At 47.9% G+C, this 70661-nt stretch overlaps 1 protein-coding gene across 1 annotated transcript; it reads left to right on the forward strand.

The window, feature by feature from the left end:
• The first annotated feature begins 348 nt into the window (after positions 1-348).
• Positions 349-35218, forward strand: RYBP (RING1 and YY1 binding protein). The gene is made up of 5 exons (XM_072347636.1): positions 349-645; positions 1487-1612; positions 26905-27081; positions 27199-27297; positions 31437-35218. Exons 1-5 carry the CDS (start codon positions 614-616, stop codon positions 31687-31689), a joined length of 687 nt encoding a protein of 228 aa, XP_072203737.1. The 5' UTR covers positions 349-613; the 3' UTR covers positions 31690-35218.
• The last annotated feature ends 35443 nt before the right edge of the window (positions 35219-70661 follow it).

Genomic DNA, 70661 nt, shown 5'->3' on the forward strand with positions numbered 1-70661 from the left:
CCTCCCCGGCGCTCGGAACGGGCACGCAGCTCCTCTGCCCGACGGCCAACGCCGCCACCCGCACCTCCGCGAGGCGGGCAGGGCCTCCGGGGCCGCCCCACCCGCGGGAGCCCCGCGAGGAGGAAGGGAAGGGAAGGGGTCGCCTCCGCCCGCACGAAACCCATCCCCTCCTCCCGCGGTGCGCTCCGACGGGCGGCGGGCGGAGAGAGCCGGGGGACTCCGGCGGGGCAGGGCCGGGCCGCGGGGCTGGGACGGGGCGGGGGGGAGAGAGAGACCCGTCGGGGCGGCCGCGGCGCGGGGGGCGCTCCCCGCTCAGGGCCGGCGGCGGGGCCGCCACCATTGGCCGCGGCGCGGCGGAGAGCTCCGCCCGCCGGAGCGGCGCGGGGAGGAGGAGGAGGCGGAGGCGGAGGAGGAGGGAGGGCGCCGGGCTGCGCTGCGCTGCTAGTCTGGAGCGGAGCCTGGCAGCGGCAGGAGCGGCGGCGGCGCGGGGGTGAGCGGCAGCCGGAGCCCGCCGGCCGGAGGCAGCCCCGTCCCCCTCTCTCCCCCCCTCCCCTCCGCCCGCCCTCCTCCCTCGCGGCTTTCTTTGTGCGCAGGGCAGGGGCGGCCCCGATCCATGGTCATGGGCGACAAGAAGAGCCCGACCAGGTGAGCTGGGGGGGCGCGGGGGCGGGCGGGGAGCGGTGTCTAAGATGGAGGGAGAGTGGGGGGGGAAGGAAGGGAGGGGGACCCGGCCCGGCGCTGCCGTGTGCGGGGATGGCGGCTGTAGGCCCCGCGCTGCGGGCGCGTGGGGCGGGGGGAGCGGCGGCGGAGGGGCGCCCTAAGATGGAGGGAGGGAGTGCGGGAGGGGCGGCCCGGCCTCGCCTCGGCGCCAGGTGCGGGACTCGGGCGGGAGGCGGCTAAGATGGAGGGAGCGCGGAGCGGGGGGAGGAGGAGGAGGAGGAGGAGAAGAAGAAGTGTGCGCGGCTCTCCCCGCCGGTGCCGGGCTGATCTGGTGTGAGAGCAGCAGCCATGGCGGCTCGGCTCGCACACGCACTCCCGCCCCGCACACTCACTTCTCCCAGACAAAGGGAGATTTAACAAGGTGGAGGCGGCGGGCGGGCGCCGAACACGCCTCCCGGCCTTCCAACTCTCCGCCACGCCGCCCCTCCGAAAAAGGAGGGCGAGGGGGAGACGGCCCCCGCTCGCCGCTGCCCCCGCCCCGGGGCTCGGAGCGGCCCTCCCGGCGGGGCCGGGGCAGCGCGGCGCGGCCCTCCCGGGGAGCGGAGCGGGGCCGCAGCTCCGGGCTCGGGCCGCGTTAGGGAGCCGTGGGGCGAGCGGAGAAAGCGCTGGGTTTTCAGGGCTCAGTAATATGGTCTCTAATGTGTGTGTTTTCTTTCTCTCCTCCTCCTCTCTCTCTCTCTCTCCTCCTCCTGCTGCTTTTCTCCTCCTCCCCAAACGCACGCACACACACACACACACACACAACGCTTCTCCCTCCCTCCTCCAGGCCGAAGAGGCAAGCCAAACCTGCAGCCGACGAAGGCTTTTGGGATTGTAGCGTGTGCACCTTCAGAAACAGCGCCGAAGCCTTCAAATGCAGCATCTGCGATGTCCGGAAAGGCACCTCGACCAGGTATGCCGCACCTCTCCTGATGTTTCATCGCACAGAGTGGTTGGTTTTGCAGCTCCCTGCTCCCGGTTGTGTGTAACCCCCCATGACGTGCTCCAGCTGTCCCCATTTGAAATAGTGTGGTTTTTAAAAATTCTCTTTCAAGCGCTTAATTATCCCCAGGAAGCATGTTCTGTGGCTGCGACCTGAATCTTTTTGTTCTCCGCTTTTCTGTTGCTGTTTTGAGAAAGAGCTCTTAAAGCTCTGCAGGCAGCCAGGAGCGCTCAGATGGTGTTTTAGGGCAGATGGCTTTAGGGGGGGATGTACCTGTGTGTTGTGCAAGAGTGACAATAACTAGGGGTTAAGGAGTGAGGAGGGTGGCAGCTGGGACCGCAGATGGCACCAGAGCACAGCTCCCACCCAGAGGTGTTGATCGCTGCCTGTTGTCGCCTGGAAGGGATTGGCTGTTGTGGAGATGGAGTTTGTTTCAGAACGCTTGAACTGTCTGCCTTCTCCTGAGTAACTTTGTGCGGTTGTGAAGCTGACATGGAGCGGTTAATTTAACTCCCCAACCCCCCGGATTGTACTCTCCCAGTTAGTTGGTTCAAAAAGCCTGTTCCAAAAGGACCAAGTGGTGCTAAAACAGGCACATAGAGTTCTTCTTCTGTTTTGTTGTACAGTGTTGTCTCCTGATTTCCCTTTCCTGAATGTGCATGTCCCGTATTTGGTTCATGTTACTCCTCTCTCCATCAGGGCGGTGTGGTCTGTTAGATGTGCCTTGTGGGAAGCATCGTCCTTTTCCTTCTTGGGATGAAGCAGTGTGTTGTGGTGCTGCCATGGGCAGGCTGTTCTTGCGAGTTGAGTGTCTTGATGGGATCGACAAAGGAAATCACGGTGTTGTTGGTTGTTGTTTGCCTGTGCTTTAAGCAGCGTGAAGTGGTGGTGTTTTTAATGGGGTGCATGCTTTTGGGCCGTCGAAGCTCTCTGAGTTACAGTCATAGGATGTGGCGTTCACTGTGCGCTGATTGCAGCTAGCCCTACTGTTTACAAGAATATGCTGAGATGTTGAGCTTCAAAGTTATTTCATGTCGTTGAATGCAGTCCAGCTCTCGGGACAGCAGCACTCTGTACATGTGTAGATCTGATTCTTCTCTAGCTTTGTTGGTTCTTGTTTTGTCATACAGCTGAACCTTCAAAGCATGCTTGAGTGCTGTGGGTTTCTCTTCTCCTGGCTTTACCTTGATGCAGGTAAAACACGTCGGTCCTGCAGCTTCAGGTACAAACTGTGCTGCTCCAGCGCGGCACGGAGCCCTGCAATCACTGAGAGCACTCAGAGTAACGTGGAGCATGTGCAGAGTGTTTGTAGGAGGGGAGTCCTAATGAGATGTAGGAGTCCACATGGAGTGTGGCTGGTATCATACCGGATCGTTTTCATTTGGCCACCATACTGATGCTCCTTTGGAGAGCAGAAGCTTTATGGTTTTTTTTTCCTCCTTTTTAAATGAGAAATTTCAAAAGGTTTGTTGAGATAGTAAGAAGGTTTTGTCTTCTAAAGGGCTCTTCAGAGGGAAAGCAATTCACGGTTCATGTTAACAACTACAGCCTTGCTTGCAGATGTGATCCATGGGTCTGCAATGCTGTGTCTGTTCAGCTTTTTTTATAGACACTTATGAATGGCTTCTAATTTTAATTCATTTAATTCATCAGCTTTCTATTCATTTTTACCGCTTTCTAAATTGCTTTTGTTTGTAGAATTGGGGAAAGTATTTAAAATACTCAATGGACCATCATGCCTCCTTGCATATTTATGTCATTTATGGATAAATGAGAAGTTCGCTCAAAACATTCAGTTGTATGATGGGAAGGGTGGGGGTGAGAGAGCTCTGTTGTGGTTCTGCTCTGTTACTGTGTGTGATGAACGAGTCGATGGCTGGGAAATTCATCAGGATTTTTTAAATGAATGACTGATGTAAGGAGACCTCGTGAGTTGTGATTGATAATTTATTACCTGAAACACGATGAGCTCGACTTCTGAGTTGTAATATAACAAGTTGATGGTACTTATCCCCATCTGAAACTGCCTTACATCAGTAAGGTTCACCTTGATAGCATTTATAAGAAACTTACCAAATGCGCTTTCTAAAAAACCCAAGTGAAAGAAGAGCATCATGGATGTGATGAGGCAACTTGTTTTCATCAGATCTGAGTGGGAAATTACAGGGTGCCCAGCATTTCTATGAAGATCTGATACGACCTGTTCCTCCCCCATAGAATCCGTTCTTTGCTGTAGAGTTTTGGCTGACAAATCTCCTACCTGAGAACTAGTTAGGCTGTTAGCAGTTCTTACTGTGTCTGTGTTCTCAGGCTTTGTCCCATTGCTGTGCTGTGTGAGGGAGGGGGGCTGGCACCCTTGATGAGCTGGACTTTCTCAGCTCCAACTATCCCTATCTCAGGAAAGGAGCTGTAATTACAGTAAGAAGGTACGGAGCAGTTGTGCAAACATTATACTAAACCTGTAGTATTTACTTGAGTATTGGATCTTGGTATGGGTTGTCACTGACTCGCTTTCCCTAACTCTGTTCTTGCTTTTTATGGTTAAACTCCACTCTGGCCGAGTACGTAGAGTGTGGAGCACACTGAGATTTTCTGAAGTGTTCCTTCTGTGAGGATAGCAGCAAAGATGCAAGCTGTGTTCAGCGCCACAACATCCAGTTCAGTGAGGTGACAGTTTAATTGGCCAGCTTGGGAATGAGTAATGGCAACGTGCTTGCTGGGCTTTGCAATCATTTTCTTTCCTGGAGGTTTCTGCATTGGTGCAGTGGCTCAGGAGCTGCTGCTGTCACTGTTCCCACGTGTGTGCTGTGCTGCTCGGGTGGTTGCTCTGCTGGAGGCCGTCTGCTCCTGAATGCAGAGGGATGGAATTAAGCTGCTGCCAGGAGCCCTGCTCCACCAACACACGTTCCTTTCCCATTCCCTCTTCAGCATGGAAGAAAAGTTTACTTTGGTTTTCCTGAGAATGTTAGGCTGTGTTTGGCCTTGTATTCCCTGTTAAAAGGAGTTGTATGTCCCTGCGTGAGGCGTCACGACATTCTCACTCCCCCATTCCTTCTCTGTTGGTTCAGATATGTCGTGTTCCTCTGCACTGCTTGGAGCTGCCTCTTCTCCAGGTGTGACTTTAAGGCTTTACTGCAGAGTGGGATGTCCCTGTATTTCACAGAGAAACTGTTTTCTCAAGTTTTCCTTTTGGTAAATGTATCAGCAGTGGAGGTGGGAGCTTCTCTGATGTTCCCATGTGTCTGACTTCAAGATAAGCACTTTCATTGTCTGAACTTTGTGTCCTTTATTGTAAATGTGCCTTGATTACAGAGAAATGCTCTGAAAATCATCACCTGAAGGTGTGCGAGCAGCAATTAGATGTCTGACGTGCAATAAAAAAAAAAACCTTGTAAATAGAAAGGCAAGTTGCAGTGTCTGTGTCCTCTGGAAGGAATGTAAGTATTCCTGTGTACTTGTTGCTGGTATCTGTGTGTGTGCCCAAAGCACATGGTTTGGGGATTGCATAGGCTGATTTGAATGTCCATTTCATTGTGGAGCACTCCAGGAGTTTACGTCGTTGGGTTTTCGTTCTTCTGCCATCCCTGTTTTTGGGACACCAAGCCAAACCTAGTCAGTACAACTTTAAAATGCGTTTTGTCCCGTGTGAAACAAGTGTCTGGATGCTGGCCTTCACTCCCCATCACTTCCCCAGGAGTTTGCTTTACATGTCCGCGGTAGCTGTGCTCACACCTTGCAGAACACAAGCCACTGCTGTGCCCCACTGCCGAGTGCTCTCCTGCTCTGTACCCGGGCTGGGCTGACCAGAATAGACACCAGATAGCCCTGCTATTCCTGGAATGAGGAATCGCTTCTGATCCTGACCTCTGCAGAACTGATACATGCCCTGCTTATTCGCTGCCTATTAGCAGGGCTGCTCTTTTAAGAATGCCTGCTGGTGTGTAGCTGTGGTGTAGGTTAGAAACAAAGTGGTTTTCATTCAGTCCTTTAATGTTAAATGTCTTTCTCTCACATTAGGATGGGCTTTATTTTGTCATCGTGCCTGGCCTTTTATGTGGGTTATTCTCTATGAAAATTGAGTATCTGCCTCTTCTGGAAAAAAAGCTGTTGGGGGAGGGGAACTTGGTGCTTCTGCTCTAGGATATTAACCTTGCTAATTGACTGGTTAGGACAGGAGTGAAATCATCTTTGCTCATCCCACTGGTGGTTGCAATTCAGTGGCAGCTGGTGGGGTCTGTGTGAGCCTGGAGCCCTGCAGGTGTCCTTGTGGGTCTGGGGGTGTGTGGCCTCGGGGGCTGACTGCTGGTAGGGGATGAGAACAGCATGGTTCTGCCTCGGTCATTTCAGTTGCTGGAATTCACAGTACGTGTTTGGTAAATGTTTGTCAACGTTCAGGGAGTTCTTCAGACCTCAGTTTTCTCGTATCTTATTTACCAGCACTGTCTGAAACTGATTGGCTGGTACTTTCTGAATGTGTAGTTGAAGAGCACTTTTACTAGGTTTGGCAAACCCTCACTGGTGTGGGAGCTAAAAATAGGAGGAGCCTTCTGCGAATCTAGCATTTTACAAGCAGAAAGTGCTGATTGTTCACAGCAAGACCTGAGTTCTCAGGCTGTGGTTTGGTGATACACTGCTTGACTTTGTGACTTACGTTGTTGCACTTCAAATGCATCAGCCTGCATCAGTTATAAACTGTTACTGGTACGGATTCAGCTGCTGTTTTAACCAGCCTAGAGTTGGTCTGTTAGGCTCTGTCTGAGCGGATGAAGCTCTTCAGCTGCAGATCATCTATTATCTGTCATCCCGGTGCAAGCACAAAACTGGCATAGGATCAGGCTCCTGTGCTTTGGCAGCTGGGAAGAAGTGAGAGCCGTGTCCTGGTTTGCTCTTTGCTGGTGTTCAGGTCTGGTGTTAATGATCTGGTTACCCCAATCTCAGATTTTCTTTTGGGCTTCAACACCTCTGGGTTCATTCCACGTGGGGAGGATCCTCTGTTGATGTGTAGCATCTTGAGATAACGCTGAGCTGTAGTCTTCAAGTTTGGGTACTTGAAGTATGGTAGGTGACAGATGCCATAGGCTCTATGTTAGCTGCTGAGGCTCACTTTTCTTCTACTGTTTCTGCTCCTCAAGATCCTAGTGAGGAGTTTTAACTATACCTATTGTGATGCTTTTGTATTAGGGAAGGAAAAGAGCATATTTAACAGTGTAGTAAAGTGTTTAGTGTGGATAAAGTGTATTATAGCTTTCATGCAGAATGCCTGTTTGGGTTAAATGATGGCATATTGGAGGGTTTAAAGATCTATCCCTAATTTCTTTGGAGACGGTGTAAAGGTCTGATTGATAAACTGCAGCACTGAGCATGTTAATCTGTCACTGATAACACCCAGTGTGGGTATTATTTATTTTCTCCTTTCTCTATAGGCTGCTTTTTTTGGAGCCAGGAATCCAAGTCAAAGCATGCATGTGCATGTAGGAGGAGGGAGCATGCAGCTCTGCTACTGCTGGGCTCCCTGGGACAGTGAGCTCCTTCTCTGCAGGTCCGCATGGATGGCTTGTAGGCAGAAGAATGCAGGGTGACTCTCTGTGTGCCTGCCTTGTATTGAGAGGATTGTTTCATGCTCCTGTCAGCTGCCCGTGGAAGGGCTGTACATCTGCAAGTTCAATGTGTGGGTTTTGTGTCCCGGTGTGGCTTCATCAAGCACACGGAGCCTTGTCTGAACTGGAAATAGAAAAGCTTTTGTACAGGGTTGCCCTGAGGAAGTGGTGGATGCAAAGAGCAGTTCTCTGTGGACACCTTTGACTCGTGCAAGATCTTGACTTACTGTCCTGTGCTGCGTGTTAATGTTCCCAGCAACCCTCGGAGCTGGGGAGCTCTATTGGGGCTGAATTATTAGGTCTGTGCAAACAATGCGTGTGACCCACAGCCCCTGAGGGATGAAAGGTGTCAGGCAGTGTGCTGAGGGCTAGATGAGTTATTTTGGTTGGCTCACTCCAGCTTTTGTGCTTGGATGCCTCTGCCATAACTCCAGGCTAGTTGGCTGCAGGCTATGAATCAGGTGTCTGCTCCCCTTGTGTGGAGTGGGAATTGAACAGCGTTGCTGTTGGTGTTCTCTTGCTGCAGTGCTGCTCCTCTTCTCCCTGCTTCCAGACTTGGAAGGACAGGCAGTGGCTTCCGTTTTTACAAATCGAAGTTGTTGCCTGCACACAAATACAGCATCATGGTGAGAGGTAGACTTGGCAGCATGCGTTAGCTGGGCAAAGGACATGCTCTGTGTTCTCCATTACATGCAGGCCTTTTTGTCTGTGTGAGCCTTCCTACCAGGAAACCCGCTGACCTATTTTGTGGGCTTTCAGGTGGTTCTGTAGGTTAGTGGGTTTCAGTTCCACAATGTAGGTCACTTGCAAGGTGCGCCAGAGTTTCATAACACAGCTCTGACCTGAAATCAGATTCACACGCACTGTAGTTGTGGCTGCGTCCTGCGGCTGTGCTTTTCATCTCTTTAAACTGCTCTCCTCCCAAGGCAGAAGGAGAAATCTGGGCATTTCCAGAGGGAGGTGATTTTGCAGGATGGCTCAGGAGCACTTAAACAGCATGTGTATTTCAGACAGGTGAGGGCACGCTGCTGTCACTTGCTGCCTTGTCTTTAATTAAGATGCTGTTTAAAAAAAAACCAAGCAGACTGCAGATATTGCAAATTGCATTCATTCTGTAAGCAGATGTCAGGATTACTGGAGTGAGGTGACAGTGCCCGTGTTGTATGTGTGCAGGTTCCTCTTGGAGGTTCCACATTCTAAATACTTTGATTTCCTACCTGTAAGCCATGAATCCATTTAAACTCCTGGTTATGTCTGGAGATATGGCCAAGCCTTTGCTTCTGTTCTTCCCATAAGCCAGCTGCTAATTAGGAGCGTGTTCTTTGTAGCAGAGCGCTAATTGGGATACTAACAAATCCGTTGTCAGCTGAGCGTTGGAAGTGGTGTGATGCTGAGTGGCTCAGCCATAAGGCATTGCTGCTTGCTGGCCTGCTCACAACAGAGGGCTACATCTGGGACCTTGCTTATTGTGTAGCAATAGGTCCTGCTGGAAGAGCATGGGAAGGAGGGTACGGACTTAAAGCACGGATCCTGACAGCAGGTGGGTGGCTGTGAGAAGAGCATTGCCTGGCTCGAGGGGCTGCCCTGGGGTTGTGGAGCAGCCCGTGCTGCAGGGCTCAGACAGAAACACGTGTAGCTGTGTGCTGCAAAAACCTTCTGATTTTTTTAAATTGATTTTAGCTTTCTGACGGCTGTACGTCCCGAAGCCCACACTTCACAGCAATTTGCTGAGAGCTGAGATGTGCCATATTTAAGCAAGCGCAGCGTATGCTTTATGTCACTTGCTATGTGGAGGTGCAAACTACCAAAAAAAACCTATCTGCAGCTTAGTGTCTGAGTGTGTCCGGGAGCTGCGGATACTCCGGCTTTAGGATCTTGTCTGGTTGGTTGTCTTCAGATCCAGTGGCAGTAAACCAAGCCAGTTTTGGGTTCTGTTTAGGGGTAAACAAGGAGTAAATGTTTGGACGTGTTTCCTGAAGCAGAGTGCTCTTTGGGATCTCTGAGTGATGATGGATTGCCTGTAACACGCAGAGGTGCTAAGTGAGACAAAATATCTTGCTGAGATAAAGCTGCCTGCTTCAGATTTATATTGTTGAGTAGACAAACGTGAGACTGATTATAATCTTGAAATACTTTTCCTGAGCTAAATTATTTTTGTGCGGGTGGAACGACGTCTGGGTAATTCATGTGCAATTTAACACAGCCAAATCACAGAGGTGGATGGAGGATGCAGAAGTGCTGTGTGAGGAAGATGGCCATAGAGCTGCAGGTTTTGTGGGGAAGCTGTTAATTGAAGAGAATTCCTCCTTACTTTATTTATTTATTTTCCCCCCCATGATATTCTGGATGTGGTGGAGAAACACACAGAAGGATGTGTGCTGTCTCTCACTTCAATAGGTGGTAGAGGCACCGTCCCTGGGGGTGTCCAGGGAATGTGCACTGAGGGAAACCATTATGGGCACAGTGATGGTGGGCTTGGATGGTGATCCCCAGTGATGGGGATCTTGGAGGTATTTGATAGCTTTAATGGTTCTGCGATTCCCTTTGCAGGTGCCAGTGGTTACGTAGCATTGGGGTGATCTGAGTCTATGTAAAAGGAGCTGGGAGTCACCTTTAGGAAATGAGCTTCCTGAATGTCCTCAAGCTGCCATTCTTTAGTCTGTCTGCTTGTATTTGCTGTCTGCTTGAGCCTGCCCAGGAAATTTATGCCTGTGTTAGGTGCTCCATCCACACCTGCTAAGGAGCTCGTGGAATAGGGTTCTGCTGTTGTCGGGGAAGTGAAGTACTGAAAGAGCGAGGTCATATAGAAGTGTCTCATTGCCTTATTGCAACAAGGAAGTAAAGTGGGGCTAATTTACCTAGGTTACATCTTCTGCAGCAAGACTGCTGTTGTCAGTGAGAAAGGTATGCTATAATTCAATCAAGTATTGTGTGTTCTTCTGCACATGGAGTTATGGGGTGAAATTGTCAGCATCCCTAGCACGGAGGTGCCCATGCTGCTGTGTGATGCCAGTTAGAAATGGGCAGTGTGTTCACGTGGCTGCAATGGGAATGGGCATAGAACTTTGGGGGACAGAGCTGCACTCCTAAAAGCTGCTCCCCTGTTATTTATTAATTCTTATTATGGTCTGTGGCTCAAACTGTTGGCAGTTTTTCCGGTCGTTGTTTTTGGTCTTTAGAAATGCCAGAATGTCTGTAGAGAAAAATCCTTAGGTGGGATTCTCCCATTCTCAGCAGAGTTGTTCATCCCTAAAGCACCATGAGGGATGAACTCTGCTGTGGGAAGGATGCACCCTTATCTATTTCTTCTTCTGTATGCTTGTATGTTCCTATGGCATGCCAGGCTGAATGGAGTCCCTGCATATGTGTCTGCATTCTGCAGCAGAGAGCAAGTCAGGCTTTCCTGTGGCTCTGGTGACAGTGTCACTATGTCTGGAAGTGGTATTGAGGAGCGTTGCTCAGGGGGATGGGGTACATACAGCATGTGGGGGGTCAAGTTAAGTTATGAAGAATTCAGGTGGTATGGCACAGCTGTGTTACTGAAGGCATTGGGTTGTCAGAGCTCCTTGGTTTCACATGTAGGACAGCAGTGAAGAACACTCTTCAGCATGGGTGTGGGAATGTAGTACTCTGGGAGCGATTAAGAATCATTAATTAGAAGCACTTGTTGCCGGATGTGACTCAAGTTGGTTGCAAGTTGCTTCACTCACAAGGTCAGGAGGATGCCGGCGTTCAGATGGGTGTTCTAGTGTCCCTGTGGCTGGGGGCTCTGTGTGGGGATAAGTGGCAATGCCAGAGCACCAGCTGGGGCATCTGCAGGTTCATTAGCTCATTTATTTACAATTATTGCTTGAAAGCACCTCTGTGAGGTGGGACTGCAAGTTCAGACCTAGGAGTGCCTCTTCTCAATTCCTCGGTTGTATTTGCGGGTTGAAACGCACTGGGAATTTACACGGCTGTGCTGAGTCTGCTATTACTCAGCCAGCATTCAAAGTGATAGTGAAACTGCATCACAAACAACAGCTTCCTGACCTGTGTGAAGAGGGTGACGTTTTTTTCCAGTTACGCATTAACCAGCAGATACAAAGTCAGCAGTGCAGAGTGGTAGAACATCCATGTGCGTGCCAGGTACCTGCTCTGCAGACACAGAGCTGTCAAGCAAGGCACGGAAAACAGTGCACAATAAGGGACCTGCTGTGTTTCTTTACCAGTTCTCAGCCTTTTCCTAAGGGGTAGCACTTAGCACTTGCTCATTTCTAAAAGCCTGCCACAGGCATGAGTGTTGTGGTTTCCTTGTATTTTGTTACACGATGGTGCACAGCATAAGGAAATGCCTTTTTAAGCACGAGCGTGGGGATGTGGAATGCTGCTGTAAGAAATTAGTTTAATAGCAGTTGGTGACTGTATTTCTGAATGTGCTAGCATTGAAATGTCACGGTGGTTCGACAGGTAGGTGACACATGGAGACAGTGACCTTCTGTTGTTTGCATCATGCTCCTCTGAATCATGTCCAGGGGCTGCAGAAGTCAGGGCAGCACTTTGCTGGCAATTACAAGAGCAGAATCAGACCTCTGAGGCTGATTCCTGCAAAGAAAGGGAGTAAGCTGGCATTAAACTGAAGATATCTTTTGTGGTCTTGCTATGTTCCAGGAAAGGAATGAATTGTGTTGTATGAAGCCCTAAATGAAGCTCCAGGGACAAATTCTGTTAAGCAGAGAACCCTTTGGATTTCTCATTGCCTCGGTCATCCCGGTACCCTATGAAGTTTGAACAGTGCTGAGACCAATGAAGCTTCAGATTTTATCATTTTAGCGTTAATATACATGTCAGAGATGGTAATCAAACTGGGGTCAAACCCCTTCTTGTTACTCCATGGGAGGAAACAAAATGCGCACTCCAAAATATTCATGCAATATTGCAGGGCCATAATTCTTAATGAGTCTCATCTGTCCGAAGTGTATTCCTTCTGCTGCCAGCAGGGAGAAGTTCTTGGTTTTGGTGTTAGTGTTCAAATACAGTTCTCATCTTCCTCCAATTGCTCACATGGACCAAAACGATGACGTTCCTTCTGCTGAGCAGTGTCTGTGCCTTTGCTCATAGAGCTGCCAGGTGAGTTTTAGCTTCAGCAGCTCCAAGTATGGCTCCTCTTGGAAGAATTTCTGGCTGAAGGCTGAAGTTGTTTTCTTTCCTGTCCTGAGCTGCTGGGACTGTGGTGATTTTTGAAATCCCATTCATCTCCTCACAAAAGTTTAACAAGTACTGCTTGAATCATGGATAGCCTGAAGAATATCCTGGGGATAAAGAGGCTTAAATAATCTTTACTTGGGCTGCTCTGGTGTGTAGCTTATATTGTGTTGAGTATATGGAAAGCACTGAAGAAAATCAGCCCTTTACTGTAAGAACTCTCCCAGACTGAAGCTGAGCGTTTCTCTTAGTGTAATGCAGTGTGCTCAATTAAGTGAGATGTGCAAACGTGTTTTGGCTCAAGGTTTTTGTTGCTGAATACAAACGTGCTGAACTCAAATGAAATTCTCTTGTAAGGAAAAAGATTTCTGATTAATAACTGTGTGAGTTGGTGAATAACTTTGTTTCACTTGATTTCTGAAAAAAACACCTCGTGTTTTCTGTGGTTGTTAGCAGGGAGAGTGTCATGGCTTAGGGTAACCCATGACAGAGAGCAGGAATGGGAGCAGTTTATTGACACTGCTTTTACTGAAAAGACACTGATATTCTCCTAACAATTCAGTGCTGACTTCCAGCTCATGGGCGTAAAGCTGAGTGTAAAAGTGAGCTTCTTATTTTGTTGAATGTAAGTTCCTGTGCTCAAAACATGGAGCAAAAGCAATCCCATGAAAATCAATTAGAATAATAGAGTACAGCCATTGCAAAATAGCATTACAATAGTTAAGTAATTATCCCACTGCATGACTTAGCAAGAGGGATAAATAATGCATGCAGAATTGTGTTGGAGCTTGCAAGGGAGGTTGGTGCTGTGAGCGTGGGGGAAAGGGTGCAGACAGAGCTTCTGCCAGGGAGGGTGTGATGGGCTGAAGCCTTGTCATGCCTTGAGAGGGGGCAAAATGGACAGATGTGTTTTTTCATGCTCATTTGGAGATAACTTTCAGGCAGAAATCCTTGCTGTGTTGGTGGATGAACTCATAGTGACGTGTTTTTTCCTCCTTTGTGTGGCACATTGGAGTTAAAACACACGCTTAGGAAAGATGTGTGAGGCTTCACATGGGACTGCTCCAGGACTGCTGGGGTTGGTCTGGTGGCTGCTGTGGCCCCAAAGGGAGGGATGGAGTGATGCCCACTGGGTCTTGGGGCATGGTGTGTGTTAATGATGATGTGCTGCTTCCTGCGTAGGAGGTGGTCCCACCTGTGAGATGCTCGGCTCTGCCAGCTGCAGGAGGAGGCTGTGAGCGAGGCCATCACACTGCTCTGTGAAGGGGTGGGGACTCAGTGGCACACAGAGGCTTTGCAGTGACAGGTCAAGAGGCTGAGCTGTCAGGGCAGGGTATGGCTGCTGCCTGGTACTGTCCCAGGTCTTGGGGCAGCACCTCTTAGTGCCATTCCTTTTCTCCTCCCTGATGCCCTGTCATCAGCACAGGACCAAACCAAGGATCCTTCTCAGTTTGGATGTGTTGTTTCCCTTTATGTTGCAGAAATTTTCCTTTATTGTGTAATGATGGGTGCTGCATGAAACAGCTCTTGAGGCTGAGGCTAATGAGCGTTTGTGTAGTTGGTCCTTTGAATAGAAATTTCAGGGAAATTGTGGTATGCCTTTGTGTTATGCATTGCTAGTAAAGCTCTGACAGCCCCTCACCACTTGTGTTTTGGGGAAGCTGAAACGGTCTTTGAGATTTCCCCAGTAGCTGCTGTTCTGTGACAAGCTCAAATGTGAATGTCCTGAGGATGCAGTGATCCGAATGCTGAGCTGCTGCTGTAACGCTGAAGGAGTCTGATAAAAGGTTGGTGTAATGGTGCCATTTGCTTACTTTAGTTGTCTAAAGCTTTGCACCGTACTCCAAATATTAGTTAATTAAAAAAGAGAATAATTGTCCTGGTGCATAACTTGATAAAGGCTTCTAAGATTGGCACCTTAACAAATGTATTGATTGATTATTTAGAAAGTAATTCCCACGTCTTAAAGAGCCACTTAGTATTGAGATGCGGCATTGCTACCCTCCAGTTCTGGGTCTGCGTGGGTTCCCTGTGTCAGTTTGTTCAATACTCACTGCCGCTGACCTTGGATAATTAAGAAGTCTCCTGTTTGGAGGAGATAAATGCTGCTTGTGTTTGGCACATGACTGATTAGCTCAGCCGTGGAAGTGTAGTTTCTGTGCTGCTGGCAGGATGGATGCTGCCCTGCACAGCTCTGTGTCCCTCTGTGCTCCAGTGCTGAGGCTGTTTGGATGCCTCCCTGGGCTCCAGCATCTGAACCACTTTGAACGGGCCTCCTTTCTTCCTCAGGATAGTGTGCTATGCTTGTCCTGGCAATAGTACTCTGAGGAAAAGGTGGCTAATAAGTTGCTTTTCTGTTTTGTCTTTTTTTCTTTCTGATCTCTTCTTACTGATATAATAAAACCATCTCAGCAGTAGTAGTAAATCAAACCAAAGAATAGCTTTAAAAATGCAGCTGCATCCATGCCAGAGTATTTTAGCTGATGTTAACTTCCTTTGTATTCTTGAGAGGCAGACCGGTGGTGGCAAGTAGTGTTCTGCTGGGCTGCTTTGTTTGCACCCAGCGGGGCACTGTCCCTGATGGGATCTCTGGGTGTGGGCACCCAGGAGGATTGGGGATGACATGCGCTTCTTATGGACTGTGCTTCCAAAGCCAAATCTGTAGCCTTGAAAATCTGGAGGCTTTGTAATCTTCCCCCCTGCGAGGGTATTATTTATTTGGGAAATTGCATAATGCCTGTTACGCAAGCAGTCTCTTTTCAGCAACTGTGTAAAGTGTATTATGGGGGGAAAAAAAGTGGGTTTTTGTATGTTAAATTCAGGCTTCAAGTGGCACAGAATAGATCCCACAACTGAAGTGTTTTAATGAAGAGAGGCTTTAACGAAGCTCGCTTTCTATTTATAACAGGAGCGAGGCAGAGCCAAGCGCAGCTCTCACAAACACTCACACCTGTTTCCACAAAGAAGTTCAATTCCCACCATGCATCCAGTTCTGAGAAACAGTGATTAAGTGCATGGGCTGTGTTGCAGATGAAATCAGCACAGACCTGTTAAACTGATCTATGTTGTTTGTTGGTTGTTTTCTTTTTCCCCTAGAATATCTTTAGTAAAGAAAATCTTAGGTGAGATATACGCATACCTCGCTTCACAGCATCTCACTGAAGGATTTACTGCTTACCTTGAGTTCTGGGTCCTTTTTTTTTTCCACATGTCTGTATGCATCCTGAAATAAGTCACTTTGTAGACAAGACACCAAATATGCATCTCTCCTTTGCTGGATGGTGAAGTCTTGTTTACAAGTTTCCCGAACAATCTGAATTAAAAGCAGCAGCAGTTGATGAATGGCTGTTGCTGGGGCTGTAGGAGGGCACTGGAGCCATTGTGCCCTGAACTTGCATGTGCACAACCCAGTTGCCTTGTGCTGTGCTGGACTCTGGCTGCAGAGTTTGGTGTGTGGGGAGTGGCCACTGATGAAGACAAGGTTGGTGCAGCCAGCCCACTGTTAAAAGGAGGTGCTGGAGAAGAGCTCTGTGTTAAAGGCTGCACAGCTTCTTTGCAGACTTCATGTTCAGACTAGGTTCTCCTGCAGTCTATCTGTTTAGCTCTTGAGTGCTTTTTTTCTGTGGGATATGTCTGAGTAGAAGACTCACTCGAACACAGGAGAGGCATAAGATGAAGCTGTTGCCACAGCCACTGCCTTTTTTCTGTGCATTGCTGTCTACTGACAGCTTTTCAAACTTGCCTCCAGGACAAGGAGACCTGTTCTTCCCAATTCTGTCATTGGAGCCTGCCTTATTAAACCAACAGATGAGTGCGTTTGTGGAACCGCCCTGGTGGTTTTGTTGGTTTATATAGCAGTAAAAAATAGAATAAAAGTAATTTGTGATCCTGCATTTGCAGTGGGCTCTGTGCATAGGCATGCTCTGCTGCTCTGTGACAGGCCAGCTTTGTGAGACTTGGCTGTGTAATGTTCTCCTCAGAGACTTATTTTCAGGTCTTTTATCTTGCTATAGGAGAGTAACAGGGTGTAGGTACCTGACGTGCTTGTCTGCAGGGCTGTTGTGTGCTGGGGCGCTGCTGCAGCAGGTGGGATGGAGAAGTGGTGAACTTGTTGTGGAACAGTCTTTCCATAAACATCTCGTGCTGGCTCGCAGTGTGAGAGTTGCAGGGTGTGAAGGAGCTGTCTTGCTGATGTTTGTGTGCACTGTGGAGGGGTTTGGTGACTGTTGGTTTCATGTGGAAGATGGAAAGCTGTTGTTGAGGCTGCAAGCGTACAAACACCGCAGGCTGAAACCGTGGTACAGAGCTGCTGTTGGTGGTGGTGAGGACAGAAGTGCCAGATGGGAGCGTTTGAGATCAGGACCGTAAAGCTGGATTTACACCTTCATGCGAGCATGGAGGTCCCAGAGGAAATAAAGCAGATCTGTGCTGTGTCAGAATGCTGCCTTGCAGTGGAAATCCCCACGGAAGAGCTCTACCAGTGCTGCAAAATGAGCACGCTTGTTTACAAAGGGCGTTTGTGGCCAGGTTTCCTTCTGCAAGCACATGTGCCTGGAGGTTTGGCCCCAGCCCTGCAGGACCTCTGCACTGTACTGGGCAGGAGGAGGCTAACAGGGATGGACTGAGGGCTGAGCCTCATCTGGGATGGATGTTCTAAAACACTGAAAAGTGTTTGTCATATACACAGCAACTTTGGGCATCCAGAGGTTTGGGAATGGCTCCATATAAACGTATATTTTAAGCAGCTTCTGAGATGACGTCCCACCTTATCTGGTCTTTCCCCAGGCTGGGAGGAGCAGCTCCCAGCAGCAGCAGCAGGAGCCAGCCAGCCGCAGGGCGCGTGTAGCTGTTGGCCGGAGCTGCTCGCCCCGCACTGAGCAGCACACAGCCAGCTCTCCCGGGCTGCTGCTGCAGAGGGAAGGAGCTACGTAAACAGGGAAGCTGCAGAGCAAACAGGCACCAACCCAAAGCCAGCCCCTGTGTGTCCCAGGGCGGCCAATTCTGAGTTAACGCTGCCTGCTGTTGAAATGAACACGTGTAGGAGAGCTCTCTGCTTTTGTGCTTGTGCCGTAGTGATCATTTCCATTCATCTTTTTGTGATACTCACAAAGTGGTTTGTTTTGAGGAAATCTGAAAAGCTTGTGGTTCTTTAAGTTGTTATTGCAGTATTTACTGTAAGTGGCTGCTTCTGCCTTTTTGATTTGCTGTGCCCACAGCATTCTTAGTACAGGTGATGATTTTCAAGCAGCAAACTTAAACCTGTGCCACTTCCTAAGTTCCCACTAAACCTTTAAAGAGTTCTGGGTGCTGGATCCACGTGTCAGGGTGCTGCTGTCCCTGTCCCAGCACAAAAAAAAGCCTTCTGTTGATGGGATCCTGTGACTTGCTGCTGCTGGGAGTCACTACGCAGGGATTAACAAAGAACATGATATAGGGGGGAATATTTACTGTTTTTTGTTGCACTGTTGGGCCAACCCAGGAGGCTTTGGCTCTTTTTTCTGCCTGGCTTTGGTGCGGTGTGGGGGTCTGCACTCCTAGGAGATGGCTGCTCAAGGCAGCGCGTGCTGTTCTGTGCACTGTATTTGAGCAAGAACGTGGTTCTGTTTCTAGCTTGCTTTTACTCGGAATAAACAATTAGCCACACAAATCCAGGAAGAAATTAGAAGAGGAAGCGGTGTGAGATGGTAGTATCTCGCTGACTCATTTCTGCAAATCTGTAGCAACGAGTAATATCTGTAATCTGGTAGATGTGCATCTCTGATGTGGTGTGATCTTGAGGATCGGAAGATCTCTATGTATTTTCTTCTGCTGTAGTCATCGTGGGGTAAGTCACTGCCACAGCTTCCCCATCGTTAGACCGAACTGATACAGGTGGTACTGAGGTGCCTGGGTGGTGTGGTGTGGGAATATACCTGAAGCACCGAATCCAGCCCTGCCTGACTGCTCAGTGATGGTTGTCAAGACTTCCATTTAGTAGTTCTGGTGTTATGTTTGGTATTGTACAATAAGGAGCGAGTGTTTACCAGCAGCAAAATAACTCTTATAACACTGTGCCCAAAAATTCCTGTTTTTAGCTGTGGAGTTGGGAACCTTTTATCACTTTCTGAGAATTCATAAAAATCTGTAATGCAACATCACATAGAAGTGTAGAAAGTCCTAGTGTGTAGTACAGCATGCAGGGTGTGAGGGGCTGGGGGATGCACCGTGTGCTGTGATTGGGCTTTCTGGTGTGTGTTGTTGTATGGGGGAAGTGAAACTTCAGAGGTACTTTATGTGTTCTTCCATTTCCAAGAAAGCTCTCCCTGGCACATTAGTACTTCATTCATCTATAAGCCAGTTTTGCTTTCATTGCCCTTCTTCGTTAGGAACAGCGTTAAAAGTGCGCCTATCTGCTAATTGCACGTGGTCTGCTGCTTCCTTCAAAATAAAGCTAACCCCCAAATCTCCATTTGCAGGAGCAGCCGGCAGCTCCAGCAGCACGCTGAGCACTGTCACTGCTCTTGCTGTGTGTGCTCTCCTCTTGGTGGGTGACCACAGTGTTTGCGCATGCATCTCCTCTTCCTGCAGCTCTGTGCAGCTGCTGGCAGTGCCCTGGGCTCAGTGTGTCCACACTCAGCTGCTGCCTTGCATCAGACTGCCAGTCCTCAGCGCGCTGTGGGTCGGGCACGCAGCCAAAGGCAGCTCTGTGCCGGCAGGGAGAAAGCATCAGGAATCCCAATAATGCACACAGCAGTCCCTGCGCTGCTCGGTCAGTGGAGATGGAGCGAGTGAGCTGTGGAGAGATTGTGGGTATTAAGTGGGATGGGTAATGAAAGGCTGCTCGGGCACTGATGGGAGGCTCTTTAAATGGAAAATGACTTTAAGTGATGGTGCCGGGCTGGTCGCGGTGATTTGCAGCTGGCGCGGGTTCCTGGCTGAGCTGGTAGCTTTCAGCAGCGATAACCGCTGCTGTGTGATGGAGCACCAGAGTTGCTTTGGAGAATTCAAAGAAAGAACTTCCAACAGAGCTTGCTCTCTTGCACTCCTTGGAGCCCAGAAGGAGAGCAACTGATTGCGTTTCTGTGTGTTTGTGTGGGGTCTCTTTTATACAAATAAACGTTAGGTGAGGAAGAGCTGAAGTCAGTTCCTCCAGCCCAGGAGTGATAATTCTGAAAGCAGAAAGTGGTGCTCCTGGGGCTGCGGTGCTGATTTGCCTGACGCAGGTGTGGGAGCAGTGGCAGAGCTGCAGCTGGGGGCTCCCTGGGCTTCCCCAGCAGAGTGCTGTGCTCAGGCACAGAGGGTTTCACTTGCCTGTCTGTGTTCTGTTCTCATTGCGTATCTCCTGACAAGAAATAAAGCTCTAAGGTGCGTGGTCACCTTATAAAAAGGCATGCCTGCCTGCATCCTTGTCTCAGAGCATCTGGTATTCCATGCAGTGTTAGGAGAGCATGCTGCTCCACTGGGCAGGGAGCTTTCCTCTCGGACCACAGGCAGCAACAGTTTCTGTGCAGAGCATGCTGTGGCAGGGCTCAGCTTCTCTCATGAGATAAAGCCCTTCTGATGTAGCTGAATTAAAATCGCCACCTTGCTCACTTGGCTTCTTTTCATGGCATCCCTGGAGATTTAGGGCCTACAGAGACTGTTGAGCATCTGCTGCAGAACAGGTAGCGTCTCATCGTGCTGCTGTGTGAATTGAGCCTGGCTGGTAAATGATAGAGAAGTCTTTTTTTCCCCCCAGCATACGGAGTGCTGCTGTGCCATGAGCACAGCACGATCTCACACCAGTGAACTGGCACATCCCTGCACTGCAGGTAGCTCTGCAACATGGGAACTCCAGAGGAATGGCTCAGCTGTTGTAGGCATGGAGCTGTCAGCCTTCGTGCTGCTGATGCACCTTGCTGCAGGATAGGAAGTTGAGGGACTGTTTGCTTTCCACAGGATTACACACAGCTCAATAACGAGTCCAACAGGAAGGAGCATTCAAGGAATTGTTTTGTTATAAATCTGAGTATTTTATTGCACGCATTGTGGTTGCTGCCAGCTTTATGAACTGTTTTCCAATTTTTGCTAGTGAGAGCAGCTTATTTCTGACATGCGAGTGAAATCGCTTTGGTTTTATCATCCTTCGGGTGATAGCAGGCGAGTAAATTTTGTGCTGAGATCAGTGAGTTTTCCCTGACAGTTTTAGAAGTTGTAAATCAGGGATCCTTTGGTAGTTCTGCAGTGAGGTGTGCCTGGATGGAGGTGCCAGAAGCAGCAGTGCTGCAGCTTTTGCAGTTTTGGTGACCAAAGGACATAGCCTAAGGAAAAGGAGGCTGTAATCTCAGGGCCATCATCTCAAGTTCAGACTTTGTCACGTCTTTCTGGCTGCATCTGGTTTTCTTTCAACTCGGTTGTGGGTTTTGTATGCGGTAACACAGTTTTCCTACTGCTGTAGAAATTCTTTCTTGCAAAAAAACAGTAGAAGTTGTTGCAAAAAGTGTGTTTTTGCTCTTGAAGTGTGGTTTTGCAGAGGACTTTATGAGGATGGCTCATCACTCCTGAGTGCAGCAGGAGCTCTCTTTGCTGCTCTTTGTACTCAGGGCTGCAAGCTCTGCCCCTTGGTGGCAAGCAGGTGGACTTCAGGGAGAGCTGTAAGGGTGCTTCTGCAGTGAAAAATACTCCAGCCATTCTCCATACATCCTCGCTCTCTGGCATTGTCCTCACAGTGCAATTTGTGTGTTGGTATTCCTTCTACTGAGCTCCTTCTCCAGCTGGTGGGCATCGTGATTTGTAAACATGCCTAAATTGTAAGGAAAAAGCCAGTGCTGAGCCTCCTGCTAAGATGTAAGAGTTGCATGTTCCTGCAAGTGTCACTGAAAGAACCTCTGACACTGCAGAGTGACGGATGGGCAGCGAGCGGGCAGCTTCCAGTAAGTGCTTTCTCCGGTAGTGCTTGGGTTTAATTTAATAACCTTTTAACTCTTAATTTAAGGACCAAGGAAAAGAAAAGGAGGGGTTGCCTTAGCAGTCCTGGCTGGTGCATTGCTGCCCTTTGCTGCAGGGCACACAGGAGGCTGAGGGTGCGCTGGAAGCTCACCATAGGTGGCCGTGTGTTTTTAAATGGGCTTCATGTACTCTGTGGTGAACAGTGGATTTGTGTGTGTAAAGTCATTATTTTCTTGCACTTTTCTCTTTCCAAAGTGTTCAGACGTAACACTGACAGTCATACATAACGCTTTGCTGTGTACTCATGTGTGGTTCACAGCAAAGCCTGTCCTTCCTGTGTCTTGCTTGTGAAAACCCCAAACCTGCAACCCACAGTTTGGTCTTCCTTGGGTTAGCTTTATTTTACATCTACTTCAGACAGTCAGTGCAGAAGGAGAACTCCCTTCTTTCAACAGAGTACTGCTCAGTCATGTGTTTCTTACTGTTTGACATTTTGTTCGTGGTCCTGCTGCTGTCCTGTGGCCTTGTACTACATAGGGAAGCTCAGGTACCTGTATGCAGCTCCCGTGACACTGTGTAGTTGTACACTAAGGGCAGTTTGGCCATTCATCTCTTTTCTTGCTGGTGAAAAAGGCTGTGTGGTCACAGCAACTGAGCTGGAACATGCATGCAAGGAGTGCTCATCCTGTTGTTTTTATGGCTTAATTTCTCTCAAGTTTAGACCCCTGTAGGTGTAACGTTCCTTAAAGAAGGTGATTTTATTCTTTTTGTTGTGTATATCCATGGGTTGGTTCCTAACCTCCCTAGCAGAATTTCTCAGCAGTGGGATTAACTGTAGCATAGTTCTGGCACTAGTGGTTTCATAAACACATCAGTACTTTTAGTCCCGTTTTTCCTTTGAGCAGAGACACGCTCATGTGTTGCTGGGATTATTAAAATAATCATGTACTTCAACTTTACACTGTGCTGCATATGAAACAGATTTCCTCAAAAGAAGCAGAGAGCCTCTCAGAGGTCTGCTGTATCACCACTTGCATCAAAGCTCGAACAGCATGAAATTACCCAAATCCTCAGTACTTCATGTTACATGAGGCTTTTGACTCTGAAATCCCACTTGATGCTACTTTCATTCTTCTGATAACAGAGTTGTAGGAAAGTAAGAGCAATTATAATTAGATCCACATTGCTGGGATTGCCAGAGTCCCCGTGTGTGCTGCCGTGGCTGTAAAGCAGGCTGCGGTTTCCATGCTGTGTCTTCAGGAGGTGGGTGGTTTGTGCTGTGTCAAGAAAGCAGGATCAGAGAAATCCCAAACAGATACAGAAATTAGGGTCACGTGAAAAATACGGTGAGACTTATCCTTCTTTATCCCCCTGCAAATCCAGCTCCGAGTAAATAGCACATGTTGAACGCATGGTGTGATCTGTATGCAGTGCTTGTGCTCTGTTTTCAGCCCTGAAATGGGCTTCCAAAGGAGAGCTTGAAGATATGGAAGGAAGTACACTGGAAGATGCTTGTCAGAACCTTAGGAGTACAGTGCTTTCTTGTTTTGGGAGCGCAGCAGTGTGTGGGATCCCTCTGCCATTTCAGGTGCTTCCTGTTGGTCTCATGCAGTGTCATTTAGTGGGACAGGGTACAGCCCAGCTCTGTTAGGGAAGGGGTAAGGTGGTCAGGAGCATGACTCAGTGCTCCTTGTGGGTCCCTTGAGGTGTTCTTTGGTAGCTGGGACTATTTGTGTGCAACACAAGGTGAAGACCTGGGTGCCCAAATCATGCTCTGAAGTTCAGCTTTCTCATGGATCACAATTTCTTTGCTGCTCCTGTGGTCAGCTGCAGTTGAGCACTATAGCTAATGTGAAGCAATTTGGTTGAATGCAATTTTGAAAGCATAGTTTAATTCAGTTTAATTGTACTTAGTTTTAGGGTGGAAGAATCCAGTCCTTGTCACTGGATTCTAAAAACATGGGCAGTGTTCATTGAGTGTTCATTGAGACTGCATCTTCACAGTTGGGTTTTTACCCAGACTGTTGCCTTAACTAGGGGGAAACTGCCCAAGCAAAGCCAAACTTAATGCCAGGTAATGGGAAACCATTTTGTCCTGGACATTTGCATGGAGAAATTGTTCTTATGCTCAGCTGTTGGCATCACTACAGTAATTTTGCCCTTTTTGTTGCTAGTGTGGAACTTGGATGTGTTTGAGACCACTGTGCAGTGTTGCATCTCTTCAAAGACATTGTGGAGACTGGGATTTGTTGGCTGTGTTGTGTGCATGGTGACCTTCGATTAAAAGCTAAGATAGATGTTGGTGTGCTGTTTAGAAGAGGCTGAGATGAGGTTTAATTTTTGTCACCTGGATATGTTCATGGTTTGTACGAATTGTGTTCATGCTGCAAACTGGGGAGCAGATTTGGGACAAAACTGGTTAATGCTCATTTCTGAGACTCTCTGTCATACAGAAAATTTGAAAGGGGCATTACGTTTCTGTTCAGGGTATTCTGGTTGAACGATAACTTATATTAAGGTAATAGTGGTGTATTAGGGTCAGGAACACTTGGACACATTGTAATGTTCAGAAAAGGAAGGAAAAAAGGAATTTGAGAGGAAAAAGTAAAAAAAAGCAGCAAGAAGGGTTCCTTCTGTTTTTATGAGTTCACATTCTGGACGGGATGCTAATTTGTTGTAGCCCTTGTGGGAATTGGACTTGGTTGTTCCCACTGGCTTTGTGTCAGTGCTTGCACTCAGGAAGGCGAGTGGTGCCCAGTGTGAGCTGTCACACAGCAGTGCTGCTGCTCCTGGAAGGCTGAGCAGCCGGTGTGATGTGGGACAGGGCTGTGCTTGCAGTGAGGCTGGGGTACTGCCTCACATCCCTTGGTTGTGGTTACTATGGTTATGACTTGCTGTGCTGGAAGCATGCTGTTATGCTTGCTTTGTTTGGCTTCTTGTGAAGGGCCTGTAACCAGTGGGTCCTGGCTGGAGCAGCACTGTGGGCCTGACTGCAAGGCATTGGTTACTGCATTGCTATTACTGTTATGCTGGATGGTGAACTTGTGTTCTGACTTGTGCTCTTTTATCAGCTAAGGCCCCTCATTAAATAGAAGTCATATCCCCTTTAAAAATCAGGTCTTTATCCAAGCAACACGAACTACAGCTCGGTAGCCATTAAAGTTGAGAATAACATCACAAACAGCAACAGAATTAAAAGCAGGGAGATATGGAAAGTGATGCTCTCAGGTTCCTGAGCTGGGTCTTCCCACACACAGCCCCAGGTTCTGATTTACCTGTCTGGGTGAGCAGCAGATCGCTCAGATCGCTGTGAGTGTAGCATGGGAGGCAGCTCCATGCTGTGGGGTTAATGGTGCAGGGAGATGGTGTCTTCCTTTCCTTTGGAGGTTCCTTGATGCTTGAGATTTTTCACATTAACTTTTAAGGTATAGGAAGTGAAGATAAGGAAACAATACACAAACCAACAACCCTTTTATTATTATTATTATTTAATCGCATTAGCTGCTGGCAAGGAAAAATGTCATGACTTTCAGTTCCTGGAAGAGTGGTGGGTCAGCAGGTTGCTTCAGACAAGCTGCTGCTGCCAGCCGTGTGTGACTGCATCACTCTGACTTCTGTATAAAAAAAGGCTTTTTTGCATGCTTATTCACAGTCAGCAGACAGAAGTTGCTGTACAGCAGGGTTCTAGGTGCCGGGGTGCTAAACACCTCTGCTGTTCTGTAAACTGTTGCATAGAACAGGGAACTGCTTGGTCTGATCTGCAGAGCTTTCTGGCACAATAATTACTGGTGCACCATGCATATTGAAGGCTGAAATCCAGATTCTTTGTTCTCTAGGAAACACGTGCAGATTGTAGCACAGAGTGCATAATAGTTTCTGTACTGCATGAAAAATACAAATGGTGGTGGTGTTGACATAGATTACCCCGATTCCAGCCTGTAGACTTGGTAATAACTCATTGTGAATTCAAGTGTCAGGGCAGATGCGGCCCAATGTGCATTAGTAGGAAGGGTAGCCACAGCAGAGATGGCTCTGGAGGTTGGTGGTGCCTGTTGCTGCCCTGTTTGTAGGGCAGCAGCCACGAGTTCACCACGGGTGCGTGCAATGACTTGGGTTTGTGCCCTGTAATGCTGAGCAGGACCAAAGAGCTGACAATCTGAAGAGCTGGGTAATCAGCAGGGTGGCCTTAATGATATGGGTGATGATCAGGCTAATAGAGTTTGTTTCAGGGTTCCAGCGGCAGTCAGTGGTGTAACTTCAGTGCAGGCAGTTTTCAAACGACCCGAGAGCTGTGGGGGAGTTGTGGCTTCCTGTAGTTCCCAAGATCCCCCCACTGGTGCGTGTGTCAGCTGTGTGCTGCCGTGAGAGGCTTTCCTTAACCTGCATAAGCTTGAGCTGTGCTAGGAACCAGTATAACAACATGGATAAGCATCGACAACAATTGCAATTAGTGTTCAGCTCCTAATAGAGTTGACAGCTCTGTTTCCTTCCCCTCCAAAGCCACAGGGAGAGTGTAGGTCTTTGTGGTGTAATGGTACTGCTCTGTGCTGGGCCAGAGGGTGAGCTGGCGAGCTGCTAAACTAAGAGTTTGGTTGAGGAATGCAGAAGAAACCAAGGTATGAATTACTTGGGACTGTGTGAGTGTCAGGTTCTTGCATGCCTTGTTGTTGTTTTTTATATAAATCGTAATTTGAACATTTTCTTTCTGGCTCCAACCTGTGAGTTATGTTGCTGTGCATTGCTTCACCTGTGCACTGCTTGCTTACCTTGCTCTGGCTTGAGCTGTTGTGGCAATCATGGCATAGGCTGGTGCCTTGCCTTGCGTTGCCACATGATGTGATGGCAAGCAGCCATTCCTTCTGCCCTGTGCTGAGGACTTCACTGTGATTTGGAGGAGTTGACTCTCTTGTGCTTCCCTTTCAGCCCAAGTGTACACTGTATACATCCCAGAGCTCCACTTGGGGCTTTCAGACAATGGTGTGAGCACGACATGCCGGGGGCTGGCACAGCCTTTCTCCCTGTAGGGTGCTGAATGCCTGTTTGTTTTCTGTGAATTTCAATCCTGGTGCTTGGGACAAAGCCATCTCAGTTACCTTCTCTTGTTCTTTGTTACATGTACTGCTTGCTGCATCAGTGCACCAGAAACTGGTTTGAAAAAATACAGCTGGAGCCTGATATTTATCAGGGAACTGACTTTTATCTTTACCTGTGTTCCTTCTGTTGTAGAGTAGCCCATGTGCTGCGATTGGCAACTTCTTGGAAGCTGCTTTTCACTGTTGTCTAAAATTGGGCTGTATTTTCATGAAACAGGTAGAAGAAAGGGAGCATTATACTTTAAGAGTATTAGATGAGGCTGAAAATGATGGAACAGCAGCAAGGAGCATTTCTTAACTTGAACACTTGTGTCTTGTTTGGTAGCAACAGTAGGACTCAACGTGGAATGAGGGCATCCATGTGGTATTTCTTAAGTGAGGTATTCTTCCCCCGTCGCTGAAATAAATCTTTGCAGTGTTTTCTGTGAAGTAATTGTTGCTTTAAAAAGTCTGACTGCAGGTCTCTCTATTATCGTTGTAGAAAACCTAGGATAAACTCTCAGTTGGTGGCACAACAAGTTGCCCAACAGTATGCAACCCCACCACCACCCAAGAAGGAGAAGAAGGAGAAAGTGGAAAAACAAGATAAAGAAAAACCTGACAAAGAGAAGGAAATCAGTCCCAGCGTCACAAAGAAGAACACTAACAAGAAGACTAAGTAAGTTTCAAGGATGCAGTGTTAAATGTGGTGTTACTTTAAGCAGTGCTGCGCATTGATTGATTGATTTGAATGTTAATCTAACATGATCTCCCGTTTTCCTTTCAATTCTTACAGACCAAAGTCAGATATTGTGAAAGATCCTCCTAGTGAAGCAAATAGCATACAGTCTGGGAATACTACAACAAAGACGAGCGACTCAAATCACACTTCAAGGTAACTTTATAGAAAACATTAAGCTCTTAATATCTGAGAATTGTATTACATAGCAGACACTGCTCTTCTGATGGGCTGACAGTACTGTCTAATGGACAGGATCTGGTACAGTCAGTATGACACGACCTTCCTTGGCTGCGCATGTGTAAGCTCTCAGACACTCTTCTGGTGAGGACAGATTCAAGCATTGGAATTACTTGTTCTGTTAGCCACTCAGTTCACATTTCATTGCTTAAATCATATGTCACTTGGGCAGTAATGCTTCTTGGTTGGACAGAATTCATCAGTCATCGTACTGATCTTGGTCAAATTCTTACCATTGCTTGATAGCAGTAATGAAGGCTTACTTATTTTTTAATTTCCTTACCTGTAGTTAAGTCACAGTAATTGTCAGGGTAATTCTGTGAATATGCTGGAGTTAAGACTGTGCGCAGATTTGTTGGACTCTTGCTGTTAGCGAGAAGTATGGATGGTCGGTTTTGTTTACCTATCTGAAATGAGCAGCTGTTTATGGAGAGGAGTTTGATCCTAGTCTTGTCTACACTGATACTCTGTGCTTGTTTTCCTTAAGTAGTGTCTTGTGCTTTACTTCATACTTTGGGAATCAAAGTACTGGTTTTATGTTCTTGAGTGAACATGGCTACAAGAAGCAGAATTCAGCTGGGCACTTTTCCCTGCGTGGGCTACATAAGAATTGTGTTTCTTAATGGTGTTCTATAACACAGGTATTTTCCAGTGAAGCTATGTGAACTCAGTCAACACTAGTTAGCTGCAAACAGTCACAAAGTACATGTGAGATATGATTTCCACTGTTGTCTTAGTGTAAAGATTGGCAAGACGAGACTGCAGGAAACTGTCTTGGAAGATTGTAAGTAATAGAATGAAAATGTTTAACAGTGGCTATCCTTTATAGAGTAATTCATTTGAATGTAGTAAAGGCGTTGTGAGATTTGTTGTGCTGAAATGAGAAGACAGAGTTGTTTGTGGTGACTCCTGCCAACTGTTCTCCTCATTGCACTAAGATTTAAGTCTGTGTTCTTGAGCTGGTTGTAGAAATACAGCTTTATTGCAGTGATATATATATATATTTCTTGCTCTTTTCAAAACCATGCTTCCTTCAAGGCTTAGGATGCAGGAGACTCAATGCACTTGACTAATGAGATAATGTTATGTTGATAGATTGCATCAAATAATTGTTTTCACTTCTTAAAGGAGTCATTCTGTCTACTGCCGAGTTATCTCGTTCATGTTTTGTGACAAGACTTCGTCATTCCTAATTAATCCTTAGTAGCATCAGGTCTATCAGGACTATTTTTAGGGAGTACGTAATCTCCTCTGAATATTAAACTCTAAGTGCTTAGTTTAGTGGAATTTAACTTGCAGCTCAATGCCCTCAAGAGCATTGTCAGTCATCTTTTCAAGGCCCCGATTCAGCCTTTCAGTACCTGAAGGGAGCCTATAATCGGGAGGGGGGAATAAACTCTTGGAAAGGGATGATAATAGCAGGACAAAGGGAAATGGCTTTAAGTTGAAAGAGGGAAGATTTAGGTTAGATGTTAGGGGGAAGTTCTTTACTAGGAGAGTGGTGAGGTCCTGGAACAGGCTGCCCAGGGAGGTTGTGGATGCCCCGTCCCTGGAGGTGTTCCATCCATCCAGGTTGGATGGGGGGCCCTGGGCAGCCTCATCTAGTAAATGTGGAAGTTTGGTGGCCCTGCCAGGCAGGGGGGTTGGAGCTTCATGATCCTTGAGGTCCCTTCTAACCCGGGTCATTCTGTGATTCTGTGATTTTTACAGAGTTCCAGGTTACCTGTTTTATCATGGAGTCATAGAATGGCCTGGGTTGAAAAGGACCACAATGCTCATCTCATTTCAACCCCCTTGCTGTGTGCAGGGTTGCCAGCCACCAGCCCAGGCTGCCCAGAGCCACATCCAGCCTGGCCTTGAATGCCTGCAGGGATGGGGCATCCACAGCCTCCTTGGGCAACCTGTTCCAGTGCATCACCACCTTCTCTTCATTTTCATGCCCAAGTTTCTTAGTATTTTTTGGTTACTCATCTTTGAAGGAGCCCTCTTTGAACTCGTGGTTACCATGCCTATTTCTGACAGAACTTTTGTTTATTTTACATTGTCTTGCACTCTTTGTTTTGAATTGCATTTCTTGGCCATAAACTTTTTCAGCTATAAAACGGGATGTGAAGCATCAGTGTGTTTGATCACTGGTGGCTCTGGAGAAGCTGTGGCAGGAGTGCATGTTTGGTGCTGCCGGGAGGTGGAGGCAGTAAAGTCTGTTTGTGTATCTGGGCCAGCATTTCTTGGGCTGAGTAAGAGGGAAAACAACTGCCCCAGCCCAGTTACAGGAAGAGCTGGGTTTCCTAGAGGAACTCAGGGTTTGAGGAGGAAAATACATACGTGTACTACGCTTCCGGGAACACTTACCACTGCGTTCAGTGCTGATGCTTTGGGGCAGCACTCATCTGAGATGTTATCAGAAGCTGACGGAAACCCCAGAAGTTGCTGAGCTGGCTGCCCTTCCGTGTCACCCACAAACGAGGTGACATCATCTCATCTGGTCTGTGGTTATGTTACACTTGCTCACTCTAGCAAGTGCGTATGTGCGACGCGTGCACGTGGGCGTGCGTCTCATAGCTGCCGGGTTGAGAAGCCTGGGAAGTTTTACTCGTGGGTATTCCTATGTGGTTAGCATTCTGGCTGTGTTGCGAAACTATTAGAATTGTTCCTGCTGTACTTGTTAGAAATATACAACTTGTATGAAACACCTTCTAGGTTTGATATGAAAATACTGCTTGTGGTGTAACAGCTTTGTTTTTGTTGAGGAAGTCTGCAGCAATACAGACTTCTACAGTTCTCTGTCCCTCAAGCTGTACATTCATCCTTAATGCTTTTTTCTATTCTGTCTGGTTCTGGAATACCACATGGATTAACTTTTTAAGGACTTCTTCTTGTTAACTTAGCACTGCAAGCCAATGAGTATATGTGGCAAATACAAAAGCAGCTTAGTTTTCTTTTTTGTTTAGGCTGCATTAGCCTAATATACTGTAGACAAAGAGAAAATTGGTTTAAAAGCTGCAGCTATCCTTCCCCCCATCTCTTGGAATAAGGCAGTTCTCAGCAAGCTACTTTTCACTGAAGTATAAAGACTCTGCTTTTTAATTTCCCTACTGAGAATATTCCACTGCTTAAGTCTGACCTTTAATTAGGAGGAAAAGCAGTAAATTGCAGCAGTTGCTGCAGCTGACTTAGAATTGGTTGGCAGCTGGAGGAGTGTCCGAGGTTTGTTATATCAGGGCTTTGGACCAGCCCCCAAAACACATGTGGATGTCAGCTTCCTAGAGTCCAGACCCTTATTAGCTGCATTACTAACTGAATGATAGCACAGCATGCAAATTACTGAGATAATCCTGGACTATAAATATCGGTTTCTTTTCTGTTGTTCTTTCTTTCCCTAACCCGAAGATCTAGCTGCAAGGAACATCCCCGTGTCTTCTGGATGTTATTTCCAATCACTTTGTTTCCAGAGGGAATGTTCTGAGCGATTTCACACACAGGCTGATTGGGCATCTGATATGTAGAAGCTCAAAGTGTTTGGAAGAGGAGCCAAGTTGTCCCAGTGCCCGTGTTGTTTGCAGCTGCAAAGCTCCAATGTGGGAATGAAAGAGCAGCGTTCAAATACTTTAATGTGGCTTTGTACTGCAGAGTCACAGCCTTGTCTCATAACATCAGGGCGCATGGGAAGATGGAGAATTTAGATAACAGAATCCTTTCATCCTCCCTTTAGGGAGGAGATCCCTAGGTCTCCCTGGCTCCTGTCTGCTTGGCTCTGGTTTAGTGTCCTGCTTTCCAGCAGAGATGGTTGAAGATAGCCGTCAGCAGCACGGCACCGTTTGCTCTACACAACAGGTCTTCCCCCTGGGATGGAATACCCTGATGCAGGGGGCAGGAGGTCAAACCTGTGTCCTCTGCCGTGCAGCGTTTGCTGCTGCCTGGGTTCTCTTCCCAATTATTACAGTCTGTGCAGACAAGTGGAAGGAAGGCCACCAAGCTTGTTGAATGCTGTTTTGTTTTTTTTCTAATGAACTCTTCCTTCATTTTGTTTATAAATGTTTTCTCATTTATCCTAGACCCAGACTGAAAAATGTGGACAGAAGTACTGCACAACAGCTGGCAGTCACAGTGGGAAATGTCACGGTAATTATCACAGACTTTAAGGAAAAGACTCGCTCCTCTTCCACGTCATCTTCTACAGTGACCTCCAGTGCAGGATCAGAACAACAGAATCAGAGCAGCTCGGGCTCTGAGAGCACAGACAAGGGCTCGTCCCGCTCCTCCACGCCAAAGGGGGACATGTCAGCAGTCAATGATGAATCTTTCTGAAAGTTGCACATGGAGTTGTGGAAACTATGAATCAGGGTATGAAATTCAAACACTCCACCTGCCCACGCTGCTCACATCCTGGAGAGCCTCTTCTGTGCTTGAACACACTTCCTTGGACATCGACCTCTTACTGATGCAACCAGGATAATTTCTGCTTGCCGTGGGCATCTGGCCACCAAGGAATTTCTCACCCTAATGATTACTCTTGACACTTTTATGTATTCCATTGTTTTATATGATTTTCCTAACAATCATTTATAATTGGATGTGCTCCTGAATCTACTTTTTATAATATCTGCTGTGCACAATTTTCCATGAACGTTACGACTTTTGTTTTGGGATAGGGAGAGGGTGGGGAGGGAAGGGGGCTTTATTTATTGCATTCACAAACTCCATCCTCTTTCAACATATCCTTTTTAAGTTCAGTTCTTCTTCCAGTTATACTGTGTACTATCAGTTTTGATATAAATTATATATAAATATATATATAAATAAATATATATAAAGGGTTATTTGAAACCAATACATGGAAACGCTGGTGCTTGAAACACTGTGAAGTGAAAACAAGATATCGAGCAGTTAAAGATCTGGGACAGTCCCCTTCTGTGAAAGTGCTGAAACTGAAATGGTGGAACTGGTCGTAGGTGAGGAGTGTTCCCGGAGGTTTGAACCTAGACAGGACCCATTTTCTTGAGTTGTTCCTTCCCCATTTCCTCCCTAAGCAATGGCTAAAGTGTACTGAACACCGTTTGGATTTTTATACCTTGGGATGTGAAATCAGAGGATCTCTCCAGAGCAGCTCGTGTTTGCACTGGGGTAACTCGGCTCGGTACGTTGCAGGTTTGTGTCCAGCTGGAGTTGTGGGTGCTCAGAGCCAGGCTGATGTCAGCACACCCCACCCACATGCTTCAGTAACACGAGCATCGCTGTGTCATGCATGGCCAATCCCACAGAAGTTTGGCATTCTTAGGTGTAATGAATTTTGGCCATTTTTCAGACCTGCATCAATGTCTGAGGTAGCTCTAGAACTGGAGTTGTGCTTGGGATTTCAGGCAGCAGTGCTGTGGGGCTGTTTCTTGCTGCAGTGCATACTTGGGTGCCATCGGCTCCATGTCCTGTGCTGTGGGATTGCTGTTCAGCACAATTCCAGCCATGCTCCAGAGCAGCTGAGCAATGCCCAGCGGGGATGTTAGGGATGTGGCAGCCGATGCTCTTGGTATCCTGCTGCAGAAGCAGTGAAAAGCTTTGGTGCTGGGTGCTGCTTGTGACCAGCACCTCCTTCCTTCGTGCTCTGACGTATTCAGGCTGTCATTCCTTTTCCTGGCCTGTTAGTGTTGCTTTGCAGTTTACCTTCCATGCATTATCCTGCTAAAACACTAGTCTGAAGAGGTAGAAAAACACCTCTTTGGCTTTTTTTTTTTTCTTTGTTTAGCGGCCCCAGAGTGCTTTGCAGTAATTTCAGGCCCAGAGGCTGTGGCTTTGGTCAACATCTATGTGTAACTTTGGGGTATGAAGAGGGCCACTTCTTTTTATGACAACTCCGTGCCAGCTGTTACATTGTGAATTAATTGCTCAGCAAGAGGCGTTTCTCTTCGTACGGGGCAACTGGTGTAACCTTTCCTTTAAAATCAGCGTGGTTCTGAGTAGCGGACATTGGTTCCTTTCTCACGGTGACAGAAATCCGTGAGGTGCCACCAATCCTTCCCAGCCTCTGCCTGAGGGTGCACATGGTGGCAGTGCCTTTGTGGTGGCGGTGGTGTTCCCAGTGTGTTCCTATGGGCACCCCAATGTCATTCTGCTGATATCCGCAGTATAGGCCGTCTTTAACCTTTTTAAGCATTTTTAAAGTATTTATTAAAGAACCAAAGGAAACCGGATGCTTCCTATGAGCATCAAGACAATTTATTATACATAGTTTTAAATACTATGAATTTCTCAATCCACATTTTAACGTTAGTGGGATATTGCAAAGACATTCCTTTTCCAGTTTTTACTATTCCTTTAAGGGTCTCAGGGAGGGTAAACTGGTCAGCCATATTTATTTATTTTACTGAAATGTATTGGAATAATTTTTTAAGAGAGATTTTTTGAAGATGCCCCCAAACTTGTATATTTTGCACTGCTTTGTAATCGATCCGTTATCAATTAGGCTTGCGCGCATGGGGCCCACGATCCGGCAGCGCGTGTGAGCGCACGGCACGTCCCTTCGATAGGGCTCTTCCTGGTGCTTCAAGTCAGCCGTGTGCTCCCATTTGTTGTTGAATCTGGGAATTTGTGCATGAAAAAGCATTGTGTGTACCAGGAAATGGCTTCTTTCTCAAATGGATGGACCTGTAGATGAGGTGAAAGAGCCTTAACGCGGTACCCGGCTACTCATCGGCTATGGTTCAGTAAGCAAAATCTGGTTTTGGGTGTGCCTCCTTGATAAAGCAGCTTACTATAAATAAGTGGGAAAATGGCTTTGGGACAAGTGACCTGTAATTCTGCGTTTGGTAGGAACTGCTAGCAGAGCATCCAGCTCAGCCGGCCTCGTCTGTGGCCGTTGTGCCGTGGGTTTGAAGGACAGCATTCACTTCTGCACTTGGTTTCTGAGCTCAGCACCCCAAGGCACGCGTCCAGAAATGGGATTCTGTTCACACTGCGTCCGTAGGTTTCCTGCTGTTGTTAACAACCGAGCCAACAAAACACTAGTCTAGAGGAAGGACCGGGCTCTGGGCGTTCAGTGGCACAGAAGCAGGTAAGTAAAGCACAGTGTTACGTTCGCTGAGTTTCAATTTGACACCGACACACACATATCGACACAGCTTGCCCGACTCGCTCAGTTTAACAGTTATGCAAAGGGAGAATCCAAAAGCATTTTAGGCAAACAGACTATTTATTTTAATTGGTCTCAGATTGGACAGATCTAAAACGTGGCGGCAGCTTCCATGAGTTTATTTCCACTGAGATTTTTCACCTGCCTTACCAAGATCATTCTCAGTCTACTTTTTTAAGCTCTACCATAAACTTAAATTATTGAAAACTTATTAATTGCTGACTATATAATAACCTTTGCTTGTATGTAACCGAATGGTTTTAAGAGCCAACATTTAGAGTATGACAATGGAGCTGAACAGTTTTTAATGCGCAAGCAGTTCTGTTCTTGTGTATGACTTGTAACCTTAATTTACTGTGTAAAGATGGTTACATTATTTCCTTAGCTTTGTTTGTTGGAGACAAATATAGAATGCTTGTTTAAGTATGTCAAAACATAATCTTATCTTGTGGATTTTTATGTTAATGTATTATACGAGCTATATTTTTCATTTGCCCAGAAAGACAGCTTGTATAACGCTTCTGAAAGTTTTTCCGCTCTGTAAAGTCTTTAGAGCTGACAGTCCTGTTAGGTTTGTTTTAATCTTCATGCTAAAGTGTCAATGGTGGTTTTGTGAACTGGTCAGAAATTCACAGGTCTTAAATGTTTTCGGGAAATTTATATTGGACACTGCTCTTTGTCTAGCAAATAAAAGATGTTAATATATTCCTGTTACTGGCATGTGCACGACTGTTATTAGAAGCCACTTTATCATTTTCCTGCTTTAAATAGAAATGTCTATTTATGAATTCTGCTTGTAGTTTTTTCACAAATAAAATAGTAAAATTTACTGCCATCTGAAAGCTCTCTTCTTTGGGAGATGCCACTCTTTGGAAGCAGGGAGGCGCTTGTCTTCCCTTCGAGCTGTCGCTGGAGCACCCCAGTTCTGCAGAGCCACAGCTGTGAGTCCGCCGTGTTCTGAGGATAAGGTTTGGGGTTTGTGGTGGTGGCTGCAGAACTGGGGTCCTCGTCCTGTGATGTCTTCCCTGTGCTGTGGCCATAGAAGCGGTGAAGCTCCGTGCCAGAGGTGAGAGCCCTTGGGAGCTCTTCTGGGTGCCGTGTGCTAACGAACTCCCACGAGTGGGATTAACAGAACTTAAATGTGTTTTAGGGTCTGACTGTACTTTTGGTGCATAAAAGTGCTGTTATTTTGCAAGCAGTAGTTTGATCCTCTGCTAGGAAACAGGCTGATGGTTGTTCCCAGGCTGGAGGCGTTCTGTGACCATTCAAATCCAAACACAAAGTTGAAATTTGGGAACCAAGTGATTGGTAAAATGCAAAGAAAAAAGAATATCCGGAGTTCTTTTTTCTTTATGCTGGGGAATATGAGATGGTTACTGACCTAAGAGCAATTTGGGTATTTCTGTGTGTGCAGGGGAAGCGTGTGTTACAACCAGAGGTCGGATTAGAAAAACACTGTGCAAACAGACTCCTCAATGCTTTAACCTCAGCTGGAAGCGAGTCAGAGCGGCAGATGCCAAGAATAAGAAGCAGCATTAAAGGTGCTGTGCGGTGTGGCTGTGAGCAGCAGGTGATGGTGGGACAGACATGCTGGTACTGCTTGAGCAGTGCAGGTGGCACTGACCACTGCCTGAGCAGCAGAGAAGTGAGGATGCTGGCTGAGGGATACTGCAGGCAGTGGTGGGGAATGCTTGGGCTGACCGTGTCCGTGTGTCCAAGACTCATCTGTTGTACCACTTTGCTGCTGGGTTGTGCAGTGAAGCTCCTTTGTTGGCTTTGGGTTTAATGGAAGGAAGTTTTTCACACAGAGGGTGGTGGCACACTGGAACAGGTTGACCAGGGAGGTTGTGGATGCTCCATCCCTGAAGCATTCAAGGCCTAGCTGGATGTGGCTCTGGTCTGGTGGTTGGTGACCCTGCACATAGCAGGGGTTGAAACGAGATGGTCATTGTGGTCCCTTTCAACCCAGACCACTCTATGATTCTATGACATGATTCTATGGGTAAGTGCTTGGTGCTGCAAGGAGTCTTTCTCTAAGCAGGGTTGAGGCCAATGCTGATTCTGCCTGTACCTGTCTTGTAGGAGTGTGCTGGAAGCACCTGCTGTGCTTTCTCACTGCTTGTTTGTATCTCTGCAAAGAACAAAGTGCACATTGAAATTGTCAGTAGCACCGAATGGCTGTCATAGAAATCCAGAATCCAAAGCATTACAAGCCGTGTATGTGTAATGGTCCTGCTTATGGCATCACATGGGAACTCATGATGGCACAGAGCAATCTATATCTAACAGTGGTCCTTGCATAGTATGAAGCTAGAAAATAATGCTACTATTCCTGTACTGCATGTCTCTCTCTGGATACCAAAAGGAAGCTCCCACCACGACTGTTAGTGATTTCAACGACCTTGAAAATGTCATGATTTCATATCACCTGTACCCACATTCCTTCCTGAACTTCTTTAGCATTTGGAGCTGTAAATACTCCTCCAACCTACTGAAGAGGAAGTTCCAGCACATGGATCGCCTCTTCCTTACAACCCCACCTTGTGCACCAGAAATCTGCAGAGTGAAGTGCTGCCCTGCTCTGCTCTCCCAGCTCAGCCCCATGTCCGTGCCAGCAGGTGAGTCAGCACCATGCGAGCCGTGTAATGCCGACAGCGTTCGCCTCAACACCGTGAAATTCCCGGCGTAGTGTGCACTGATAACAGCCCATCAGGAGCTTTTAGGAAGCATTAATCGGTCACAGCTCCCGGAGCTGGCTGGGGCTGGAGGAGGGCTGCAGTGCCTCAGAGCTCTGTGCGAATGGCAGAAGAAACACACATCTTCCAAACTCGAGAAGCGTGGACGTTGCGTTGCCGCATGGGATGCACGTGGCAAAGGCCACTTACCTGGGGCTGCTGCTTGTGCTTCTGCCCGGGGTGAGGGTTGGGGAGCCCCAAAGAACGTCCCATTTGTCGCAGCAGGAGGGAGGTGGAGCTCAGCCTGGCAACTCTGCTGTGTGAGACCCAGCCATTAAATGGGTTTAAAAAAATAATACAATAAACAGTGGTGCTCTTACCTCAGGCAATCCATTAGGAGTGTGATTTAGTGCAGGGAGGGCTATAAAGGCAGTTGGTAAATTCTTTGTGCAGCACAAATAACATTCCTACCAGGGAAAGGGGCCCTCATAATGGAGCAGGGAGGGGCCCCTGGTTTAATGAGGCCATCCGGGAGGAGGTGATATAAAATAACAGAGCTGGAAAATACGGATCTTCTAAATCTTAGGGAGGACTCCATCCCCAGAAGTCATGAGGCTGAGACCACATTCAGTGCTGCTTTAAAGGCAACCAACTGGCAGTGTGCGCTGCGACCTGGAGCTCAGAGCCTGGCTCCGTATGATTACAGCTCCTTCTGAGGAGCTCTCTTGCACTGACTGATGCTATTTTTATCCTCCTTCATCCTATGGGGCATTTCCAAAGGGGAAGCAGTGCAGGGAACGGCAGCTCCTAGTTCTGCTCCCTGCAATGATCCCTGTGATGAGAAGAAGGGAGTGAGGCACAGCCCCGTGCCAGGCAGAAGCAGCCGGCATCACTCCAACACAGACCATAAATCAGAGCTGCAGTGAGTTATGGTGCCACGGTGCTGCTCAGGCGAGGGGGAGTCTTTAAATCAATCAGGCCCCAAATAAATAAATAACTGTGCAGCACACGCTGGAGCACACGTCTGGTTCCCACCACGGGCGGTCATTTAAGTCTGACACGTGGAGTTTCTCCTCATTACCTGAGCTGCTCAAGTCATGGGAGGGAGAAAGCAAAATTTTTCTGTGCTTTGGTTGTTGTTGCCAAAGAAACCATCTCATTTGGTTGCCATGTGTGTAGCAAAGCTGGTTCTGTCCATCTGGATGGTGAAGGCTGAAGGAAACAGCTTTGGGAAGGCAGCATGCAGAGCGCTTTGCTGCTGCCCTGCCCCAAGTTTGGGGGTTCTCTTCTACATGGGATCTTCTGTCACCCACACAGGGGATGAGGTGTCTTCCCAAATCTCTATGGCTAAAGGAGCACCGTGCATTGGGATTTCAGCAGCACCTCTGTTGCAGCAAAGATGCTCTGCCCTGGTTTGTAAAGGGGAATACAGCTGAAGGGAAATGGCTCTGCTGCAAAGTTCCCAGCATGGCACGGCTTCCCTCGGGCTGTTTGAGCCAGCCCAGGTGAGTGTGACAGAACGGCTCTGAGCCCTCTCCTGCGCTGTACCCCCACAGCACACTGAACTGAGCAGTGGAGCTGCTGTTTTCCCGGCACCTTGCAACAGAGAATGAAATGATTGCACAACTGGGAGTTCAGCTTTAGCCCTGAGCTGCTGCACTGGGAACTTTTCTGCTGAAGTTCCCCTCTTGACCCCAAAGTGATAAAGGCCCGTCAACACTTAATGCTGTGTCCCCTGCCTTAGCACAGCTGTGTGACACCCAGGTCTGCTGCTGTGCGATGGCACAGTGCACGTCCCCACTGTTCTCCAGCACATCCCTGCGGGGCACCTCTCAGCACTCCTGCAGTGCCGCATCCCTGCCCACTGCTGGCTAAATCCTGCCTCGCAAATCATTGACCCCATAGGTCATAAATGCTCCTTTATGGTCTGTCAAGACAAACTCGATTCTTTACGTGCACCCTAAGTCAGCACAGTAAAACTTTTATGATGTTTTTAATAACAAGAGCTACTGCACATGAACAGCAACTAATTTTTAAAGCCCCGGTATTTCAGCTGAAACGGGTTTTCCGGCTCCGTGCTGGAAAAACACTTAGGTCAGTGCTTTCAGAAGGCAACGTCTGAAGCAAACCTCTTTGCCTGAACCAGATTCCCCAGCCTGATGCATCCTTAGCCCAAGAAGTGGGGGATCCCAGGGCAGCAAGGTGCCCCTTGCCCCAGGCAGATGCAGGATGAGTCCCTCCTGCTGTAAGGCTGCGGCACTGCGAGAGGCAGCGAGTGCTGTGAATGCTCGGGGGAGCTGCAGGGAGGAACTGTTGCTGTCGATCTACTAATTAAGATTAATGTGCGAGCTGATAAGGATGACTCTGTGCCAATTGCTGCTACAAGCCAAGATCCTGTGAGGCAGCGGTGGGTGCGTTCCTGCTTCCCCAGCAGCAGGAGGCCCTGGTGCTGTGCTGGGGCTCATAGTGGGGTAGGGAGGTGCTGGGGGCTGCCCTGATAGAGGAAGGGGGTTTGGCTTTTAGGCAGTGTGAAGGCTGCGTTTTGGTTTTGTACTCTTGTCCCAGTAAGCATGGGAAATTGAGGGATGTTTAAATAGATTGTCGATAGACTTACAGAATGGTGCGTGTATGGTTTCCTGGGGCTTATGGGGCTCTATGGGGCTTCATGTGCCCATGCAGTGGGACTCCAGCAGTTAGGATTTGCCTTGGCCATGGTCGTTGGCACATTGGAGAAGCCTCATCTCTGCCCAGCTCCACAGCCAAACCCGAGCCTCCCTCTTGACCTCTGTGTCTGAAGTCATACTTAGTGCAAATTTACCCCAGTCCCACATGCAGAATTAGATAACCTTATCACTGCATCCTGCACAGATCAGTAACTCTATGACTGTCGGCTCCTTTCAGCCAGACGTCATCGCCTAGCAACGTTGTGCTGCCTCTTTGGATGCAGGCTAATTCGGTTTCTGGTTGTCCATAACAAAACCTCACAGAGGCATCTGGCACACGGATGGGCCTTGGGCATGGGGATGGCTGCAGTACGGTGGACAGGAGGAGTTAAGGTCTTCATGTCTGAGTCTAAAATGGTGGCTTGTGTACCACCTGTACAGGGCAGAGCTGAACCTTCAAGGAATGAAATCTGTGAAAGGGTTTTATTCCAAACTGCTGTCATGTCTGGAGATGACTCATGGCAGGGGCTGGCACTGGGCTTGGCATTAGGACATATGTCAATGAAAAGACTGAGCATGGCTGTGTGGTGGTGCACAGCCTTGGCTCAGGATGGGTTACAAAACCTTAATTTTATCATTAAGAGTTTGGCTTTGGGATCCGAATACCAGCACTGAGCTGTATTTCCTCTGCAGAGTCCATCTGTACAATGCAGTTAGGGGCAGGGTTGTTAGTGGGCATGGCGGTGATGGGCTGAGGGTTGGACTTGATCTTGGAGATCTTTTCCAGCCTTAATTATTCTGTGATTCTATAGGACTCCTTGAAATAAATTAAGTGCTGATGCTTCTTTAGAAGGAATTTATGGGCAGTAGAGTGTAGCTTCAGATGGTGAAGCACAGGTGGAAACCTGAGCACAAAGCTGGGTGTAGGAACCAGGGCTGTGCGTGCCACGGCCATGTCTGTGCCAGCCCCTCACTGCTGACCTGCTGCATCCCCATGGTGACGTTCATGCTGCCACACTTCTCTTAATACTGCTGAGCACCAGGAAGTCCCCAAGGATTGGCTCATGCTGAAGGCTGTGCAGTGCCATACAGCACTCAGGATGGAGATGTTAACATTTAAATGTAAGTAATTTCTGTGTGCATGGGTGAGAGCCCTTTACCGCTGCAGAAAGGCTGCCACTTACACAGTGATTGCCTCTGGGGATGGGAATGTGATGCAGACTTCCCTCCAGGTCTGCACTTTCCCCAGAGCTGTCTGAGCCCTGGGACCAGAGCCAGCTGTGCCATGCTGCCTGCACACTCAGTTCAGTTAGTGGATGAGGATATTTTAGGTTCATCCCAGACTGAGATCTACAACTTGAGCTGCACCACTGGCCTGGAGAAGCCCGCACCCTTCCCTCTGCCCAAAGCTCTGCTCCCTCTTGCAATGCATCTCCAGGTGGAAATCTCAGCAGCTGTCCTCCTGCACAGCTATCCTGGCACAGAGCACAGGGTCTGTATCCTGAACCCTAGTGAGCACCCAGCTCCTGAGGCTCATCTTCCTCACACCCAGGGAACAACAGGGTGGTTCTGGATCCCACGGTTACAACCCCACGCTCAAGAATTACTACTACTATTATTTCCAAGGAAACAAGGTCTCTCACTCATATATTTCATGTGATTTCTCACATCCGGAGGTTTGCACGTGATTTTGCTGCCTATTTTTAGCTCCTCAAACATCCCTGCTAGGATGAAAGCTTTAAAGAAAACCCACCCTCAAACTGATGAAACACTCATTTGTCTCAGTGCTGAGTTACTGAGTGTCGCCCCGAATCCCTGAACAAATGATGGGCTGCCCAGTTTGCTGTCACAGTCTCCAGGCCCCCTTTTAGGGAGGTATTCTTCCATTTTGCAGGTAAAGTGTTTGTCCCACACTGTTCTTGGGCAGAGAAGGATAACACATTATCTTCCCTCTGCCTTTATTCATGTCTGCATTTGACTTTTAGGGAACAAACCACAGAGCCATGAGATGGGACCAACCCAAACGACTTCCAGCTGTAGGAACAGCCCGGCTGTGAGTGGTTAGTGCTGATCGCTGCTGGGCTGGGATGGCTGCTCAGAGAGCCCACACTAAACCTCTGCAGGTCACCAGCTGTATGCAGCAGGTGGGTGCTGGTGGGAGGGAAACCCCACGGGCCCAGAGCCATCACAGAGCCTGGGGTGCTGCAGGGAATGTCCCCATTTTCCTGATGTCCTGAGAGAGCAACAGCAAACACCAGTGGTGCTGACAGCCCCAACCTGAGGGGGAGGTGATGGTGTCCTGGTTGGCTGGAGGAGAAAGTGTGTTGGGCAGAGAGCTGGGGCTGAGCAGGGCTGGCAGCTGCCTGCCTTCAGCATCTCATTAGCAGCACTGTCATTAAATGTGCTTGGGGCAGGTCCCTGCTGAGTGCTGCTCTGCTGTGTTCCCTTCTGCTCAGGCTGTCAGTGTGGGAAAGCCTTTTGCCCACTCAGCTGCCATCACTTTGGAGTGCCCCCTGCCTTGAATTTCCTGCCCCCCAGAAGGGGCGGCTCTGTTCATCTGAGCACTATGCATGGATTTACTTTTTCATGCTCTGGTTACAGAGCCTGGAGACCCTGCAGCCTCTCACCATGTGCTTCCGAGCTGTGAGCTAATTGAGACATGACAGTATGGAGCAGCAAAAGGTGCCTGCAGAACAGCTCCAGGACCATGCAAGAGACAGGTGGGGTTGTAAGGCTTCACCACACAGCCATGGCAATGGCTGCTGCCCTCATCCTCTCAGGTGTGAGTACACAGGTAGCCACTGAGGTGGTGCTTGCCTGATGCTGAGGTGTTGGGGCTGCAAGATGGCATCTCCTGGAGCTTGGCACAGCAGTGTACTGCACTGCACCTTCTGCCAGCTCTAATCTGGGTGGGCTGACCCAGCCTCTGCTTATGTGTTACACTAAGAAAAGCAGAGATAAGCAGCAAAACAGCATGGAAATGACACGTGTAACTGATGTTCTAACCCTTCCCCTTCTTATTTGACCCCTTTCCAGCCATGACCCATGGAGAGGAGGTCAGTGAGGCTGAAATCCTCTGCACAGCCGTGTGCAAGGAGCAGCAAAGAGTTGTGCTCCTTTGCCTCCACTGTCCGTACTGCTGAGAAGCAGCCTGGGATTACCTCCTCCTTGCAGCTCTTTCTGGCTGTACCCAGAATGGAGTTGATTAGAGCTGGGTGCTGTGGGGGAGCACCCTGTGTGCCTCCCGCAGCGCTGTGGGCAGGGCAGGAGCTCAGAAGGGTGCTGAGAACCCGGGGATCTCTTTGTGATCTGAGCATTTAATTCCATTACTTGCAGGCTCTGAATAGCTGGTTTAAACACCCTTGACCTTCTGCTGCAGAGCAGATCAAAGCCGATCTCTCTGCAGTGATACGCTTTATCTGATTCAAAAGGGAAGCATCCAATGAAGGGCTTGTTTTGAAAACATTCTTTCACGTTGTGACCTATTACATTGTTGACATGTTGCCCTCTGGCTATTTGGCATTAGTTACACTCCAAAGCTATCTGCGGCATTAATCTAATTTCGCCTTTCCTCATCTTTACTCCTTGATCTCCATATTATGCTGCTTAACAAATCTGCTCAGGGCCAAAATCGCTTTAAGATGGAGCTCGATAAGTGGTGGAGGACTGCGGGCAGCGTGGGGCACACGAGCTGCAGGATGCAGAACAGCACAGCAGGACAGGGATCTGTTCACCTGGTCTTTGCTTCTCTGATGCTGCTGGGTTTGGGGCTGGTGATGATGTTGCTCTCTTCACCCACTTGTGATGGCTGTGGCCTTTCCCTGTGCTCTGAGTGTGCTGGGGGTGCTCTGCCTACGGAGCTGCAGACCCTAAGGTGCAGCTGCATGCACAGATGCAGGGCCAGGAGAAGTTTGGGAGCAGTGGCTGCTGCGGTTTTCAGAGCACACTCTTGCTGGATCTCAGTTCATGCTCTCACTTTGTTGGCCTTTGGTTGTGTGCAGTTGTGCCCAGATTAGAACCAGGTGAAAAATAGTGTTCACAGAGCTCTCAGTGGGAAAAAAAAGAAAAACAACAACCAAAGGTTTGATTTTAAAAGTGTTTCATTTTGAAAAGGGGAAGAAAGCCTAAGCAATCTGTGTTGTTAATATTTGCCATCGCTATCTTTTTAATGCAATACCGTTTCACCAAAGCTGTGGCTTTCAGCAGCAATGCAGGGCTCCTGGGAAGCAGTTTTCATTAGAAGTGCACAGAAAAGCTCAGCAGAAGTGGAATGGAAGCTTATAAGATGGGAACAGCACTCTTGATGGAGGCTTTCCCAAGTCTGTGGCCCTTTCTGTTGGTGTTGTAGTGGGTCTGCTTTGTGCCTGTCTCTGTGGAACATGCAGTGATAGTGTCATTGTTGACTGCAAAACTGGAAGAAATGAATGAAGAAAGGTACAGCAAAGGCCAGTGCTCCTTGAGGTTGGTGCTCACATCTATGCTTTGTAATTCTGAGTTGGGAGAGGAGTGGTAATCCACCTCTATTACACATAAACAATATCATTTACTGTAGGGTCTGGATTAAAAGGGTTTATGAGACCTGAAAGCCATAGATAAGCATTTAGTAGGATTTACTGAAAAGCCTTGAATGAGACTTCCAACAGGAGTTGGGAACCTTCTGCAAGTCTCACCAAATTTTATACCTACACCTTTAGGGGTGTAAATACCTTCTGAAAATCTAACAGACCCTCTCCTCTTATCACATATAAATCCAAAAAGGGCAGCCTGAAGGATGGGAGAACCATTTTCTATGTGGGAAATCTGGATCCTATCATAAGTTCACCATTCTGCAAATATTTTTAGCATAAATGCATAAGAAAATTTGTTTTCCTTAATGTGGAGAGCAAATTGTATGTTGTGAGCAGGGGAAGCTGGGGATGGAGATCACCAGACTTAGGGACAGAGGTGTTCAGACACTGCTGCACCAGCACTTCACTTGTGCAGCAAGGGACCATTGCCCCAGGGACCATTACCAGATCCTGCAGTGTGAGAGAACTGGAGCTGGGAAGGATTTTGAAGCTCCTATGGCTCCTTGCTAAAGAGGATGTCCTCCTGCAGGTACGCATGCAAGCAATTTGTTCTGTCATCCATATGGCAAAATGTGCTCTGTGTTTTCTGGGGCCTCCACGCAGTTGAGATCCCAGAGCAAAGCGCTGGGAGTCCTTGCTCTTCCTCTTCTGGAGATGCCAAAGTCAGGAGGTCGATGTGAGCGGGTTCCTGTGTGACCCCTGCCTTCCTGAAGGGAAAGAACAACACCAGGCTGACTGTAGTTCTGCTTTTTAAAAATTCTTCTGATGTGAAGAGGGAAAAATGGTGCTGCAGGGACAAGGGCTGAGCTCAGCTCCAAAACTAACAGACAAACAAAAAGCCCCAAATCACAGAAGGCCCAGAAGCTATCGATCAGAAGGAGCTGGATCCCCAAGCGGCTGTTCAGTGGGGCAGTCTCCAGCTCCCCAGGTCTCTGTGTACAGCTGAGTGCCAGAAGTGAAGAGATGCATATGAGTCTGGTTCTCTCACACTGCAGGATCTGGTCATGATCCCTGGGGCTCTGGTCCTTGCTGCACAAGTGCAGTGCTAGTGCAGCAATATCTCAACACCTCTATCCCTAAGCCTGGTGATCTCTATCCCCAGGGGCGGCAGGGTGCAGGTCCTGCAGCAGGAGCGGAGCAGGGCTCACATTGTGCTGTGCGAGCTGCAGAGCTTCTGGGAATGGCAACAAGAGGGATTGTGCTGGAGTGCCTGGCTGATGTAGAAGTAAATCTTAGGAGGCGAAGCAGAGTGCAGCTCCTTACATCGAGCTTTAAGACTAATTGATCACTTTCCCCAGGCACACAAACCTGTCTTTATTTTGAGCCTGAAAGGAAAAGTTCTTTCAAAGTCACCAGAGACAAATAATCCTTCAGGAGTCACTGCTGACATGGAATTATATTTTCAGTCATTTTTCAGTTCTGTGCGTCTCCATCCCGTCACATTAGTTTGCTAACACTTCCCATGTAACAATGAGACAAACAGAGCATTGTGCTGGTCCAAGCCAAACATTCATCTCTGTTTGGCGCTGGTTCAACGGGCCTGTCAAAACTCCTTGCACGCTGGCCAGAGCTCATTAACAGTGGTTGGATGCATATTTAGCATGGAAAAGAGCTTTACCAAGGGCTCTTAGTAATGCGGGGCTGAGCAGGGAACAGAGAGGAGGGTGGTAAGAAGCAGAGAGGGGACACGATCTTTGCAAAGTTGAAATAAAGGGAAAAAGTACATCTCTGCGGAGCAAACATATTTCAAAGCAATGCTTTGTGCAGAGGAGAAGTGAGTTGCAAAATCCCTGGGCCCAACGCCAGCCTTAAATCTGTCTCAGAAGAGGCTCTGATGTTATCGCTCCTCAACGTGCACGCACTTAGAGCTGTTCTCCCTGGGATGGGAGCAGATCTGCTGACCACAGCCCTCCTCCTCTCCAGCCAACCTGCGGGGGATGAGAGCGGTTTGGCCACAGGCAACCCCACTGAAGTCAATGGGAAGATCTGATGGTGGGGTCTCGCACCTCTGGGTGCTGTGCAGAGCTAGCTCAGCCCTCAGCCATCTCGGGGGCCTGTTGGGGCTGGTGAGCATTTCAACAGGAGGGAGAGGGAACTAATTACACAGCTGGTGTGTTTGTGTTGAGTTGGTGTCAAGGAGGAACGATCAGGGTGTGAATGACACTTTCCAACTTGTCCGAGGTGTTCTCATTGCTTTCTGCACATCTTTGCAGCAGAATCCTCCATCTGCAGGAGTGCTGTTGGTTTTCAAAGACAGATGTTGATATATTAAGGAAATTTACCCCCAGAAATGCCCACATGAAATAGAGAAAAGAAATTCTTTCCTATTTCATGTATCCATATTCATGTACCCATTTCCCAATTAGTCTAAGAGCACCTATGACTAAATTCCTGTGTGTGAGGATGGGTTGATGGTTGGACAAGGTGATCTTAATGGTTTTTTCTAACCTTAATGATTCTATGATCTCCTAAAACTCTCAGCACAGTTTCAGTAAGTATTCACTCTTGGAAAAGAACAGCAACAGACCCTTATGTGCTGCAGGAAAAAAAGGAGGAGAAATGAGAAAACCTGTTGGTATTGAAGAAAGCTTTCAGTTCCTTTGCAAAGAGATGATTCAGTATGAGGGCAAATAATGGAGATGCTGGAATTGAGGAGATCATTAAAAAAAATGATGAAAGAAGTTATTCATGGACTAATTGCCAGAATGCTTGAAGCAAATGCTAACAGTTAACTGAGTGAGTATCTCAAGGTGTGGCTCATTTAAGCCCAGCATCTCTGATTGCTTATTCACTTAACACTTGCATGCTTGCTTGCAAACAACTGTAGTGCTCATTCTGCTTTTTTTCCGTCCTGCTACCCTGCTGCGCTCTGCGAGATCTTTAAAGTTCTGAGTCTGGTATCTCATAGTGATATCCATCCTGATCCACGCAAGCAGCTCTGGGCCACCCAGCCTTGTTCTCCGTGCCAGGATCTGCCTTTTGGAGGTGAGCTGCAGTTTTGTTTGGGGTCCTCCAGGTGATGAGGGAAAATGAAGCACAAGGCTTCGATCTCTGCTGCACCCTTACCCAAACCACTGCTGAGAGGAGGAAATGTGGGAGATGGGAACTAAGAACTCTGCTAGAATAGAGCTTCAATTTTAAATGTATTTTGTTATTTTAGCTGGGGAAAAAAAAAAAAAGTCCAAAGCATGCTGAAAGGGAGGGTTCCAATCACCATAAGCTAACTGTTGCATATCCTGTGTATCTTTATGACATGAACTTGAATGCATGTGTTTTACCAAGAACTCCTGCCTTTAATATCAATTTGCTTGTAAAGACACATTCCATGAGCAAGGTGAGTCTGGTTGGGGGTAAAGGCTGCTTTTGCAGCACTGAACGTGCCCAGCTTGCAGCACAGCTGCTGGCCCTGCATGAGATGGAACCCCCCTTCCCCCCCACCTCCAGTGTGCATTGTGTATAACCTTTTGCAGCTGGGATCTCACTTCCAGCCCTCTGCCTGCAGGAATGCATCGGGTGGCTCAATTCAGTGTTTTGATGCCACATCTTTCCCATTCCAAAGCACTGTGCAGCACCAGCAGGTGACCCAGCTGTTGTTCAAAGGAAGAGAAAGCGGGCAATGGTGGAGACAACAGTGGGCATTCACAGAGCAGCAAGATGTAATACAACGTGGGAGTGAAACCTCACCTCAGGCAATAAGGTTTGTGTTGGGCAAAAGGAATAGCAATAAAGAATATTAGGAGTTATTGTGAAATGTAAGAGTTTCTTAAAATCAATTACCTCGTCCTTCAGACAGACTGACTTGATTTTATTTTTTTAATGGTGCAGTAATAGATCAAATCTCCATTCCTTTACAAATCCCCTTGCACAGGAACAACAGAACAAAGGTCTCCGGAGGTCCATTAGGAAAAGCAATCTGAACACCAACCTGGATGGCATGTGTCTTATTCCAGAGCAGGCATGTGCACACAGTGAGCCTTCCCCTCTCACAGACTGCATGGTTGAAGAAGTCCATTCCTGCAGGGTCAGGCTGCAGCCTGCAGCAAACAGCCCTATGCAGCCCCCACCTCCAGGAGCATTCAGCAAAATTGCCCTTTGTTTTGTGGCCACCACTCACTGAACTGAGAGCTGAAGGATGTTGTAGGGTGAGCTGCAGGCAAAGGTGGGGTGTGAGCCCCAAGCAAGCAGAGCTGTGGCTATGGGGCTGCTGCATTGCTGCTCTCCTCCCTGTCCTGCTGCACCAAAACAGGGTGCTTGGGGTCAGTGGAGGCTTCCTGGGACAGTGGCTGTGGGCCATCTAACAGCATGCCTGCTACTATGGAAGGAGAACATTTTGCTCTTGTGTGCTGTCTGAGCTGCATCTCTCCAGAGCATTAAGATTAGCTCGGAAAGAAAGGTTTGGAAGGAAAATTTAAGTGTAAAATTGCTTATGTAGTAAGCTCAGGGATGAGGGAGTGTATCTGTGGACCTTGGCATTCTGGCACATGATGATGCTAAAGTACCTGTGTGTGATGTTTCCTCTGCTGACATCTTAAAAATGCAAAGTCAGCACAGGCCAGGATGCAGATAAGTGTGAAGCTGATGAATGCTCACAGGGGGAAGCTTAGCTGGAAACTATATGGGAGGTAAAAAGGCACTTGTGCAGCATGGTCCCTGGCAAGTGGGGCTTTGCTTCTCCAGCCACAGGGCAGGGGCAGTGTCACCTGGCTGTACCAGAGCAGCTCAGTCAGAGCTCCCTGTCTTGGCTTCAGATCCACGCTGGGTGTTCATGATATGTCCCAGCAATGGTGTAAGATGGGAGCAATGTTTCTCCAGCCCTGCCCTGAGCAGATCCCAAATGCCACTTGGGGCACTGGGGAAGGTGTATCACCAAGATCATCACTACTGATCTCCAGGATGCAGAGGTTGACGTGTCACATTAAGTGCAGAATGTTTTATTAATCACCAGAGTAAACGAATGCATAAAGCCTCCAGAGCTCATTGGCAGGAAGGCAAGTCCTGCTGCCCCAAGGCTGCTATAATTTATGCTCTTCTCTTTTAATGCAGTGCCTTTTCCTGTGACTCCGCAAGATTTAAAGCCCTTTGGAAAGGGTGTGTGTGAGTAGGCTGTAGGCATTGCTGTCTGAGCACCTCATGCCGGGGTCACTACAATGTGCACTGCTCAAGCTGCACTTCAGGTTAATGCCTGTCCCTTTTGGGTTTTACTGCTGACTTGGCTGGAGGCAGAAGTTCATACCTGACTGCACAGTAGCCCATCCAGCCCTCTTGTCTATCCATCTCCATGTAAATCCATCCTGGAAATAGGAGAATAGGTGCAACCTCCAGGTCCTCCCTCTTCAGGACTGGGATCCTCCTTTGGGTTCCATCACTGTGGTGCTGAGGGTGGGATCCCAGGGCTGCTCTTGCAGCAAACATGGCTCTCTTGGAGCTGCTGGTGGTTCCCCCTATTGGGAGTCCCCCACCAACTGGTGGGCCTCTCACCAGAAATTTGGGCAGAATTGCCTTTGATGGCCTCCTGCTGCTCTTTTCTTTCCAAATTCCAAACATCCCCCTTCCTTCCTTCCCACTCCTTCCCTCTTCACCACCCCCCCCCCCCCCCCCCCCCACCCCATTTATCTTTTCTTTAAAAGCTTTACTGCAAAGCAGTAAGTTGTTTCCTACCTTTGTGCCTCTCCCTGCTTGGACCTCACTCCTTAGCACTGCAGTTTTTTACCTCTGCTTTTAGGTCAATCCAAATGACACTCACTGTTCTCAGCTTACAGAATAATCAGATTGTTAGAGAAGCACGGAAATGCTCTGGTTTGGGGTTCTGTTGTTGTCCAGCAGGGAGGGTGATGGGAGGTGGGGAGGGGGAGATGTGTTTCTTTGTTCTGCCACTTTTCAAGGAGTGAAGCCATGCAGTGTGACAATGACAAGGTGACTAATCACAGTGGGATGGCAGTGTGGATGGCTTGTGTTTGTATCTTACAGAACCCCAGAGACCATCTGGAGCTGAGTGAGGTCTCCCCCATGAGTGTCCTGCTTACCATGATGATCCATGAGTGGTGTGCAAGGAAGAGCCTTGCTGTAACAGGGCTGTGTATTAACTTGACTCCTAGAATCATTAAGGTAGGAAAAGACCCCTAAGATCATTGAGTCCAACTGTCAATCTATCCCTACCATGCCCCAGCTGACAACCCATCCCCACTATGCCACATCCCTCGGTGCCACATCTACCCTTTTCAGGAAGATCTCCAAGGATGGTGACTCCACCCCTTCCCTGGGCAAATTTGGGTGCCATGAATGGGCCAAGGGAGTAAAAAATGTGAGTGAGTCTGTGCTGTGGTGCAAAGCCGTTAGCTGAGGTACAGGGCATAAAATACTCAGACCTCCACTTGCCTCTTCTCTGTGCAGTGAGGGCCACTAAAAATAACTGCTTGTTTCATTAAAACCAGAGGAATAAGAAAGCTGGCTTCTAAAATTCAGATATGAAGGACTAACCAAGAGAGGTTAACCGGAGTCGGCCACAGTAGCATGGTTTAGGGGCAGTCCTTTGTGTGGCATCACTGTCATCTTTAGGGTAAAACTCACCTGGGGCTCAAGTCTCATCATGTGTCAGGACACAGCACAACAGGCCTGCAAAACCAGGAGGGGAGAATGAAAGCGAGCAGCACAGTCTCCCCTTATGCAGCAAACCGGAGGCACCGTTACTATTCTGTCCTGGGTGAGGTCCCAGCTGCAGACGCAAGAGCAGTGCTCTGGGTGCAGCTCTGGCTATGGCAGTGCAGCTGCTGATTTTTCTTCCTGGGCTTTCATGCTAACTCTGTCTGTTCCCATTGGTACCCTGACGCAGTTTTCTCTATCAGCCCAAGGTGCAGTGCAAACGCACACAGCGGGAAATGCAGCCCTCCTGGGAAATCTGTGCTGGCTTCAGATAGACCTTAATTTATTTGATAAAGGCAAAACTGTAAACAACCTAATCTCCCCCTTGGGCCTCACAAGCCTTCCTAATTATTAGCACCAGAAGGAAGCTGAGCTAGATTCCTCCTCCACCAAGCTCGGGGGATTGCATCCCTTCCAGGTCTCGCTTGAATGTTTTACCAGTAACATGCCTGGGTCTGTGCTGGCAGTCAGGAGCAAATCCCTGCTCCTTGCTGTGTGTGCCTGTCAGCAGCACCAGCTCCTTATGACACCTTGTGGATGGGTGTCCTGGGATCGGGATTTCTGGTTCATCTCAAGGGAAGTGATGGATGCAAAGAAGATGTGCTGAAAAACTTTTTTTTCGGTTCCCTCTTATTCTTCTTGCTCGTACCTCCCAGGTAAAGACTTCTTTTCGTCCCGGTTTCTTTTTATCTCAGAGGCTTTAATATTCACAGCTTAAAGAGGGGAAGTACATGGAAGAAGTAAATCTCCAAAGTCTGAAACTACAAAGCTGCTGAATAAGACAGAGGTGTGTGAAGGTAATTGTAGGGGGACAAGGAAGGCAATCCTCATCGTAGGACACAGCTATTGAGCTGCCATGGACTTTCTAAATCTGCACTGCATTTGAGTTTCACACAACAGAGACATTTTTAAAGGTGCCTGTGTTAAATTACAGGGTCTTGAGCAAATGCATCACTGAGATAGAGACGATCTTATGCCATTCCTGTGCAAAAAGCTCCTTCCTCATCCAGCACTTGTGTGAATGGTTTCCTCCCGTCTTTTCCTCTCTGCTGCTTGAATGACTTTCTGCTCTTTTATCTCCTTTTTCTCACATGTGCCTTCACTGCTTCCCTTGGGCCTGCTTTGGTTTTCTTCTTAAATAACATTTTTCTGTTTTAATATCTGCCAGCCCCTGGTTGTAAATGCAGAGGATGATGAAGCTGAGGAAACTGGGGTGTTTTTAAGGAGGCTGAAGGACAGCAGTGATAGTCATCAGCACCAAGCCTGGCTTAGGAGTAGGGAGGCAGCTTGCTGGAACCAGAAGATCCCATAAATGCCAAGGAAAAGATTCCCATCACACTCAATGGGCATTTGTCTTTTACCTGTGATGAATAGGTGTTAATCGTCTGTGTGAAAACAGGGACCAGACCCCACTGGTGTCAGTGCTAGATCTTTCAGATAGGCAGAAGTTTCTCCTGAAGCACTGTGGTCCGATCACCCGCATGCCTGGGCTCAGGGCAAGCTTAAGGCTCACATCTGTCTCAACCCAAAGGACTCAGACTGCAGAACCCCTTTGGAGTGTGCAGATGTTTCAGGTGATGTGAAGCAGCACCCATCCTGTGCCCATCACAGCTGCTCCCTGCTGAGACCGTGCTTGTCTTGGGCTGTGGGCTGCTGGATGTTTCCAATATGCAACTCATTTCAGTGCTGTTCCAGAGGCTGCTGGAATGCAAGACGCTTCCAGAGTATTTTAATAAATATAAAAACTTAAAACAAGTGCAGACATGCTGGCTCTTGCCAATTCTCCTTCCTTTCTCAATCAGGGCCTGTGTTGTTTTTTTGTTTTGTTGTTGTTTTTTCTTGGAGCATCAAGAAAGAGCAAAGCAAAGGATATAACAGTAAGTGCGGGGAGAAAGCTCTGCTACCCCTAATTCACAGCAAATCTGTATGCACAGTTTGTACCATGCTGCTCTGCCCTGCTGCAAGCACCTGATGTGAAGCATCTTCCTGTGCCTGGTAAAGCAACCTGACATTGGTGGGACACTGTCTGCTACCCCACTTGGTACCCTACTGCTGGCTGTGGGGTTTGGGGCTTCTGGGCACAGCTGTGGGCTCACTCCCCTGGAGGAGTGCTGAGGCAGCAATACCATCCCTCAGCCAGAAGTTAATCCAACTCCACGCAACCAGAACCTTATGCTCAAGAGACACAGAAATTAGCTTTTCCTCCCTCATTTCAAAGCTAATCCTGCCCAGAGCTGCTTCGGCACAGTCTCACCTCCCTGGTATCTGAAGGCACGGAGCCGCAGCCGCGCTGACATTTCTGGCTGCGAATGCTGCCCTCTGCACACACACTTGATGCTGATACAAGGTCTCTTGGCTGCCTGCACTCAGCCCCATCTGTCGCAGTGGCACTGTGCCCGCCAGCAAGATGCTATGCTATATTTACTGGAGCAGAGGTGCCAAGCGGACCAGATGTTTTCAGCGGGAAAGTGAAGCAGGGAGGCTGGGGCCCTTCTAAAAGCACTGGCCCTCTTGGCAGCACTGTGGGGCAGCAGCACGTGGAAACGAGGCCATGTCACCCAGCTATCAGCATGTGGGCAGCCAGCATCCTGCAGCTGGAGGCAGGAGGGCTCCATCTTCAGCATTCCTGGTCAGCTGTGCTGGTTCTGAGACGAGGAGCAGAAGATGCTGCTCACAATTGGGTTTTACAGCAGTGGGCATCACTTACTCTGCAATCAAATCCCAGGAGAGGCAGTGAATAAGGTAGTGTTTTCCCCTCCATGTGAGCAGGGAGTTGCAGGACCCAATGGCACTCTCTTTTCCCCATGGCAGTGCATAGAGGTTGGAATCACTGGGTGCAGCAGCACCGGGGTGGGAAGCACTGTGTGGCTGTGGTGGCACCTGCAGCACTGGGGAAAACTTCCTCCTCTGCTTATCCTGAGGAGCTTAATGTTTTTCAAGCAAGCACTGGGGGAAAAAAATAGGCATCAGTAACAGCGGTGAGGGTTTGGGGAAACAACTCATTGGTATCTGTTCACACCAGCTACAGCAGAACCAACCCTACAGGATTACAGGCTGCTCAAATCCAGGAACGAAGAGTGTTTGAAGTGCCTTGCTGTTAGCAAAACCCCCAGAGTGTTTTTTGATATCGTTGTCAGGGAAATGTTGAGGTTGGAGATATTCGCCCCATAAGTGCCCTGGCTCCGCTGTCAGCTGTGGATGTGCATGGAAGCTGCGCGCCTCGAGATTTCCTGGTGCTGAGCAGTGAGTGAGGCAAACCCCATCGAGCAGCTGGCATGTATTCACTGACAGCGCTGCTCTGCCCAAGTAGAGATGTGGTTCTCTGGGGTTACTGAGAAAAATAGCATGGGGAAACAGCAAAAAGTCTGAGCAGCTCTTGCAGAAATCTGGCACTTCTATCGTTCCGATCGACTTGAAAACTGCCCTGCATCTGTGTTATTCCAATCAAGCAGCTCAGTGCTTCTGTGGTGTCGCAGTGAGCATCTTGTCATGAAGTCGAGCTCTGGAAAATAGTTTTGAAGCTCTCGGGACCACGACCTGTGTTTTATTGCTGTTGGCTGATGCTGTCTGTGGAAGTTGGAGCAGCGAGCTGATAATTTGCCAATCACCACCAAACACGTGCTGCTCAGCTCTCCTCAGTGTGCCACGAGAGATCTCTGCTGCTCGAGATGCTCTGTGAAACACAGCAAAGCTTTCTAAATTTACAGGGGTTGGGATGGACCCAGGATGTGAATGCTGCTGGCTCGCACACAGACGGAACTCTCTTGTTTTTGTTTTCTAAGTGTGGAAAATGGAGCTCGTTGCTGTCAGGCTTAGCCCGCTCCGTGACTTATGAAGCAAACGCTGGGCCAACCTCAGAGCTCGCAGTGTTTGTTTGTTTTTAGCAGAGCTGGCCAGAACACGGCAGCGCTGTGATACTACCAGAGGGAGGCTTTGGGTTTTCTCACCTTTAGTTCTGAAAGCCTGGGAGGCAGACGGCCCTCTGCCCCGGGCAGCCCACAGCTGCAGATGCAGTGGTGATGCCACGGGTGAGACTGAGCCCTCAGCTCAGAGGCCATCACTGGCAGCTTGGGGAAATCCTCACCAGAAGCGCCGTTCCTCTGCACTCTTGTGTTCCCCCCAAAATCCCCAGTTTCAGGAGGTAAAAGCATCACCCACGTGTGACTCATCTTGTTGTGTGTGTGTTTTCCCTCCTCTTTCGAACTCATCCTGGAGCTGAGTGTGCTGTTGTGAACAGAAAGCAGCAAGACAGGGGGGGCTTTTGGGGGAAGGAAGGGTGAGAATGATTTGTGGTGAGTGAGTGCTGATGGGCATCGGAGGCTGGGAGCAGAGCCAGCTCTCTGCGTGGCATTGAGGAGCGATTGGTGAGGGGAGCACTTGGGGACATGGGGAGGGATGAAGAAGGCTCTGACCTGCTCCAAACAGATGGGGAAAGTCCCCCTGAGTCTCGTTCCACTGTGGGAAGGCTGAGAGAGTGAGGCACTTCTTGGTCACACCACTGGGAACCAGGTACAGCCACTCAAGGTGAATTTAATGAGATTAAAGCTCCCTGTTCACTCTCCCTTGCTCTCTTCCAGCCCCAATTAACTCCCGCTTAAGCTCCCTGTTCCCAGCCACTGACCCCAGCAGGGGCTGTGAGATGCCCTGGGATTGGGCACAGTGGCACTCAGGCATCACACCACTTGCTCCATTGCCTCTTGCTCTGTCTGTCAGGAACCCCGGATGCCCTGGGAGAGGAGCAGTGTCCTCAGGTCAGCGGCAAGTGGAGGAGAGGTGATGATGGAAGAGAAATCCATCAGTCGTGTCCCCGTGTCTCTCCCCATCTCCACTCTCCATTTCTGCTCATCCCCTCGTGGCCGGGAAGTCCCGCACCCTGCTGGAGGAGCAGCCACCTTTGACGGGTATTTTTAACATCACCTTCTGAAAATGTCGAGGCTGAAACCTCCTGGCAGACAGAGAGCTATTCTTCTCTCTGATGAAGAAACTATTTCCTTGTACATCTGGTTCATATTTTTCTTTAGGTTTCTGCCAGAAACAATTCTGAAAACAAAACGCAGAGCCGAGCGAATGTATACATTCCTGAAGGATTCCTTCACCGCTCCTCTCTGACCCAAACCTACAGCCCTCCTCACCATCCATTCTTTCTTTTCTTTCTTTTCTTTTCTTTCTTTCTTTCTTTCTTTCTTTCTTTCTTTCTTTCTTTCTTTCTTTCTTTCTTTCTTTCTTTCTTTCTTTCTTTCTTTCTTTCTTTCTTTCTTTCTTTCTTTCTTTCTTTCTTTCTTTCTTTCTTTCTTTCTTTCTTTCTTTCTTTCTTTCTTTCTTTCTTTCTTTCTTTCTTTCTTTCTTTCTTTCTTTCTCTCTTTCTCTCTCTCTTTCTTTCTCTCTTTCTTTCTCTCTTTCTTTCTCTCTTTCTTTCTCTCTTTCTTTCTCTCTTTCTCTCTTTCTCTCTTTCTTAATTCAATTTCTTTTTAATTAGTTTTCCTTTCAAAATGTGAAACCATACGGCCTGATGAGCTCTGGAACGCTGTTGCCTGCGTCATATAAAATGATCTACTTTTAGAAATTAATTACAAGAGAATACGACAAGGAAAATATTCTGTTGCAGAAACTGTTGGGTTTTTTTCCCCCCTAATTATTTGAGCCCATTATCTCTCCAGTCAGATTTTGTCTGGAAATCCACACCAGATATGAGTTTTGCCACTCTGAAATGTTGTGTTTTTCTTGGAAATCCAGGTTTTAGCCCCAGAAGGGGAAGCTGTGGTGCTTGGAGCTGCAGTTAGGGTTGGTGTGCAGCCCTGCAGCGCTGTGCTGGCTCTGGTCTGGTGCCATAGGAACAGTGCCAAGGCAGTGCTGGCAGGGTTCAGCTGGTGGGTAGGGGAAAAGCAACCAAAAATACCTGGTGGGAAAAAAAGCGAAGGGTGAGGGATATCCCCACTCTGCTGCATCTAATCCCCAGCAACCGGGAGGGATGGAGTGGGAAGCTGATGGATCGGTGCAACTGCGCTGCACGCACCTGTGAGTGCAATGCACGGTGTTGTCATAGCACCACACTGCTGCCCCTGTAGCTGCTGCTGGGGAAGCAAAGCGTTTGCAAGGCATTGGCTTTCCCTAATTGGGAACAGGCACCGTGCATTAAGAAAAAAAAGTGTGCAGCCCCAAATTATTTATGTTCCTTGTGGGAGCTGTGTGGCTGCTCGTTTGCAGTCAGCCTCTGCTCATGGATTTTTATTTTTTATTTATTTTTGCCAAGGTATCCAGCAAATGCCTGAGCTAAAGACCCCTCGTTTTGCAGGCAGCTTGATAGCAGTGGTTGCAAGCAGCTCGTGGAGGGAGGCTTGGTGCTGATGCAAAGAAATCAAGGCTGGGAGCAAGACCCTCTCTGCTTCCCTCCAAAAAGAAATCTCAGCTTTTCATTCCTAGCTTAGTTTCCCTGTGAAAGAGTGTGAAACGCCTGGGAGCTTTGCAAAGGCAGCCGGGGCTGAAGGCTCCCACAGGCGAACCGGGGGAGGTAGGGGTGGTTCGCACACGCCTGAGTGATGCTGTGGGGCAGGGAGCGCTCGTACATCCCAGCACGTGAGAAGCACCGAGGGCAGACTGCAGTAGGCTGGAGCTCATGAGACTCCTCTGGGACAGCAGGTCAGGGCTGGGGGCATCGGGCTGCCCTCAGGGATACCGTGCGGTAGGGGAGGATGGAGGAGGGCAAGTGGTGGCTGGGGTATGACCGTGTGAGCGCATTTCTGGTCGCGGTTTGACCCGCTGTAGGTGGTTATTCAAACGCTGAGAGTGAGGGGGGTTACAATGTGGGACTTGCTGGCTTTCCAGAGGAGGAAAGCCGCCAGGACACGGCGTGAACGCTGCAGCTCGGGCTGCAGGAAGGACGGGGCTGCTCCTGCTGGGGGGAATCCGTGCCTGCTGCCTCTCCTGCAGAGAAATGCCAGCTCTCACGCAGTAATTGCTGCTGCTTGTAAGCCGCGCTGCTAAAAGACCAAAGTGACTGATGACAGAAATGGGAAAGGATTAAAATCTCTAAAACAACGCAAGGGGAAGAAAATAGATGAGTTAGCAAGGGAACCGGCTTATCTCTTCTTGAGCAAACAAACAAGTGGGAGCTAATTTTCCGAGCCAGCAGCTGAATGATTAATGGAGCTCCCCGTGATTAACCCTCTGTCACAAGCTCACCCCCTCCGGATAACCGCTTCGCACAGCCATTGCTCTGTTTCACGTCGGGATAAAGACGCGGTTTGATGGTCATAAATCTGCCGCTCAGGTTGTATTTCAAAGGGCTGTGACGTCGCAGGTATATCTGGGGAAGGCAGAAAGCATCTTGTAAAGATGTTCCAGATGTACAGCACACACACTTGTTTCAAGCACCATCCGTTTGGGTATCTTTCTGTGTATGCCATCACAACAACCTCTCTGACATGGGAAGAACATACTTTAAAACACGACCTTGTCTTTTTCACTGCGTTTTGTTAAATGATTAATTTGCCTTATATTAACTTAAAATGAGCTCATTAAAAGATTTCTTTTTTTTTTCTTTGAAAGCACTGCTCATTATACTATCATTTTAAGTAATTAAATCAGAATAAATGGCTCTGTGAAGCTATTTTAATGTAACATCTAATTATATCTGACCTAGACGCTGAACTATAATCATTAACTACATGAACTGTGTAATGTTCTGCAGACTCTTAAATAATTTATATGGGCTGGATTCAGTTGTGTGGTGTTGCAAGCTGAAGTCATTAGATCCCATGCACCTGTGGGCTGGGCAGAGGATGTTTCAGGTGGGTTTTCCCCAACACAGGGTCAGGCTGCTGAGCTGTGAACTCTGGTTGGGTCTGAGTTCTCCTTTTTGTCGTGTGTGAGGATGGAGCACGTGTTTGATTGGTGCTTCTTTCTCTCAGGCTTGCTAATCAAGGTAATATGTTGAAACCAGGTGTATTTAAATGGCATCAGTCTCTCATTCAGATGTTTTCACATAAGTGGTCAGAGCACTTGGTTACAAGAAACGTGTGCTTTCACTGTACTGAGCTGCATGATTTCTGTTTCCCTTCCTCTGAAGCTGTGCCTCCATTTTAAAGAATCTTTTCTTGCATCCAGACTTCTGTTCCCTGAAATACTCACCAGGTAAGACACGCTCCTTAAAACGGGTCTGCCTGGGAAAGAGAAATAGACTTGTGGGGATGTAACCTCTTCCTAACCGAAACAGATGGGAGAGGGGCCATGTGCTGTCATGCCACAACCACCCCATTCATCTTCGTGTGGGAAGGGGGCCATGAGCACCACGTTGCAGCCTATCCAAAAATTGCTGGTGCCACCTATTGGTGGAAAGCAGTCGGTTATAACGCGATTTATGTGTGTTTTTGTGCCCTCTGCCTCTCATTTTCCAGCTGGCAGGTGGGTCAAACCAGTTTTACTGTTGGTCTTCGTATTGCTTGCTGTTGGCAAACATTGCTTGCATTCCTTGTGTATCTTGGGTGTGATTTGCAGAGCAGTGGCAGTGACGTGGCTTGTGGCAGTGGCCCCATGGAGCCCTGAGGATGTGTGTGCAGAGAGGGCAGGTCTGCAGACTTGAGTTGGGAGGCTGGAAACCTGGCTTGGAAACATAAGTGATTTTAGACATACTGTTGAGTCTACTTGTCTTAGGTTTGGCTTTCCTATGGCAGGTGACCACAGCTGTGGTCAAGGAGCTGAGGTATGGCAGTGTAACTTGGAGGTGCATGGCACGGTACTGGGGGATATGCCCACATAAGGGAAGCATGGGCAAGGATCCCCCATCCCTGGGACTTTTCAGCCTTGCAATTGAGGTGAGCAAAAGCTGGCTCCCTGCCTTGCTGCTTGCTTCAGTGCGTGAGGCCTTGAGCCAAGCCCTGATAGGCAACAAAAAGCCACGCTGGCCTCTTGCCTGGTGTGCTTAAGGAGTTTTATAGCTGTCATATAGTGCAGACCTATATTAGCATCGGGTTTAATACTCACGGGAAACATTCAGCCACAGCACTGACATCATGGACTGAAGGCTCCAAAGGTTCACTTGCTTAAGTGGCTATTTGTAACAGAGTCTTTTAATAAAAGCTCGTTAGAGGAGGGCTCCTGCCTGAACCTGCTATCTGAGGCAGATGGAGCAGGGCACCAATGCCCAGAACAACTGGGGGTTTGGGGAGCAGAACCATGGGGGCACTATTAGGGAAGTAGTATACAGGTATTGCATAAGGACCAGTTCCAGTTGCTGGAAGGGCTGGTGGGACAGAGCAAGAATGGCTCAGATATCTCCAGCTCCTCCTCCTTGCCCTGACTGCTGATTAGTTTAGTTCCCAAGCAAAGAGCAGAGGGTACAGGGTGCTCCTGAGTTAAGATGATGGGATGTTGGTGTTCCCCTGTGCTACTGTGTGCACCCATAGGGGTGCAATGCCCAGCTCTGTGCCACCAACAATGCTCTGCAATGTTGCAGACTGTGCTCAGAGTTTCCTTTATACTTTCTATTGCAGTTTGGCTGAATTTTTTATTTATTTATTTTTTTACCCTGTGCTTCAAGAATAATCTGAATTCTAGGGAAGAGTTTTTTAAATGCCTGTCTCCTCTGTAATTTTTCTGTCATGCCATAGAGAGGAGCTGCTTGAGAGGTTTCAGCAAAGAAATTATCTCCTTCAATCCTAGGTGTTTTTTGTTGTTGTTGTTATTGTTGGTTTTTTAAATGCCTTTAAAGAAAAAAATTGCTCTTTGATGTGAAAATTATATGCACTTAGAGATATGCTAATATGAATCTGACTGGAGGAGTGCTGAGCATGGAGAGCAGCTTGTTTCCAGGCTCTCTTCTTCACCACCTGCATCTCAGACAGCCCCAGCCTCATCCTTCCCTGTGCAAGTCTCTCTATAGCCATGCTATTTACATGGCTACTCCTCATTTAAATTAGGTATAAAAACAGATTCTTTATGTTTGCATTGGGAATTTGTCTTCTTTCTTTTTCAAATGAAAATTTTTATGCCTTTTTGGTGGCTCTGGCTTTGCCAAAAGATGCTGGTGAGATGCTGCTTGGGATATGCTCCAGGATCAGCTGTGTTTCCTATGGCTGTGCCCTCACTGCTCACAGCAGAGCTGAAGCTCAGACACAGCCCTGGGTCTTTGGTGGTCCCGGGTGTTCCCTCTACTTTTGACTTGGTATGGATGAAATCTTGCTGCTGACTGAGCTAAAACTGCCTTTGAGGGGCTGCATGCTTCTGGTGTCTGTCTGCTCTCAGAAATGTTTTGCCTACAGTTTTTTACATATGCAAAATGAGATAAGCTGGTGAAAAATTGTAGTGGTAGAATAGCAGCGAGGATTGTATCTTCGTATTTACTTCCCTCGCTGGTTTCTAAAGCAGAGCTTGCAGCCCACAAAGGCAGGCTGGTATCATCGCAGCCAGGGATGACAGCGGTGCCCTGCTGTGTGCCCAGCATGCTGGCTGAGATGGGAAGAGCTCCTGCAGAAAGCCTGGAAAGCAGGAGGTTTGCTCTTCTGAGAAGCAGGAACACCAGAGCTTAACAAGATCTTATGACACTTGTGTCCTTCAGTGTCTGTATTTCACATGGCCATTTTCCTGTGGATTCTCGACTATACAAAGTCAGGCTGGAGAGAAGGGCCCTTGGTGCCAGGCCAGTCTATTGATTTCCTGGCTGTTTTATGGAGCATCTCCACATCACTTTGTTGCATTCATGAATTCAAGGCTCCCCAAAGGACACACACAGATTCCTCCAAAACTCCAGGCCATCCCATATTCTGTGTTGCATTTGTTTGTGTATTATTTGGTTCCAGGTTCTTTCTAATCATGAAGGGCACTAAAAATAACCACTGAATTTAAAATACATGTCAAGGAGTGCAATGCTTATCCACCTGTATGGCATCTGAGAAGTATCCCTTAAAATCTGGGGATATGATATAGGCAAATACATGCACCCTTAACACCTGCTCGGAGGAACACTACTACTGAGCTGTGTGGGATTGGTGACTCCTCTCAGTTATGTGTCCATCCAAGCTCAATAAAAGCTGCAGTCCAGCAGCTGGAGGTGAAGCAGCTCTTCACGCCCAGTTGGAAGCTTGCTGCATGTTGCCTTTGCTCCCTGCACACACTGCTGGCTGTTGGTTCACTCTGCTCCTGCTGTGCAATGTGTTGCTGTTCCCAGCCTGCAAACCCTTTGATTTGCACTAGTGTTAAACCAATTGTTTAATCTCAAACCTGCATGCAAATGTGAAGTCTTGGATGTAAGTTCAATTTTGCTGCTTTAAGTCCCAATTAATCTAATTAACTTGGAGGCGTGTGGGCAGCATTTAACATTGCCAATGGGAGGACAAGCAGGTATACCTTTCCTCTAGTAAGGTCAGCTCTGAACAGGGCTGGAGGAAATAACACCCCAGGGTAAGACAGTGGAGAAACAAGCTGTATCTATGGAGCTTTGCATTAAATCAATTGTAACCAGCTTTGGTTTTCCCATCACATGCCAAACTACAAAGCATGTTGTATAGGGCTGTGTGAGTTGTTTGGGAAGGTTTTAGCTACAGGCTTGGGTTCTGTATGGGAATGGAGATATTCTGGCTCTTGGGAGGTTGTTAGGGGAAAGGTATCTTAAGTGTCTGAGATGTGTGTGCTGTGAGAGTACTTAGAGCTGCAGGTACTTGGATCCTGTTAACAGTGCAGCAATGAATCAAAACGAACACATGCATATGTCCAGTAGAACAAAGGGAACATTAAACAGGCACTACCCTTTTTGCTGGGAAAGACTGAAGTTTCAGAGTCCATAAATAAAACCTTTCCCTCCTCTGATAAATGTTCTGAAGGTAACTGGTAGAAACACCAGACAGGTCACAAGCATATTTCAGTTCTGCCCAGCAGAAGGGCTGTGCACTTGGGTTGATTCACAGCCCTTTGTAATGTCCTGGTTATCTCCTGTCACAGCAGGTTTGTGCAGTAAGTGCTACACTATGTCAGTGCCTTGTTAATATTTTAGGGGGAACAGAGAGCAACCATTTCATAGTTGGCTGATGTCTGCTCTTTCGTTTCTTTGGTTATTTGTTAGGGAACAGTCTACGCTGAAAGCCTGTGCAGAAATGGCTGTTGATGTGCATGCTGTGCACATCCAGTGACTTCTCCCATCACTGAGTTTGTTGTCTGTGTGTTGTGAGGGGCTCAGCTCTGCCGGCTGCACCAGCTGCTCAGTGCAGTGAGGAGATGCTGTGTGCAGGCACTGTGGTTGCTGTTCTCCTGCTTGCAGCTGTAATGAGCCCTTCTGGGATGGAGGAAGGTGGTGGACACAATGCTCTGTTGCTTTGCTGTGCTGAGCTTCAAAGCTGCTCTGTGTAGCACTCATGCTGTGCCCTCAAGTTATCCATGTCTGAACCAAAGATACTCCTTAGAAGTCCGTATTAAGCAAGATAAAGTCAGAACTGGCTGCTCAAGCATGTGCTTTGGTAGGTTTTTCTGACTGGGCATAGCGTAGCAGGCAGCAGGAGTAGTCCCAGCCGTGGCTGAACTACCCCCATCACTTGGAGTGTGTTTTGTGCCATGAGCAGACAGAGATGGTGTGGCTGAGCTGGGCTTGTGCAGATGATCAACCTGCAAAGTGTTCCATTAACCCTTCCTGAGCATCTTCTGTTATCAGGAGATGCTTGGCATCATGCTTGGCAAATTGAACTGGGAAACTTGAAGAGAGTGTATGATTAGATAATGAATTATGGGCAAGAGAAGTTACAGATTCCTTTATTTGTTGTAGCTAATTGGTTATTGATTAACTTATCTGTAGTTGTTTTGAACTTGTGCCACTTCTTTCAACGTAAGGACGTACTACAGATCCTGTCTTTCTCAATGTAGTGATCAAGAGCTTCATAGCATATACCTACGTAATGCAGCTTAGGGTCGCTTCAGAATTTTGTTGGTGGCTTAGGTTTCTATACATATATTCTATATTCTATACATATATATTCTATACATATGTTTTCTTCTTGTATGGACTGAGTGTGTATACAGAGAGGAGAAAAATCTTTTTTCTTTGGAGAACCCAAGCACTAGAGCCAAATGATATGGTTTCTGGAGAGCACTGCTTTTTGAGGACTTAGTTACATGGTGTGAGTATTGACAGTGGGGCTGTGGGAGCTGGGCACCTGGAAAAGGCATTGGTGTGGAGACAGCCGAGTGAGGTGTCAGTTCTGGCAAGGGGATCAGTGGGGCTTTCCAGAGTTTGCATTTCCATTTTATTTGGGAGTCTGTCACTCAGCAAACACCTTTTAACCTGGAGACACCACTTCAAGTGCAGCCTGTTGTCAAGGCTACAAAGAATTGCAGATGTGTGCATGTGAAGCACTGAGCAAACAGCATGGGGCTTAGGCAGAGGCTTTAGGAGCAGGGTGGTATGCAGCCAGCATCCCATACAGATTGCTCACCCAGCTGCAGCCCCACTGCAACAACAGATGTTTCCCAGGAGAGAGGCAGTCTGCAGTGTGGGCTGGGTGCTGAGGGCCTGATCTCTGTCTGGACAAAGGGCCCTTCCCTTTCATGCTGGGCTGAGTTCTGCTTTCCCAGCCCTTCAGCTTAGACATGGTAACATCTGGTGAAGCACCAAACGGGGAATAGCACTTGTGGGAGAGCATCAGGAAAAAGATGGAACTCTGGGTCTATTGAGTGGGGATTTGGTGTTAATTCAGCTTTTTTTTTTCAAATGGTATTTTCTGAGTAGGTGATAATCACTAGGCTCCTACCATTTAATTAAAGGGCTTTGCAAGGCAAATGATGCAGAGAATATGAAGCCTGGGAGGGGAGCTGGTGAGGGGTGCTCTGTCATGTCCGTGTGGTTTTAAGCTGACAGTTTTAATCCATCTAATAGTCCTTCTTGGTGGGAGTGAATGGGAAGGAAGGCCCAACCCCTGGGGAGGGGGAGGTTTGGAAGAGAAGTGGGTGGGCAACACCATCTCCAGCCACCTGGGTTAGTGCAGCTGGAGGAGCCAATGGCAGCTGTGCTGCTCCTGTCTGGTGCTGGGAGGCAATGCTGTGTCGTCTTCAAATATTGATGTGACCTCCAGATGACACTTCAGAAATGTGCACTGATGCTCTTCATGTTTCATTGAAATCCCAGAGAGATTTGTCACTGCCTGCTATGAGAAAAATATGATCCTCCAAGATTGCTAATTTAATAAATTTTCAGTAGTTGCACTAGAAAATGAATGCATACATTTATATGTGAGCGTGTAATATATGTTTGGAGAATTTAACCTAGTGTAGATTAGTTTTGAGTTTACTTCTCACAGCGCCTGCTACAACTTCTGCAGCTCTCCAAAGAGATTTGGCCCCTTGGATTAAGAGGGTTTAATTCCTGTGTATCATTTTAATTTGTAAGCTTCCAAGATCAGTACAAACTTTTGTCTGCTAAACGTTTTTGGAAGTGAAATTGAGGAAAGGAGGGCCTACGTGTGGAAAGATCCTTGACAAGAGGAAAGCTGTATGTCATGCAGCTGAACCACGTTATCTAACTTCTACCTCCAGCCCATGTTTGGAACCTGGGTGGATATAGTGGTACTGATAATTAGTGTATTCTAGGCAAGGAGGATCATTTAACACTAAGCTTTTACATTAAGACTGCGGGAAGCGTGCCTGGACTCTCAGCATGAATGTGATCAAATCCATATGAGGACAGGGTTATCAAATTCCCCAGCTTCCCACAAAAATGTTGTGATTAATCATGCTGAGAGTTGCAATTAGACCAAATAAAAGCAGCATGTTAAAGGAGCAACGAAGGAGGTGATATGAATGTTATTAATGAGCAGGAGTTCTTGGATTTGTAGTGTTTTTCAGCAGCTCTTGCCTGAAATATGTCAAACAAATAGAAGCGAGATAAATGTAGAATCAGCTGGTTGCACATTACCCACGAGGATTTGAAATGAGTGTTGGGGAGAGGAAGAAAGATCATAATTACCCAAAGGAAAAGGGCTAAATCTGTGGAGTGAAATAGTTATTAACGTTAATTGTGGCCATCATTGCACAGATGTGGAAGGCAATGCCACGTGAGGTTTTGAATGCATGCTATGCTTTGGGATGGTTGGCGGGATTGGGATGGGCATTTATGTCCTTTATAAAGGACATCAGGCTGCCTCTCAACATTTGTCCCTCATAGGGATATGGACCTGTGGGAGGAGAGGAGATGTGGGGAACATTCATCAGCTGAAAGAACTGAAAAGAGCAGCCTGCAGTCAGGTTGGCCAGTATGCATCTCCCCTTCGTGGCTTCTTCCATCAGCAGAATTATGCATTGCTGATTATGCTCTCCTGTAACTTAATTAAGTTGTCATACAACACCTTTTGTGCGTTTACTTGGACTTCAACAGCAACTCTTATTTTTTCTTCTCCTTCCATTGGTTGTCATCTTTGCTTTGGGTTGGTTTCATGCCTCCCCTTTCCAATATACTATGGCTATACAGCTTTCCTTATCTGTTTTTGTGCTGTGTGCTTACGGAGATTTATGGGCTGAGGTATTAGATGCAGAGCAGGAAAAGGGGAAATGGAGCTAAAAGCATTAAAATCCTGGAATTCAGGCACTGAAGGAATTAAGCCTCTAAAAGAAATAAGAGGAAAACCTGAATTGGACCGATATGTGAAATCCTTGTGCTTGGCCCCGGAAAAAGAACAGTCTGGGACTGCAGTCCAGGCCCTGCTTTTCAGGCTGAAGAAAGGGAAACCAACAGGGAACTATGTGAGAGATGCCTCTAGGTTTGGAAGGGCTCATCCTGGCTGCAGGACCCAAAGGTCCCAGTGGTACCCACACTTACTTGATGGTCAGTTGGAGCCAGGTAATATCAGTGCTATCAGCAGGTCTGTCTCCCAGACTCCTTGCTTGCTTTTACATCCTCTCAGCCACGTGAGTGGCTTCCTCAGCCTCAAGGTCAGGTCGGCTCTTCTCAGTCTAATGGGGTTTCTGTCATATTTATTAGGCGTTTGCGTGTATCTTACACTCAGCCTTTGAAGCTGTCCTCTCCCGTACCTGTGTCTAGTTTAATTCACCTGCAGTTATTGGCTGTAGTTGAATATTATGTGAATCTGAATGGTGTAGTTATTAATTTAGCCTTTGAGCTTTTTTATAGGGCTTTAAAAAGAAACTGGGATATTGCAGAACAGAGAGGTAAGCAAGGCTTAGTTATGCTGGCTTGTGAACCCTTCCCAGCCAGGCTGAGCTGGCAAGTCTTAACTACAGAGAACAAGTCATCTCCTCATCTTCTGCTATAAAACAGGGCTCTGAGCTGTAAAGCCTGAGGTTCACAGATGCCAGGTGCAGTAGACCAACAGTTGTAAGTGTTCTGAAGAGCACAGATAAAGAGAATGACAAGTCCTTGCTACGTGGCATTTTGTTGCAGTGATTGTGTCCTGTAGCATCTGAGCCACTGCTGTTCCCCGTCCCCAGCGCTGTCCCCAGTGTGCTCTGTGTGAAAGGATTGACGTTACCCTTTTTTGTCAGGTTCCCCCATATCTGCTTATTGATGACTCTTCTTTATGCTGTGTAGGTGCAGCTCCTTACCTGCTTAAATGCTTTCAAAACACTCATTTCAACTAAAACAATGTTAATCCAGAGCAGATGCCTAAGTGCATCTTACAGAATATTGCTCATGCCTATAGACCTGTCATCGCTCCTCTCACAGGCACGTTTGTGCTTGCTCATGTGGTGGCCACCTGGAGCTGGTGGTAACACAATGGGGATGTCCAAAGCCCTGCCTTTGTTCTCCACCAAATGAGATTTCTTCCTGTGTTCTGCAGCTTTGCTTGTGTCTGGAGGCCATGCAAACCCATTTCCATGATCTGAATTACAATGTGAACCTGAAGTACTCCTTGCTGTCTAAGAAAACTTGTTATGACAAGGTGTGTCAGCCATGCTAGCAATAGGGTTTGTTGGCTGCCTTGCTGCCTCATCTAGGAGTCGCTCTGCAGTGTGGTGACTGGCTTGACTCACAGCCTGAAGAAGCAGCTCAGTTCTTGTGTGGTCCTCAGCTTTATGCCTCTCCCTCATGAGCTCCACTCCTTGAAATGGCCTTTCCTTGGACTGCAGCTTTCAGGATTCCTGCATGCTTGGGACTGCTGAATCCTGTGTGAATGCAGCCCCCCTACTGGGAAGTGCCAAATGGTATTTGAATTAAGGGAAGGAAAAATGCAATTGGCAGTGTGGTGGGAACATCATATCCAGGCAGCAGGTTCTGCTGAGGCTCTGTTGTTGGGCTGTCTCCCCGGTTCTGAGCTGTTGCACATGATCAGTATTGCTCTCCTGCTCTCTCTGCACTAATTTTCCAGCCCCAATTGGCAACATCTCTACACCCACCATCTCAAGTGGTCAGTGTTCTCCTCCCATGGCAGCCTTGATTTTTCTCCTATCCCACCATATGGGAGAAGTTTAAGACTTCTCAAGTGGACTTTGTTTATTTGTTCTGCACCTTGGCCAGAGGGGAGACTGCTAGTGCTGTGGTGTGAATTACAGTAAAATAAATAAATGCACTAATTGCTGCTTCTTTACCTTGGAAAGGATTCTTGCTTATGAAAACATCCCAATAGGTGTTTTTTTTGGGGGGGAAAAAAAAAAAAAGCATGAGGTCCAGATGAGCTGTCTGTCCTAATGAGCCATTAACACAAGCCTGTTTAAGATAAAATAATAAAAAATCCCCCCTGCTCAACTCAAATGAAGTTCTCATGTTGAGTTCGACGTGCTCTGGGCAATGCTCTTCTTTGTACGGGAGTGGTGGTGAAATGGAGTGTGTGGGACTGGAGGAGAGGCAAGGCAGAGGTAAATCAAGTTGATGCTGTGAAGGAATTCACACCCGCCAGCGCTGTATGCATGGCTGTAACCACGTTCTGCTGCTGCTCGTGAGCCAAAAAATTGACACAAAAAGAAATGATGGGGGGAGGTATGGGGGGGAAATGCTAATCACCATCTTTCCTTTCATATAAATGTGTTAATGGTTTAGTAAGTGTTTCCAAAAATGTGTGTGTGGGATTAAAATAGAAACCACAGCCAAGTTTAAAATGAGCTCTTGGCTAGAGAGCAGACAGTAGTGCATGTCCTTGTGCTGCGGCTCCAGTTGTGGAGGGGGATGTGTGGGAGCACACTGGGGCAGTGGGATGGGATGCACTGGGGGCACTCTGGTGGTGTTTGGGGAGCTCGGCCATCCTGCTTTATAGGAGCAGTGCTCTGCATGAGACAAAAAGTAACACGTACTGAAGCATGCAAGCGTTGCCATGGAAATCGGGAGTTGTTACTGGGAGCAGGAAAAACATGAATGATCTGAGAAACCATGGGTTATTACGGCTTCCTACCCTCTGCTCTGCAAAACCCTCACCTAAATTATTTAATTATGGGCTAGCAGTTGGCAGTGTGTGCATGCTGTGGCTGAAGCTGAGCAGAGAGGCAGGTATGCAGTTGTATCATGCTGAAGCTTGTAGTCCATGCTCTCCATCTCTGCACTGGTCTGCAGTGCTGGGCATGGGCATCCATACTGGGACCCCCCTGGAGAATGCAGTGACATGCAGCCAGCCCCAGAACACCAGGAAGCCACTCCATTGCCATCACCTGCAGCATAGGGACACAGGGAGAGTGGGGGGGAAGCCTGAGGAATCAACTCCAAAAAGATCAGATGGGAGCTGTGCTGAAATGGGTGCAGCGATGTGTGGAAGTGAAATGGTATTTTGGAACTGTAAGTTGAAATATATTTAACAGCAATGAAGGCAGGAGCTCTGCATTGGAAATGCCAGCGCGCTTGTTTCTTCCACGGTTTTATTTTAAAGTCAAGATACTGGAATTGCCATTCGGTGAGCTTTCTGTGAGTTGCAGTGCCCCCTGGAAGCACTGGGTCTGTAATCGCTGAAAGGCTGCAGAGTGGGTCCTGCAGGAGCAGGCTGGGAGCTGCTGACAACTATGGGGTTTATCTTTGGCAGCCTGGTGGCTGAGTGCGCAGTGCCCTGTAAGGACAGAGCAACGGTTTGAAGCCATGCATGTCTGTGCTTAGCAGGCAGCTGTGCTGAGCTACAGAGAGGGAAACAGAATTTACTTCTAAGGATGCTTCTGCTGTCTGTGGTCTCGTATATTTGGGTTTGCTCTGAAGAACCAAACCAGCCAACAACATCTGAGTGGCAGAGATTGGAGGGCTTTGGTGCAAGGTGGCACAGCACAGGTGAGGGTTGAGCAGGGACAGTCTGGCTGCAGTAACAGCAGTGACCTCATGGGCACTCCTGGGCAGCATGTGGCTGTGGGGAAGGACCCAGTACTCCCACTGCACTGTGAGGGTATTTTTGGTGTTGCTGTGATTAACTTTCTACCACTGGCCTCCACCTGTGTGCATCTAAACTGGAGCAGTCCCTTTAGTAGAGGTCTCAGTGCATCATCTTACAAGGAGAGAAAGAATTTTCATTTATAATCCATGAGCCCTATTCAGCCATGGGCTGTTCTCCCCCTCCCACTGCCAATAGACCTCTAAGTGAACAAACAAATGTCTGGAAATACAGGCAATTTAGCTCGGAAGAGATATCATCAGCGTGGTTCAGAGGTTAATGGGCATGGAGGATTTATAACAAACCAGGCCTATAAAGAACAAAAAAGAAAGAAGGAGGAAAGGAAAAGG

The sequence above is a fragment of the Excalfactoria chinensis genome, chromosome 12 (assembly GCF_039878825.1).
Source record: "Excalfactoria chinensis isolate bCotChi1 chromosome 12, bCotChi1.hap2, whole genome shotgun sequence".
Taxonomy (NCBI): domain Eukaryota; kingdom Metazoa; phylum Chordata; class Aves; order Galliformes; family Phasianidae; genus Excalfactoria; species Excalfactoria chinensis.

Coding starts and splice junctions, on each gene's coding strand:
- RYBP (XM_072347636.1), top strand. CDS start 614: ATGGTCATGGGCGACAAGAAGAGCCCGACCAG. Junction 646..1,486: donor GACAAGAAGAGCCCGACCAG/GTGAGCTGGGGG, acceptor TCCCTCCTCCAG/GCCGAAGAGGCAAGCCAAAC. Junction 1,613..26,904: donor CGGAAAGGCACCTCGACCAG/GTATGCCGCACC, acceptor TTATCGTTGTAG/AAAACCTAGGATAAACTCTC.